Below are 62,227 nucleotides of genomic sequence, written 5' to 3'. Positions count from 1 at the left end.
AGGGTTTAATCTAGACGAGTGGACGAGTAATTACTAATAAGTATATAAATAGTATCAGTTCGGTCCAGCTTTTTTTCCATAGGAACCGGAAACCAAACCGAGAAAAACTTTGGGAAAACGTCATAACTAGGATTGAATTGGGGAAACTCGGGGGAGAGGAAACCGCCGGTTCGGTCCGGTTTTTCGGTTAACAATTACACCTTTAGTAACTGTAGTGGTAGAATGAGTATCGAATGATACGTAGAAAAATCGTTCATAATTGGAGATACTCCACTCTTCTGAACCAGGTTTGTCAAACTAAATTAAACGAAAATTTTCAAGGGACTTATGTCTGATATTTTGACTTACAGAAAGTCTGTTTGCACAGACAATGCAACACAGATCATGCACACACTTTTTTGCAAAGGTGATTCAAGCTGTTCATTTTTTCTTATAACATTTTTTTATGGTTCTTGCAAAAAATCAGCTCAATCGGATATAGCTAGGGATGGGCTTTTTCAGAATTCGCAGGCTGAATCAAGTTTCACTCTACGAATTTTGAAAAAGCTCTTACCGATTTCAGATTGAGCTTTTTTATTTATTTATAGGAACTTAATAATAAATATTTTAAGAAAAACGAACGGTTCGAATCATCTTTGAGAGACACGAAATGGAACCCACAAAAAACCCGTGTAGAATCCATGTTGCATTATCTGTGCTGATAGCACGGCTCACTTTTTTTCTTTTTTGTTATCAAACAAAACTTTTTATTGATTTCGAAAAGTTACATCGATTACAACCTTGACCTTAAAACACAGCTATTACGGAGAGCTACACTCTGGCACTATATCCAACCAAGATTTAATAAGAACACCTCACTTAGGGCCTGTTTGGAAGCAGCAATGTAAAGGAGGATTATGATATCCTCCCTTCTAATACATGGGTCCGTGCATATGGCGTGGTTTGGAAGTCCAAAACTAGGGTGGATATCTTTACACGGCCTCCTCCATAATCTCCCCTAATACCCCCTAAAGGGGGCTGACACATGGCTAGGGTAGGAGGTGGCTATGTGGAATCCCCCCTTATAATACCTCATCTCTTTTTCATTCAACTACAAAACAACCTTATCCCCCATTTTATACCTCATCTAAATTAAGTATTATTTAATCCTCCCATCACATCAATGTGGACCTACCATTCTTACATAATACCCTCTACTATCCAATTCTCCCTTTTTATATAATACCTCTAAACCTAATAACTCATCCAAACGAGCCCTTACTTACGTTCTCACTTCACAACTTCACTTTTCGTATTTCATCCAAATACCCTTTGAAATTCTCCACTGTGTAGATCTTGATATCAAACTTTGTCTTCATCCACATGTATACTCTGATTTTGATTAAACCACCACTTCCGAAACACATGTTGTTGCACCGTTGAAGGTATAACTATTCCTCATTAACCAAATAAACAAATAGACCAGATCGTTCCAAAAAAAACATACCTCCCAGATACGGCTCACTTTATTTAAAACCGCTGAATCAGTCAAAGACAACAAAATCCTTATTTCATCTACTCTATTTGAGTCTCTGCAACCATTTACTTAGCACAGTACATCCTATCTCCAAAGAAAATCAATTACTCCTACTTTTGTACGGTAATAGTGTCGTAATTATAGCAATAACACATCTGAAATTCCATAAAAAGCTGCACGTTCCATAATTTAGAATAAACTGACAACCCTCGGAGTGCTGATCAGTTCTGATCAAAACATGTTTGTAAATTGATTTTAGTAGGATTAATTAATTGTCATGAGAAACATATTCGTTCGGTTAAATAAGTCAACTGACTTATTTTTTTGTTATTATTCAAATTTTTTACTCTCTTCGTCCCTTTTTAAGTGTCCTGCTTCGTAACTCCAACTTATTAAAAAGACATCATCATTACACTTTTCACATCAATTTTTTCCTCCACTTTCCCTACTTACCCATCATCATTACACTTTTAATCACTAACTTTTCAAAATAAAATATACTTTTAGGGACAAAATAGACAATACACTAACTTTTACCCCCCTAACTTTACAAAATGAACATTTATTAAGGGACAGCCCATAATGAAATACTGGACACAAAAAAAGGGACGGAGGGAGTAGTATTCGTTAGTTTTTCATCAATTTTTTGGGAATTATTACATCGTCATGATAATAGAAATCTAAAAAGTAAAAAATTATGATCAAAACCTAATTTTTTTGAATAAAAACAAAAATAAGCCAATTTTTTCTTCTTTATTAAAAAAATATTGGATTTTGATAATAATTTTTTATTTTTTAGATTCCTCTCGTCATGACGATGCAATAATCCTCAAAAAATTGAAGAAAAACTAACAAATAAGAAAAAAAATTGAATAAGAACAAAAAGATAAGCCAGTTGACTTATTTAGCCGAACGAGTTACAGAACGGACCCTAAATTGCCCTTAGGTGTTGTAGGGTTTTGCCCTTTGTTTATCCAACCTTGGTTGGGTTTTCCCTCTCCCTATCTTTAATAAAGTGTTATTTTTGTTGATAAAAAAGAAAAAGAAAAGAAAGGATCCTAAATTGTTCTCTGTGAAAACTTTAAATTCAACCAAAAATTAATGGACAATGAGTGAAGTGGTACCTCATGTTATTTACTGATCTCTCATTTCATATCCAGACAATGAGGGTAAATCTCTTACACCCTCTCTCATGTACGTGCAACATCATTTAGTTCTATCAGGTATGGACACTTTTGGGTCTATGTTCATGCATGAAGCTTTTTTGTTTTTTAAGTTTGTCATTGTGGAGTGTGGGCTATTTTAATTTTTAATTTGAGATTTTAATGAGCCCGTTCTGATACCATGTGAAAATTAATTTATATGCAAAATCAAAATTAATTGACAATGAATATAGAGGTCTTTCATGTTATGATCTCTCATTTGGCATCTTTCTAATACTAGCTTGTTTCTCCCCTTATCTTTTTCCCTTTCTGGAATTGAAATTTGAAACTTAAAACCTTGTTTTTGGAAACTCTTTTCCTCTTGATAGCCTAAACTCATATCACTAGCCTCTAATATTTTCTTATTTTTGTTATGTGTGTGAAGCATTCACAAATTACTTCCAAATAAACAGTTTTTTCACTACAAAGAACAAGATAATGATTAGCACAAAATGGGATAGTTTCAAACCTCTGCATAGCAAACAATACTAATTGCTAATAACAAAAAGAAAATTTGAACAGAAAGACAGTCTTTGGGGGGAGATAGAAGGGAGATACAATATATATATTAGTATATTTTAACAATTGAGGAAAATACAAAAATAGGTTCATTGCCAGCTGCAGTAGAATTGGTTTCCTGACATTAACTGAGACTGAAAATAAGCACTTGTGGCTGAAATAGGGTTAGGGTTTTGTTCTTGAAGTTCATTACCTGTCATGGGAAAAATATTTGTCAATTCACCATATTCAGAGATGATTAATCTTGCATTCTCCATCTCCCAATTTCCACCAACACCCATAAGCTTATTGTTGGAATCTTCCCCATCTGAGACTCCAGGATTGGTCTGAAAACCTAAAATCGCACGTGATGTCGATGAATTTGCACCTGCAGTGTCATGAAAATTTTCAGCAGGAAATTCATGATCCAAGCTATTATTAGGGTTTCCCTCAAGGTCATCCTCTTCCCAATCTCCAAGCCCTCTGATCATCATTTTCTCCCTTGTTCTAGCCCTAGCTCTTTCTCTCGCCTTACTCCTCGACTCCTTTGCTTGATGAGGATCATACGATGCCGCCTTTTTATGCGATTTTTCGTTTTCTTCGTTCAGAACACCAACTGAAACCTCAATCCCCTTCCCCTTGTCTTCCTTGTGAACATCACTCTCTTGATATTCTACCACCCCCTTTGAATCAACGCTACAACCGTGATTCACTCGGGGGAGATTCCTCGTGACTTCTTTGATCGCGCCTTTCGATTTGGAAAAGAGCCACTCAATGGTTTTACTGGCCTTATCAAACCCTAGCAGGTCTTGGAGGTCGAAGAACTTTCGAGCGATCTGAACCGACAACCTCATTCTCCGGTCTCTCAGTCCTTGGGCTGTGCAAATCTTGCTATGCCTGTCTTTCTTCCCAGTTCTCCTCCTCGAGTTAGATTTAGGGTTATGGTTAGGATTAGGATTGGGGTTAGCGTTAGGATTAGGATTGGGGTTAGGGTTTGTAGTTGCACCACCACTTCCGTTTCTTTTCCTCGGCCGGCGGTTTGAGGTGCTTGTTGCACCGGTGTTGATGGTTGTGATATCATGATCTTGTGGAGGGCCGCCAGTGTCGAGAAAAGGAGAAGGGAAGTGGAGGAGATCAGGAGAACCTGGAGGAGGGTATTCTTCTTGTGAGGAATTGTAGTTAGGATTTTCTTCAATCGTGGGTGGGCCTGTGAATAGGGTTTCGTTGGTGTATGAGAAGGGGTTGCCACCGCTACCTGAAGAAAACATCTGTAGTTTCTGTGTGTGTATGTGGGTGAGAGAGAGAGAGAGAGAGAAAAAACTTTCTTTCAGGCTAGAGGAGAGGGTAATGGTGAAGGTGGTGGTGCAGAAGGAAACATAGGAGTAGAAAGTACAAACTTAGAAAAGGGCTTTATCGTTTCGGAAAATGGTAATTGGACCGTGAGAGAGAGAGAGAGAGAGAGAGTGTGGAACAGTGGGAAAGTGAGTGTACCCGAAGTGCTGTATATCGTTATCTGGTGACACCATTCAAGAGGGAGCAGGTGACTTTGTTAGAGTGACAGTAATCTGCTAGAGAGAGAGAAGAAGAAGAAGAGAGAGGAGGCTCTCCTCCACGGGTCCAATCTCGCCCAATTTTGGACGTTTGTTACCTACATCGCAACCGTTCATCTCATAGTAAGACCCCGCCTGATGTTTTGTCCAGCTCTCGGGCATTTCGTTAGGTTTTTCTTCAATGTATCATTTGAGTTCTATTACAATCTAATAAAATCTTTGTTGCTGATAAAAAAAAAGAAAGTAAGATCCTGCCGTGACGATCATTCGTGCATTTGTTTTCAATGATCCAACAACCGTAGCAGCAGTAATAATTCATATTCAAGCAAGAAAAAAAAAATAGATTGTTGAACTTTTTGGTCCGTTTATTGTTTCTATAAATGATAACCATTTTGTACGTTTAACTATTGATATTCAGAGAGAGAGAGAGAGAGAGAGAGAGAGAGAGAGAGATATGCGGGCCGGTAGTGTGGGTTTTGGGTGCCTATAGGTAGCCAAGGTCTAAGAAATCTATTCCCTAAAAAAGGACAATAATTTGAATACGTTTAGGCAGGCACATGGGATAAATATTGACCCATTGGAAGGGCTTCGCCATAGTTTTCTTTGACCAGATGACCATTAATATTTGGGGTATCTCTTTCACCCTTTCAAAAAGTTTTCGCCATCCGGCTGGCTGCACCCAATAATGCATATTCTTGATACTTAAATCCTCTAGTATATTGTGTTTGTACATATATATTATCGTTTTTATGCGATATTGCACGTAAGGTAGGTTTTTGTATATTTCAAGTAATTCGTATAAATAAGGTGTGTTTGAACACCAATGAATGCTCTGGGTACAACCAAATACTCAAGGCCATGTGCCACCCTATTGTGGTGCTCGAAAAGATGGTTAAGAGGTTGCCCAAGGGTCAAGGAAATTGAAGGACATGTGAGGATTTTACCAAAGCTATTTATTTTCCGACCAGCTGAGGGTAGAATTGTAATCTCTTTTGATGTACAAATTATCTTGGATCCAAACCACTTGGGTTAGAAAGTAAATTTGACAAGCTTTCCAACGGTCTAAAGAAAACCCAAATCCGAATTCGGAAGTGTCCGAAACGAGACCGCAAAGTTGCCTAAAAATCTGTCAAGCAAAGCCGGTACCGGTACTGGTTATTTGCCAATCCAGAAAGTAGAAAATCTTGCCCGTTGAAGCCTGGTACCAGTACTGAGAAATTTTCAGTACTAGTACTGCATGGGAAAATTCTGCAGATTTTTGTTAACTTTTTCAACCTTTCATTTATAGAAAGTTTTCACTTTTGACAAGTTTTTGAGATATTTTTGGAGGTCTTTCGGTCCTTTGTAACCCGTCTTTTAGGCCCTATATATATGGGTGTATGCCATTTATAAAAATGATGGCCATATAGCATAACTTTAGGCCTAAACTTTCTTTTTGCTTTCTAGGATTCTCCGTTGTTGTCTTAAGATTTTCAAGCTTTGTTTCTTCCATAACTACTTTAGTTACTTGCTTTCCATTAATTTCCTCTTTGTTAGTGTCGTAGCTACGCATTGAATCTTCCTTAATATTAAGTTTTTTTTTTTATCGGTTAAATCTAAGTCTCAATTTCCTAATATGCTTCATCTTTCTAGTATGGTTGAGTAGTCGCTTAGGCTTAGTCATGGGATGATATCTTCCCCATGATTTAGTAGTTTTAATAGTTTTTCTATGACTTGATTATTATTTCACTAAGGAAAGGGTTTAATCTCTAATTTTCAGCCAAACCAAATGGCTAATACCTTCTTTGACCGTGTGTTGCCCGGAGTTTTAACCTTCATTTTGCACACAGGGCTTGGGGCTTTTAACGCTCCCGGCGTTTGAGTTAAATGTCTTCTAAACGAGATTAAGTCAATTCCGAGCTAATACCATGATTATGCTCGAATTTTAACGTTGAGTGCTTCAGGTTAAGATTGTCTACATCTTAGCTTGGAGATGTTAAAAAGAAATGGTTAAAACGGCTAAGTCATCGGGCGATTTGAGCCCCTAGACCTTGCCACTTGTTTTAACTAAGTTCAAACCTCATTTCTAGTCTTTTTACCATAATTTTTCACTTTCTAAAGCAAAACTGATAGTTGGCCGTCTTAAACGCCGACAACCTCAATAAAGCCTACAATCCGAACAAACTATATTCGAGCTCCCTATTGATCGATCTCGGTCTTACCAAATTATTCTGCAAATGACTAGAACCCCTACGCTTTGGGTTATTACATCCGATAGTTCATCTTTCCGTCATAAGCACTGGCTCTTTCCCACAATCAAGCAATTTTGAAACGTAATGTGCATAATTTTGTACTCCATTTATTTAACCGTAAAATATACCCATTTTTGGGTGCTGGGTTGTACGAAACCCGAGTAAATGTTTTACTTAGGAAAACGTTTTCCAGCAAATGATGTAAAATAACTTTTCGAGAAAACCTCGGGGTAAGTAATTTTCCAAATCAATCCTCCGTTCCCCCAATACTCTTGAAATATAACAAATCAGACAATCCCTCACATGGTCACATTTATCGCTCGTCTCTCTCTCCTCCACTAAATTCCCCCTCTCTCTCTCTCTCTCTCTCTCTCACACACACACACGTGTATATATATACATACATATACAAAATTTCAAGTAAGGGCATCCTTACCGTGTTAAGTTAAGGAAGTCTCTTTCCCGACCAATTTGCGATGATCCAAGCCGATCAATATGTTCAAAACGTGATTTTAAGAGTACTCGCAAGAAATCAGAAAAAAAAAAAAGACCGAGAAGGGCTTGATCGGAGAAGTTTTTGTTTGTATTTTATCGAACGGTTCAAATAAAAACTACTCAAATCAAGCCCTTCCCGGTCATTTTTTTTGCTTCTCACGGGTATCCTGAAAATCACGTTCTGAACACATTGAACGACTTGAATCATCGAAATTTGATCGGGAAAGGGGAGAAAATGAGACGTCCGCATTTTTTTTTAAATGAGGGCGCCCTTATAAGAAGGGGACTCTACATACACATATTTATGCGTTGAAAAAATATTTTTTAATTATCAACCAAACACCGACAAACAAAAATGAAAAGTTCATATTTGGCAAAATTATGTTCCACGAAGAATATTCTCCGATATAAAATATTTTACGTTGAAACAAACGGATCATTTATTTTGCATAGTGTTACTATGTAGGGAATTAAGAAGCAGTTCCTTGGAAATGCCCAAAAAAGTAAGAAAGGGTTACTCTTCTCTCTCTCTCTCTCTCTTCCTTCTTAATTGTGGTCCCTGTGATCACCTCCTCTTATGGTGTATGCACCTTAATGAATGAATCATGTGGTACATACATAGGCTAATTGGAGTAGCATTATTCCCGACCGAGAAAGTTGGTCGGTCGGTCCAGGGCGGCCGGTTGGTTAAAACATCATGTTCACCACAATAACAAGTAACCCAACGTACCCTTCTCAAAACGACAAGGACGTCTCCTTCATCGATCATATCCCAATCAATCACGCATGGATTTAAATAGCAGCGCGCGGCCGCTGCATAGCGATTCGAAGTATTGTTACATCCCGATGTACGAGTGCCATTAGAATTTCACATCCGTATGGGTCGATTGTCCATATGTATCGTTTTGCATCCGATTTCCGTGGCCAACACATCCTTTACGGCCGCTTGAAGTGCTCTGGGGCATAAAGAATGATTTTAAAAATTTATGACCGCTACCTCGATCTTCTGCAGATCATTTCAGCTACCGTTGTACTACCATGATTAGCGTTGCACGGTTCGCTGCCGCTATTTAAAACCTTGCAATCATTTTTCTTCTGGTGTATTTGTACATGTTAATTTCTTGTAGTTGTTAAATTGAAAAATCTATCACTGTATTTTTGTTCTATTTTGAAAGAATCGCATTAACTTCGGTGCCGGAGTCAAGGTTTTCCTTCGGAAGGAGACGAATGGACTGAGATTAAATTGTCATCGACAAAATATGCTTTCATTTTGTGCCAAAAATACAAATTCTCAAGCATCACGCTAAAATTATTCCAACTAAGTACCAAACTTAGTTATATTTCCAATTTTAACCATAAATTTTCTATCAAATCATAAGTATTACTCCAATATTACTTTAATAACTAGGAAATATACAGAAGTTAGGGTGGTCCTGGGCTACCTCGGCCTCTGACTATCTTAAACTGACCTCAATCCAATCCTAATAAGAATATCAAAATTGAATCATTATCTCGCAGCACCTATGTGTATACTATTATTCTGCCAACTCCCTCCGATTTCTCAACGTCACAGAATTCTTTGTGTCGAAAATTCATGTATGATAAGTATAAATTAACCTCTCAAGGTCAGCCCAAGCCAAGAACCCAACACAGCCCTAAGGGCTCAAGCTAGAGTCCCAAGAACATAGAATCTAGCCTATAAGAGCTAGCCTCTATTAAACCAGTCCAAGGACGGAGGCCAGCTCACGAGCACAGCTCATAAAAGAATACCGAGCTCAAGCTCACCAGGTGAGCTCGACAAATATGACAAACCTGTAGCCAGAGATTTATAAAACACTCCACAATAGAAATTCGTACAGTCTATGTGACTCATAGAACAACCAAGACCTTATCTTGTCAGAAGAGATTAGGTCGTGAGTTTTAGAGGATAATCACAGAGATTCATCCACCATGAAGACTCATAACCTTGATGACAATCACAGAGTTCAAAGGAGAGGAGAACTCCTAAACCTGGTAAGGACCAAAGAAGTCCTAGGTAAGGAGGACACATCATCACCAACCTATTCCCGTCATGTACGGATGAGCCCAAGAGGTCCCAATCCCAATTGAGATCTTTGCACCGTAAGGACTCTTAATCTTGATAATAATCGTAGAATCTAAAGGTGAAGGGACTCCTTAAACCTAATAAGAACAATGAGAGTCCTAAGGTGAGAAGGATACTCCAATACCTATCTATACCCACCACGAGCGGATGAGACTTAAGAGTCCCGGTCCCAAATGATTCCTTCCAAGATGTCTATATAAATATCACACCTCCATATTACAAAGGTAGGCAAATAATACGAAACTCATACTCAGTCCATTTTCTTCATATGTCAACTGACTTAGGCGGCATCAGAGAGGCGATGGCGACAATCACGCCGGTGCCCATAGTTTACCGTTTCTATTTTGCAGGTCATTGGTCGAGCACGCCGGAAGCCGCTTCATCCGCGGGAGGATCAGATGGACCGTTCGGAACCCCTCCTCCGGAGATCGGACTTACAATTTCTCATCATTCAAACATTAGCAAGTCGTGTCGACATATAACCTTTCATGGTACCGACCCCACAAAAAGGACCAACTTAAGCGAATGAGTATGAGATGCTCTCATGGCACTTGTAATTACAAAAGAAATCAAAACTTCTAGTCTAGAATCTAGATATAGGAGTATATAGGAAGCTGGCCCCATGGCGCAGTTTCACCTGTCAACTTGCTAGATGATGGTCTTGATTTCTGAAGGAAGCCATCCGCCACGTGAACTCCATTCTTTTTAAGAGAGCTTGTATGAGGATGCATATAGGGGCCACAATGGGAATTAAATTTAGAGAGCGGAGAAGCTATAATCTAAAGAAATTTGTTAAAATGGAGAATGTCGATATCGCAGAGAGGATCAGTGCTTTTGACGATTTGGAGGAAGACATGGGATTGGAGAGTGATGAGGACTTTGAGGAAAATGCATCTCTCTTTGGAATTTTAACTTCGGGGATTAATGGTGGGTCTTTTGGGCTTGGTGTGTTTATTTTTGGGGATTGGTTGTTTTAATTTGAGATAGCTTGTTGGGTTATTGTCTTTGCGGATTTTGCTTTTGTAGTGATGTCGTGGTTGGCTTCTTGTCCTCCTTTAGGTGTGTGTGGTTTTCGGATGGCTTATGTCAATGTGTTCGAGATTTTTTAAATCTTTGTATGATTTTTAAAATTAATAATTTTTTGTTGCCGAGAAAAAAAAAAAAAAAAACTTGTTATCTAGATGATGGTCACAAACAAGTCCTCAATATATATGGTGCGGCTGGGCCAAGTTCTAATTTTCTTTTAACACACATGAAAGTGAGGCCGGACTCACGGGAAACAACGTAGACAATCGTTGCTGGGTGATGGTCCCATGACCGTTACAGCACAAGCGCAAACCCAAACTTCTGTAAGCAATTAAGGCCATTATAATGTCAAGTCTAGTCCGCTCAAATTCGGGTGTGGCCAGCTCAAATGGCTTGGCAGTTAAGCCGGTTTGGCTGCTGTCTGAAGTCGGCTGGGCCCTGGCTCTTGTTACAAAGAGAATGAATCACAGTTTATGTACTCCTGAGCCCTAAGCTACTTGCTTAACAGAAAAAAAAGGAATTACTTACAACTTAGTAATTACAGCTGGAACAAATAGTCGAGTTCAGACTTGAGCCAAACCGGCTTAACTACATGCCAAGCCACACACCCGAATTTGAGCTAACTACACTGGACATGAATGGCCTTTGCTTACAACTTCCCCGTGTGGGAAGCTAAACTTTCTTGACACACACACGGGGAGGTTCCGGAGACAACTAATTAGACACCTAAAAAAACACTTTATAGTTCTCGATCAAATTTTGATGATCTGAGTCGCTCAATATGATCAGAACGTGATTTATAGGGAATCCGCGAGAAATCAGCAAAAAAATGACCGGGAATAGCTTGATCTGAGCAGTTTTTAATTCAGATTTGATGAACGGTTCAATTAAAAATTATACAAAACATGCACTTCTCGGTCATAATTTTTGCTAATTTCTTTTGAGTACCCTCAAAATCACATTTTACACACATTGAACGGTTCGAATCATAAAAATTAAATCGGAAACTATGAAATTAAATTTGGGATATTTTTTAGGTGTTTTTAGCGGTATGAGAGATTTCATCGACCCTGAACAATTTCTAAGCTCCGAGTCCTCACCTTGTCAAGAATGGATCATACCAAAGAAGAGCCCAACTATAAGTACACCATTTGGTGATCGGACCATCCAACGTAAATTTGGTGTACAAATACCCACAGCGATGTGTGAGACTCATCTTGGCGTCCTACAAAAAAGATCGGAGCGCCATTCATTTTGTTTAAAATATCTTTTCAAGCATCCATGTAATTAAAAAATCAGCTCAATTTTGATATCGATTACATGTTGATCATTACTTTGCTTGATTTTCTAACAGGAAGTTGTGCCAAGAATTGATTAAGTCCTTACCGATATCCGATTAAGTTGATTTTTTACAAGGTTTCTGTAAAAAGATATTTTAAACAAATTGAGGGGCTTTGATCATTTGTTTGGAATCCCGAAATAAATCCTACACTATGCTACATCCATTTGGTGTACCCGTAGTCGGACTCCCAGGACACTCAAATAAACTTTCTGACTCTTGCTCAACTATGACTTCCATACTAGCTAGATGGGCTAATGAACACATGCAATTCGCCAATTAAAATTTCTGCCTGTTTTTTGGTAGTGGGCTCAAACAGCTACGTACTTAGCAGCTAGTCCGGAAGTCTAAGACAACAACCTAGCTAGGTTTAGCAGCCATTTGTAAAATTGGTGTCATGGAGCAAAGCTTGTGGTCAAAGTTGGAATGTCGACAGAGAGATCATGTGTTTGGAAATTCCTCCAATGATCACTACAGCTGTCTCTGCAAACCCCGTAATTTAGAAGCCCCTGTCCAAAGTTTGACGCTACTTTTTTTTTTTTTTCATTTTTGTTTTCTATGAGATGTTATCCAATTTATTAGGTGGATTTTCTAGATTTTGACAATCATTTATATTATCCAACGGTTGCGATCACTTGGACTGCAGACAAGTCAAATTTGAGCAAAGTCACTAAGGAGATGGCCAAGCAGTTAAGGTACGATACTCAAGAGCTTGCTCCTTCTTGTTAGAGTTTTGGGTTCAACTCCCCTGCCAATGGTTCTTGAGATCGCCTCATCTTCACACATTAGTGTGAAAAACAGCATTGAAAGGGACTACAGAGGTCAGTCAAAGTCCGCGCAAGTTGGCTCGAAATACCTCACATTATCATCAAAAATATCCAAAAATTAAACTTAATATTCAAAAATCAAATTAAAATAAAACTTTTGTATTGCCCATAAGAGTAGCTCCTTTCCTTTTCGCCTGTAGTTAAAAACTCCTAAAAAATAAAATAGTCTCGGTAACTAAAAAATGATTGAGCTGTTGATTGTTAGTATGTGGAATTCGAATACTCTAACAGCCCCAAGCAAAGGACTAGTAAGGGGAATTCAGCGATCCGACCCTCTTCCATTTTGTTCGAAAGATTAGATTCCCGAAATGTGAAGAACTGTTATATTATGTGAATTATGTACACAACGACATTTAGGGAGCGTGACCAAATTTCTTTTCTCGCAGTATGAACTTTTGTTGTTGGATTTACTGCAAAAAAATGGGCTTCAATTGCTTTTCATTTTTCATGGGCCTTTATATGGCCTAGGTATACATACTGGGCTTCATATGAGATCTTCTTAGGCCCAATCGTGATGATTGTGCCCTAATTGTACCTGCAGGATCTCCATACAGGGTTTTCACATTTTTCCTATTTTCATTTTTGTTATATTTTGGATCGCAAAATCAACAATGTTAGGAACACAAAAAATAAAGTTGATTTGTTTTGTCATGTAATGGAAAGATAGATCAACCTATAATACTCTCAAGGGCATCAAGTGATTCATATGCACTGTCGTCTTTGTTGGGATGTACAAATGGAATGTATACGGAGGCTCAGCTCTATGATTTAATTCAGCAACAAAACAATATATACGGTGTTTTAATGATGAAACAAAAAAACTCAATACAAAAATGTAATCTCTAGCAAAGAGTGCATTGGGATGGGAGTAAGGTAACATGCTTTGGAGTAACTCTTTGTTAGGCCTCCATGCACTTTCGGCTACCAAAGAGAAATAAATATGTAGATAATTAAAGTATCTCAAGTAAGGTAACATGCCCTTGTTTATGTGGGTTTGGTGGGTTGAGGTCCGACTGCTGGTTTTCCGGTGGAGGGGTTTGCTACGGTGAACGACTTTGTTTACGGTGAACGACTTTTGCTCCGGTGAACGGTTCTTGCCGTCCAGATTTCATATGCGCTTCTCGGGTTTGAGTTGGGGTCCGGTCCGTTTGGGATTCTCTACTATCTAGACCTAGATTGGTTCTCATCTAGCGATTTCGCCAGTCTTGTTTCTACAGGGGGTGCCTGTGTCGAAGTCTGGATAGTTTTGGCTCATTCTTGTATCTTTTGATGAAATCTGTATTGCCTTCGGGCTTTATTATTGAAATGAATTGACTGTGTTCAAAAAAAAGAAGTAAACAAATGATTGCAGCCATAGCTGCGCACGGTGTATCCACATTGATTAATTGGAAAATTTGCTATGGTCTATTGTTGACTTAATTAACCAAAGAAATATGTAAAAATTGTGCATATGCATTTCCAAAATGAATGGATAGAAAATGACTACTTTTGTGCACTCACATCTGAAGTATGAAAAAGAAAGTATCTACGATCACTAATATAACACTGCCACTTTATATACAGGCCACCAAGTCTCCTTGGGGAGGATTTGGTGGATCAATTTGACCATAAAAAATAGTGGGAATGTCATCCCTAACAGTACTAGCTACATGCATGATCAATAGTACTCTTTAAAGAAATGGAAAAAAGAAAAAGAAAAAGGGAATGGATCCTTTTCCGGTAATGTCCGGGACAATTGTTGGAAGTGTCTCTCACAAGTGTTGATCGTACAAGAATACTCTTACCGGTGATAATATGTTGTGTGTATTGTGAAAAAATTGTGGACTGTCCGATCTGGCCGGGACAGAAATTAAGCGGAGAGGATCCCATCCCAATAAAAGAAGAGAAAGAAAAGTGCATGCATCACAAAGTGGTGATACTAAAAAAACATCACGTAGGTTAAGAAATGAACATTTTTTTGACATCAGTGTTGAAATAATTTACTTGTCGATGCATTTTTGAGCGGTTCGATGGCCACGTGGTCAATGCTTGCAGCAAATTCAGCGACACGCTAGAATAATTTACTTGATTAGTTGTACTTTTTTTTTCCCAGTTTTGTTTTTTCTTGAGAAACACAAATATTAGCAAACATGTTTCTTTTTTTTGTTTTTATGAAAACATAAACCTGTTTCTACATTTAGTTTCTTAAAAACAAAAAATTAAAAAGATTACTAAACGCACCCTAAAGTATAACTATATAACCGTTGAGATTCACCAAGAAAACTATACAAATGTTGAGCAGTTCACTCCAAAATCATATATATATATATGTCAGTTCTGTGTGTGAACTGACTGAGGCCTTTTCAAGGCCTCTCTTCTCTTGGTTTAAAGACAGACAATTAACCTCATCGGATGATTAGTACCGTCCAATGTGTGTTGACTTCGAAACCGTACGTGGATATTCCTATATATTCCACTTTCAGACGGACATGATCACGAATTGCTTTATTTGAGAGAGTTTGAGACTCAAAACAGTCACCCAACTTTTTTATTTTTCGAGTAAGCAATAGTCACTCAACTAATTACTCTTCCTTTCTAAGATTTCTAGTGCGCTTTATAAGATTTTCGTATCAATTTATATGCGCATCGATCAAGTACTACTTCGAATTTAGTGCTTGACAGAATCCTAGTCCTAAAATAATGGGTTGCCTCAAGCGTAGAGTTGAGACAGACGTAACACAATATCCGATAAGACCAGAGTCGAATCCACAGAGGCAATGATGTGTGTTGATCAAAAAACTCGAGTTGTTACTGTTTAAATCAGCTCTTAGGTAGCCACCCCTTGTCGATTGGTTGAGATTAACTAAAACCTAGGGAATTGTTTGGTTTTTTCAAATAATTAAAAAGGAGGTATGATCATAGGGTTCATAGCACTCGCAACCAGTCCCAGACTTATCTGCTCCATTCGTTGTTCTTGAAAATGTTCGACTTTAGAGAGAAAAATATACCCCGAAAGATGCGAATTTTATGGTCGCCGTTTACCCATGCGTAGCAGAGAATGAGTTTTGGTCCCTCGTTCCCCCGTTCACATGGGCTCCGGCAATGCCCGGGTACGTCTAACAGAAGAGCTTTTTTTTTGCTCGACTAAAAGAAATTTCATAGAACTCGAAAGGATACATCAATGGGGGAAGGTTGAGGAGCGCACTTGCTCAACTAGGGGTGTGCACAGGTCGAACGGGTCAGGGTCGGCTCTGAACCAGAACCAAACGAGTGGAAATAACCGTCCGCATGCCCGATTGAGGAGCACACATGCTCAACTCAACTGGGGAAAGGGAAGACGATAATCATCCAGCTGGAAGTTGAATGATAATCGTCAAAACAAATTACAAATTAAGCAATTGAATGCCATCTAAAAATCTTTTGAAATCCTCCACAGTGTACATCCTAACATTGAATTTGACTTTAATCCATATCGCCACCCTAAACTTAATAATATCCACCACCTCCTTTGAGCTTGCAGTCGCATTCTTAAAAATATAGCCATTCTGCATCACCCAAATGAACCAAATTGTTGCATAAAAGCACACTTCTCAAATGTGTTTTTCCAAGTTACGGAAGCTGTTGTCGAACCACCCACGCATGAGGTCCGCTATTGAAGACGGACACATCCAATTAGTATGCCACCAATCCAAAACTTGAGACCAAACACACCAAGAAAAGTGACAATGAAGTAGCAAATGGTTAGGTGTTTCCAGAAACAAGGAGCAAAAGGGGCACAATACATCATTTACCACAATATTTCTGCTCATTAGAACTGACCTTGTGGCCAACCTCTCCTGCAAAGCCTTCCACGCCAGAAGTTCCACCTTAGGTGGGCTGCTTGACGATTTCCTAGTCCTAAATTAATGGGTTGCCCCAAGCGTAGGGCGGAGACCGACGCATCATAATATCCGGTAAGACCGGAGTCGAATCTACAAAGACGGTGATGTGTGCTGAACAAAAACTCGGGTTGTTATAATTTAAAATTAGCTCTTAGGTAGCCACCCTTTGTTGATTGATTGAAATTAATTAAAATCTAGAAATTAATTGTACTTTTCAAATAATTAAAAGAAATGTACGGTCGTAGGATTCATAGCATTCGCAACCAGTCCGGATTAACCTGCTTCATTCAGTGTGCTTAAAAACGTTTGATTTTAGAGAGAAAAAGATACCCCGAGAGATGCGAACCTTTATGGTCGCCGTTTACCCATGCGCAGCGGAGAATAAGTTTTGGTCTCCCATTCTTCCGTTCACATGGGCTCCGACAATGCCTGGGTTCGTCTAACGAATGTTCTTTACTAACCTAAAATTGCCTTTTCTTTACTATTTGAAAATAGAAGCAGTGCCCGAACTGGTCACAGCGTGCTAATCATCCCGCAACCCTACCTATACGACTACTCACTAATCATTGCACATAAAATTAAAGAAACCCTAGTTTGGAACATGCTTCTATTATGCGAGATAAAAAATAAACAAAAGATCTAAGTTAAACAAGAACCAACGAACAACTTTTATAAAAAACATAAATTAAAACGAGATACCGAAGTGCGAATAATTAAGCAAAACATAAAATAACTTAAAGAAAAAAAAATACTCTGAATGAACGAACTTAATCTGAAACTGTAAAGTAATTATTCCCACAAACTGTCGTCCCCCGTTCCTCTTGATCTCGGCAACAGCAGCCTTCGGTCCTTTCTTTTCTTCTTCCGTCCGAATTCCTTTCTTTTTTCCAGAAGCTGCCTCCTTTCCACAGTAGGGTAAAAAAGTTGTTTTTATAGGAATTGAAGGGAAGAATCACATAGAGGCCCTTGGGTTTCATCTACTTCGCGCTTTGACCCAAAACTTTTGCTACCTTCCGTCTTTACCCAAAATCTTGAAAATCGAGCTCGAGCAACCTTTATACATAACAACAAATAATAACAATCAGTTAACAAAAATAAAAGACTAATAAATATAGATTGGAGGGCCAAAATATACATATTTTAGCACTTATCATGGGCATAGGTTTTTCCACAAGGAGCCCAGGATTGGATTTCTATCCTGTGTCTGCCTTTCCCACTGCTCGTATATGGATCTAACCGTAAAGTTCTTGTTGGTCGTCCATCTCCATTGTAGCGAGTCAGCTTTGGACGGATCTAAGTGGCAGGACTGCAACCTTAATTTCAGGTTTGTTAGCATCAAATTCTCCCTTTCACGCAACTCCCTCCTAAACTCCAGTCCCCAATTGCCGTTTCCTAACCCATCCCAAATGTTACCAACCACCTCCTCCTGTTGAGTGGATATCAAAAACAGCCTAGGAAAAGCTTCTTTGAGAGTTTGAGGACCTAGCCATCGATGGTGCCAAAAATACGTATTCTGACTCAAAGAGACATGGATTTCAAAGCCCTCTGTCACAATTCCTCCAACACAATACCCATTATCACCAATCGAACAGATGCCTTTCCAAAGAGTAGACATTGAACCTCTCACGGGACAAGCCGGCAGCCAACTCCTCTGATCCAGCTTATATTTATCTTGTACCACTCTCACCCATAAGGTGTTGTTGTCTTTGTTGAATCTCCACCACCACTTAGCAAGCAATGCTAGGTTTTGTTGCAAAAATCTTTTCACCCCTAAGCCACCTGCTTCTTTCTTCTTTGCTATGCTCTCCCATTTAACCAAATGTAGCTTCTTCTTGTCAATGGCATCACCCCAAAAAAATTGACGCTGCAATTTTTCCAATTTTTTCGCCACTGCCACCTGCATTTTAAAGATAGACATAAAGTACACAGGTAGGTTGGTCATATTGGAGTTAATCTGATTAAGTCTACCACCAGCGGACAGAGCTCTACTTCTCCATAAACTCAGGTTCTTTTGGGTTCTCTCAATCACCGGTTCTCATGTTTTCACGTTCCCTGAATTTCCTCCCAACGGTAGTCCAAGATATTTAATTGGCAAAGTTTCTACTTTGCAACCCAACACATGAGAGAGATTGAGCACATCTTGGTCGCTAACATTAATCCCACATAGCTAGAGAACTCTTTGAGTAATTTACCTTCAGCCCAGACATCAATTGGAAATTCCTTAGAATCCTTTTTATAGTACAAATCTCTTCCTTATCAACATTGCCGAATAGGATCGTATCGTTCGCAAACTGAAGATGAGACAACACCTGTCCATTTCGACCCAACTCCACCCCCTTAATAATTCCTTTCTCCTTAGCTCTTTCCAACATGATGTTAAGAGCCTCAACTACTACATTGAATAAAAAGGGAGAGAAATGATCTCCTTGTCTAATGCCCTTCTGAGTATTAAACTCCTTCGTTGGCGACCCATCGATTAAAATGGACATCGAGACTGAAGAGCAGCATTCTTTGATCCAACCACACCATTTTGCCCCAAAGCCCACCTTCTTAAGCATGTCTAGCATAAAACCCCAATTTACACAGTCGTAAGCCTTCTCGAAATCCAACTTCAGGAGGAGTCCCCCTCTAGCCTTTTTCTTCCAGGTATGGATAATCTCAATAGCGATAAGGACCCCATCTAGAATCTGTTTACCCCCAATAAAAGCAGCTTGTGCCTCTCCTATTATTGATGAAAAATGATCCCTCATTCTTATTGCTAAAACTTTAGAGAGGATTTTATAAATCCAACCAACCATACTTATGGGCCAAAATTCTCGGAAAGAAGTGGGACAATCAACTTTAGGGATAAGGGCTACAAAAGTATAATTAATACCTCTGGCTAACTTCGCATTTGCATGAAATTCTGAGAAGAATCGCAGGATGACAGGTTTCATGAATTTCCTTTCAGAGCTACCATGATTTCACCCTCCTCAAACTCCTTCTCCAACTGGTTGGCCGCATCTTGGGATAAGGTTCTTGGGAAATCTCCCCCCAGAACGGCTCGGCATCCTCTTTCCTCCCTGAAATTATTACTAAAAAATTCGATAGCTGCTTCCTTGATTTCCAGAGGATCTTCCAACGTTCTTCCATTCACCAAAATAGATTCCACCATATTCCTCTTAAATCTAAATTCTAACCGAAGAGCTTTACTAACCTAAAATTGCATTTTCATTATTATTTTGAAATAGGAGTATGACATGTCCGACCTGACCACGATGTGATAATCGCCCCGCGACCCTACCTATACGACTACTCACTCATAATTAAACAGGAAACAAAAGAAACCCTAATCTGAAACATGCTTCTAAATACGAAAATAGAAAGAAATATGAATAAAACAAGTACCAAAGAATAACTTTATTAAAGAACGAAAGTTAATACGTGTTACCGAAATTAATATGAAAACTTGAACAAAATGCAAGAAGCCCTCGACAGCCTAACGGCGTAGAGAAAGCTTAACTTCTCGAATGCTAGGAAACGTCAACTAGCTCTCAAGTGAATTGAACAAAAGTTCTGAACAAATTGAAAAGTAAAGAGGTAAGGGGTTTATATAGGGTGAATTCACGGAGGAAAAACGTTGAGTTTTTGATATGAGACTGCGGAAAAATACATGAAACATGAAAATCGAGGCAGCGGGGCAAAACAGTGCCTTAGCCGACACACAAAGGCCAGCCTGGCCTTATTGGGAAGCCGGCCCGGTTCTGGCCCAATTAATTTGAGCTCCGGGCAAGCCTCTCTTGGTGCTGGCCTAGTTCAGGTCCATTTCGATGTGTTCCGGGTTGATTTTGGGCTAAAAACAACAACGATTCTTCCCACAGCGACATCCAACTCAGCTCAAGGCCTCACAATCCAACCTTGGCATAAAATCTGTCTTATTTCCTGCGAAACTAACAAAGACACAAAAACAAAATAAAGCACGGTATCAAGTGGAAAATGAGATAAAACGCGTCTTTAATGCGCTAACTTGCCCTACTTAAGTGCTCATATCTACAATATTGCGCGCCTATCATTTAGTATCCGCGTCCATGAGAGTGGCCGACCGGGACCCAATTAATCACTGTGGATGTATTGTAGTAAGAGATTAAAAACCTGTTGAGCTCACTCAATCAGCCAATTGTCCACAGTTTTAATTGGGAGAGGGTCATGGGCTACTATGTGCCCGTGGCAGGTATTGGCATCATCTGTCATGAGCTACAATTAGAGGTGTCAAACGTGTGTGTCGTGTCGTGCCGTGCCATTTAACTTCCGTGCCAACCGTGCTTTGTGTCGTGCCGTGCCGTGCCGTGCCCGTTTACTTAAATCGTGTCGTGCCGTGCCGTGCCCATTTACTTAAATCGTGTCGTGTCATGCCGTGCTGTTTTTCAATCGTGTCATGCCGGGCCCATTTACTTAAATCGTGTCGTGCTGTGCCGACCCGTTTTTTAATCGTGTCTTGTCGTGCCGTTTTTCAATCATGTCGTGCCGGGCTGGGCCCATTTACTTAAATCGTGTCGTGCCGTGCTGGTCCATTTTTTAATCTTGTAGTGTCATTTTCAATCGTGCCGGCTGGGCCCATTTACTTAAATCGTGTCGTGCCATGTTGGCCCATTTTTTAATCGTGACGTGCCCGTTTTACTTGATTGCCGTTTTTAATCGTGTCGTGCCCATTTAGAGGTGTTAAACGGGCCGTGCTTCAAACCTAAGTTCCATAGGACTTGGGTTTGAATCACATGGAGGATTTTTTTCTTTAAAATTAGTTTTTTCCTTATTTATTTTTAGTTGTTCCAATTTAAAAGCTTATTTTTTATAAATTATGAAACTAAAATGCCTTGTTTTGTAATTAAAATTATTGTCATTTAATCACATTATATTCATGAGTCACAAGTCAAATTAATAACTTTTTTTCCGTGCCTTGGGTTGTGCCCAGCTAGAACCGTGTCGTGTCGTGCCGTGCCCATTCAACTACCGTGTCGGGCCCGTGCCCGACTAGAACCGTGTCGTGCCGTGCCGTGCCCATTCAACTACCGTGTCGTGCCGTGCCGTGCCAAGCCAACTTTTGTGCCGTGCCCGTGCCCACTTCCGTGCCCCATGCCAGTCCGCGTGCCCACTAAAACCGTGCTGTGTCGTGCCGTGCCAGGGCACGATCGTGCCCGTGCCCGTGCCACATTTAACCGTGTCGTGCCCGTGTCGTGCCGTGTCGGCCCGACCCGTTTGACACCCCTAGCTACAATGGTGACTCTATCTTGACGTATACTTCATCTACAGTTGTTGACATTGTGATCATAGTACTCTCTTAATTTTTGTGAACATTTGTTCTTAGACTTTTGTGAACATTTGTTCTTAGACTTTTGTTACATGTCGTTGATAAATGTAATTTGATAAAAGTAATCCCCGTGATCGACGGTGACATAAATGTAATTTGAACAATAACTCAAACATCTTTTGAACCCATAAAATTTGCTTGAACCCCCTCAAACCTAGTTTGGCTCTTCTTTATTAAGAAAATTCATGAGATCTCCCAACTAAATATACCAATAGTCACCATATCAATATAAAGAAAACAACTAATGGGAAGAGATTATAGCATATAGAAGTCGAAACCTAATGGATATAAATTTTATGCGTTGGTAGCCTGGTAGGTATTTATATACTCCCTCCGTCTCTTATTTAGAGTCTCGTATTTCATTTTGGGTTGTCTCTTAATAAGTATCAATTTTGTAAAGTTAGTAAGTAAAAGTTTGTGCATTGTCTATTTTGTCCTTAAAAGTAAATTCCATTTTGAAAAGTTAGTGAGTAAAAGTGTAATGATGATGGGTTAGTAGAAAAAGTGGAGGAAAAAGTTGATGTGAAAGGTATAACGATGATGTCTTTTTAATAAGTTGGAGTTACGAAGCAAGATACTTAAAAATGGACGGAGGGAGTACAAGTTTGTTTGACAAAACATTTTCACTCAACGAGAGAGAGAGAGAGAGAGAGAGTCATGCAGAGAGTAAAATAATTTTCTAAAAAATGGTAAGTGATGAACAAAGGCAAAGAAATTCCATTTGTATAGTGGAGGAGTTCTCATGGTATGCACCGAAAGTGACCTTTTGAAAACAAATCTAAAGGGTTTTAAACTGAATATACCAAGTTCAGTAATAATGTATATATAATAAATGTAAAGAAGCCCATCCTTTTTCGCTTTAAGAAAAAAGTTCAACCATTTCTTTAAATAGTAGTAATACAGACAAAGCTAGCCCTGAGAGCCACTATAGCCCACTAAACAAAATTTGTCATTGGTTTAACTTCATGGATGGAAATGGACCACACTTTAAAATTAAGATCTGAATATCTTGATTGTAGTCCCATGGACCAGCCTCAGATCTAAAATTATTGTGATTCTTCTTAGTACTCATAAAAGGGCTATAACCGGCCGGTCTGTCATCTATAAGAACTATTCGCCAACAAATGATTATACCAAACAGTGACTGACGGACCTAGGTATTTTTCCAGAAAGACTTCAAACTAATTTGATCAATAAATTACTTTTTGCAAATTATTTTGTACCATTCGATCGTACTCATTTTCTATTCTTATATATACAAGAATTTACAATATTATCTCATGATGTGTGAAAAAATGAAACACTGCAAGGATTATTAGTTTTGTGAATTTATATTAGTAAAGACACAAAAAGCGCAAATATAGAAAAAGTGAATGTGAAAATCATATTATCCTTTTTGTGGAGTATTTTGAAGATGCAAAGGTACAGTTACTACTAATAGTATATATCTTGCAGGGCTAATTTGATTGATCGATATGAACTTTTACGGGTCAAATATTTACTATTTTATCATACACTACAAAAAGTTAAGTGAAACCAATGATAACTGTCCCATGGTAGCTAGCCTAAATATTTGTTCAACTATCTTTGTTGTCGGATCACTCCCTATGTTAGATGAAGCAAAACATTTTCATGTTCTATCAAGTAGATGAGTAGGGAAAAGAAAAAAGAAAAAAACAAACTCATCAAGGTGGGCTCAGTAATATTCGTGTTGATCCTATATTATATCGAAAACCATGCAATCCAATTCAGAATAGGAGACCCGGTATGGCAGGGGTGCACTACAGGACTGTAAGGCATAACCTCAACCGTCCAAAAATATTTTTCAATGGTCCAGATCGATTAAAGAAATTAAATCTTTTTCTTTTGAATACGATTCCTTCTGAGAGACCTAAATATGCTCTCGGGTGAAGGACGGGTTAAGCTGACCTTCCTACTTCTATCCATCAAAACTTTTAAAATTTTCATAAGACAAATAAGAAAAAAAAAATACAGACCATAATTGAGAAAACTTTAGAAAAAAACAAAACAACTCCATAATGCTCAAAATAAATTGACGCAAAACAAAACAAAAAAACAAAAGTAAAGAAAATTTATTAAAAAACAAAAAAAAAAATTGCTTCAAAAGAACTATATATGAAGCCAAAACACCTCTTATATAAACCCTTTGAATCATCTAAAACAAAATAGGAAAATTTTTATAAATGGTCCCTCTAGTTTGCATGAATTTTCATTTTTGTCCCTTTAGTATCAATTGTGTTACTTTTAGTCCTATAATTTGCATTCTGTCTCAATTTCGTCCCTCTTGCTTACGGCGTTAATAAAACAAACGGAATTGGAGGACAAAATTGTAATTTCTCCTCATAGAGGGACTAAATTGAGATTTCATGCAAACTATAGGGACTATTTCTATAATTTTATTTTTTACTTTTGTTTTGTAAATAAATTTAAAATACATCATATATAATATATTTCTCATCTCATTTTATATTGAATAATAAAAAATATGTTGAAATTTTTTAAAGTTTTTATTATATACATCACAAAAAATATGAGAAAATTCGAAAAACAACCCTTATGTTAATTGTCTTGGTCTTGTATTTTTTTTTTCAATTGAATTTTCACTATCGCTATTTTTTTGTCACATGATTAAAAAGAAAAAGTTGTTCAGTAGTATTTAGAAATCTTGTAATTGTGTTTAATTAAGCAATGAAACACTATTAAATATTAAGAGATTAAATACATTAAAATATGGGTATAAGTGTATTTATTTTGGGACTTACTCATAAGATCACTCATATAACAAATAAACATGGATTTTAAACATTTTTTTATTGGGTGAAAAAATAAGAAGATTATAAGAACATGATACAAAGACATTAGCTAAGAGGTTGATTTGTGCATTTTCTAATATTTTTGTAATGTGTAATGAAATATAAATTTTTCAATATAGTTTGATTACCCAATAATTCTGTTGTCAAATACATTACTTATGGTCTTTTTTATTTTATTTGCAAAAAACGAAAGTAAAATGTAAAATTTTAAAAATAATCCCTCTGGTTTGCATAAAATTTCAATTTGGTCCCTCTGTGAGAGAAAATGACAATTTTGCCCTTCAATTCCGTTTGTTTCATGGACGGCGTCAGGGAGAAGGACGAAATTGAGATGGAATGAAAACTATAGGGTTAAAATTGATACAATTAATAATAGAGGGACGAAAATGAGAACTCGTGCAAACTAGAGGGACCATTTTTAAAAATTTCCCAACAAAATAAGGACGCCTTTCCACCATATTTTTCCTCTACAGCTTCTTGTCAAAAGGCAAGTTGTTTGCACTCTATTCAACAATTTTCCTCCACAACTTGTCAAAAGGTAAGTTGTTCCCGTTAAACAAAAACTTATTCCTCTAATTTAACCGAAACAATTTAACTACAAAAAATAATTTTTAATTTTTAACTTAGGAAAATGATATTGGCACTCTAAAAATTGATGCAGGCACTCCAAAAAATAAAAAAAAATAACTTTAAAATTACACTAATTTTAAAGTACTTACCTCAATTGAAGTGTCAATATCATTTCCCTTAACTTAAGGAAGACGACCCAAATCACGTACTAGGACCGGGTACAGGGTAGTGTGAACAAAAGTGAGTTTTGGTGTGGTAGGGTTGGGGGAAGTGGGGAGATGAGTGTATCCCGAGGTGGAGTGCGTTCAAACTTCCAAGACACAATGATTACACACATGGGTCTGGGGGAAGCATAAAGTGGTGGCGTGGAAATAGCAGAGAGCGAGAGAGAGAGAGAATGGAAGAAGAACATGGTGATGGTGGCTTGACCGATTGTAGCAAAGGAAAGCTAAAAAGCCCTTTCTACCATGATTAAATCCACTCTCTGGTTCCCTTTAATATTGTTGTTGGTCTTTGGTCGGTCGACAATCCGTGTGTTGAGTGTCCACTCTGTTTTGTCTTGTGCTTCACCCCGTCCCTCCAATCCGCCAATCGTCTTCCCTTTTTTCTCTTCTCCTGCTTGCATGCTTAGTCGTAGTAGTGAAACCAAGCGAATTGAACTTCGCCTGACAACGAGACCTCAAACGAGCTTTGATTGAGTCGAACGCGAGCCGACTTCGAGTAATTTGAATTTGTGTACATCATAGGCCAAAGGAACTAAGTAATGGCTTGATTGAGGTAATTAATTTGAAAACTTAACGAGCTTTTGTTCATGTTTTATTTGTCGGTATAATTAATAAACAGATCGAACTTGAAGGAGCCCCACAAGCAAGCACTCACGAACGAACGCATGCAGCGTGACAGCATCAGTGTACTCTAATTATTTACTTGGCGCCAATCAGTACACAAAAAAAGGCAACAATATACTACTTACTTCTACTCTACTGTTTTGTTCATTTTTACAGGAAAAAGTTCCCTCCAGGCTTCAGTGACTCTGATGGCTGCAGAAACGGATATCATATCTGTGTGTGGAGAGAGAGAGAGAGAGAGAGAGAGAGAGAGAGAGAGAGAGAGAGAGAGAGAGAGAATGAATGTGTATAGGAGTACTAGTACTAACACAACTCTACATAACTAGGAGAGATTATATTAAGTGCCCGTGCAGCAAGGACACGTGGTGTCACAAAACCTCTTTTCACCACACATTTGTGTAGATTTCACATTCTTTGTGATAGGGTTTGCACGAATATGTGGTAAATAAAAGTTTAAATTCTGTTTAAGGTTCCAAATCTTCCTATGATGGGTGATTTTATAGGAAAAAACAAGGGGCGCGTGTGTTATTTTCTGTTAAAAAATACCCAATTAATCATTTTGAAAACAAAAGTATCCAAAAAATATATCCTGAATAAACTTCTACAAGTATTTATGACTGTTAATAGACTTTTATTAGCGGTAAGAAGTACTTGTTCAGGGTGATTTTGGGGTACCTAGCATATTGCTCTTTTCAAAATATCTCCATCATTTTTAAGTATTGTTATCTTTTTAATTTACATAGTTTTTTTTTTTATCCTTGCACGGTTAACTCAACTCTAGAAAGAAAAGACTAGTGTTTTACATGGTCGTAAAAAAATCCTAAAAGAGAAAAAATTGAAAAATCAAAAGTTATTTGAAGTTCCTGAAAAAACTTAATTCTAGGAAAGAAACAATAACTTATGCCCATGGAGTACTGTCTTTTAATTACAATAATTTCGTTTAAATATTTCAAGTCCTCCCGTAAATACTCCTATAAAAGCAAATTAAAAAATATACTCCCTTTGTCCGGATTTAATAGTCTTTTTTTAGAGTTCGGGTCATTTTTCAATCTATTATATCTTCAAATTTATAATGTTTTGCGTGATTTTGAAAATATTGTATTATATAAATAATCAAGAGCTTTCAAATAAGATCCATATTAGATATGAAATTTATTAAGAATTCAAAGATATAACTTATTTTTTAACCGATTAAAATAGAATTAAAAACAATTAAATTCGGACGGACAGAATAAATAAAAGTACAGATTTTTTTGTGTCTAAAATGCCAAAATGGGTCTGAAGGTTGGCGCAGAAAGTACCAAGTTAGAGAGAGAGAGAGAGAGAGAGAGAGAGAGAGGGGACCACGACTTCATCACAAATAAAAGTGAATGTCTTTTACTACTTCCTTCATACCCATCTCTTTTGCCTCACACCAATCCATGTACTTCAACCCTTTCTTCATATTCTCCCTTTTCATCGTCCTCTCCTCTGAAACTAAAGGTAGATAAATAGGGTACGACCCGAAAGCTCTTAAATTCCAACCTTACACACACACTAACACAATCAGCAAGCGAGAGCAGGAGCAGGAGCGGGAGCGGGAGCGGGAGCGGGAGCGCGAGTGCGAGCGCGAGCGAGAGAGATGATTTGTGGGAAGAAGGAACTAGAAGAAGCGGAAAGCTTCCAAGAACAACTACTGCTCGAACAATTCCCATGGTCTCTCCCTCCGATCCACTACTCCTTCAATCCGGCCCACTTCGACCCGAACCCGGTCCACGACCACAACCCATTTCTTCTCCCCCCATCAGTACCGTCACCGTACGGGGGATTATTATTCAGCAGAGGATCGTCGGAGCACGACCACCTCAGGCTGGTATCGGAAGCAGTCGGTCACGCGGCGGCCCAGTACTCCAGCAGCTCGGCTCCGTTCGGGCTCCAAGCCGAGCTGGATAAGATGACTGCTCAGGAGATGATGGACGCCAAGGCTCTAGCTGCTTCCAAGAGCCACAGCGAAGCCGAGAGGAGGCGTAGAGAGAGGATCAATAACCACCTCGCTAGGCTCCGCAGCTTACTACCCAACACCACCAAAGTGAGTAAACTACTTCCAAACTAGTACTATATGTTAAATGAAATGAAAATATCTTATTGTTTTGATCTCTACCCTTTTTTATTTGGAATACATTGAACTTTCTGAGCTCAATTTGTACTGACATTGAATTTCTGGGTTCAAAGATCTCATGAATTTTCTTGAGAATCAACAACCAGCATAGATAGGTGGTTAATTTTGGAGTTTTATCGACAATATGCTTATGCAGGGATTATATCAAATCACTTGACATCCATCCCATGCATCTGCTATGGTTATTTTTTACCCCATGCGATTGATAGTACCATTTACGAGAACTCTATAAATGAATCTTGGAATTTTAACTTTTTAAAATGCAGTTATTGTCATTTGAATTTTCATGTTAACAATTTATTTTAAAATTCCCAAAATCTAAAAAGGGTCCAACTCTTGAAAAGTCCAGCTTTTGGTGCTTGTGGCCGGAATCAGCTTTGATAATTTGGAGAACAGATTTTGAGATTTTTACAGCGAGAACTACTACTACTCTCTCTCTCTCTCTCTCTCTCTCTCTCTCTCTCTCTCTCTCTCTCTCTCTCTCTCTCCCCTTTTTTTCAGTAAGCAACGCTACTAGTTTTTGTTGCAAATTAATAATGAATCCACAATAATAGTAAATATAAATAGACTCATCTGCTTGTACACAAATCTACAATTGAAGTTTATGAACTAAAATTTGTCTTATGAGCTATCACAAACACCTACATATATAGTACTCCCTCCGTTCCTAAATAAGTGTCCGGCGAGCAAAATTAGATTTTACAAAACATGCATATTTTTTTATTAAAAAATTTAATTTTTTTTCGCAATCTAATAGAACTCATTGCTATCTATTGATTTGTAAAAAAAAATTGATTTTTTTAATGAAACAAATATAGAAGGCCTAATTTTGCATCAGACACTTATTTAGGGATGAATGGAGTACTACCCACAATGCTAGAGAGATTTGAAAGCAAGAACATTGCCATTAAAAGCGACAAACCAAGTGGTGGAGTAACATTTTCAATAATATAAGGATACATGAAATTTAATCCATGAAACCGTCCGAAAAAAGAAAAAATGAATATTCAATTTCATGGATTAAATTTCATGTATTGTACTACCCCCACCCCTGTTAACATTTTTGGATTATGCCAAGATTCCTTTTCGTTTGGTTTGAGTGCTTTGCATCTTTTGGCTTTGATTTGATTTGATGTATATTCTCCGCCATTTGGAAGTTCCGAGGAAAGAATAATGGGAAAGGAGAAATTTTTCAATGTCGAGCGGGTACCACGTGGTGCCCGTTCAATACATTCGGACCGTCTATTTCGATTTTGGACAGCTCATATTTGAAGAGAGAAAGAGGAGTGAGAGAAGAAAGAAAATTTCAATTTAAACCGTTAAAAAATACATCGAATGGCTCAAGTGTGCCAAGCGGGTACCACTCGAGATATAACCGCTCGACACTAAAAAAAATTCTCTTGGGAAAGGGTACAGGCGTTAATTTCGCTAGGTTGATACTCAAGTCCTATCATCATAAAGAGAAACCATGGTGCAGTTGAAAAAGCTTCCATGGAAAATTCTTGCCTGATTTATTAAATTGCAGTCAAACTCAGTAAAGAATCAAGAAGGTGTAATGGTACGCAAACCCAAGCATTCTAAGGTCACCACATTCCCATTATGCGTTTAGGGGTGCTAATGCGAAAATTATTTTTGTTAATGTCAAAACAGTCGTGCATAAAAAGGTACTATGTGCAAAATACAAGTCCTGTGCACAATAATTTTGACATTAATAAAAATAATTTTTGCATTATTATTTCACTTTGCATCATCCATCCAATAAAAATATCATAATTATATCAAATTGAAATGGGTGTAGAGTCACATTACCATGTAAGATCCTGCATATTGGTGCCGAGCGAAAAAAAAAGATCCTGCATATTGGTAAATTGCGTGATTGTTTTTCCCGTCATAATCTCATTCCGCTAAGATTTTTATTTTTTGTAATTATTTATTTTTCGTTTTACGAGACAGATCATTCTCTCACAATATATTATCATTAATTCAAAAAATAAGTAATAAGTACCTATTTTTCATAGCGAAACGGTCCTGTAATATTTCAAGAAAATGTTTGGTTCGATTACAAGTATTCTGTAACCAATTATTTGAACCCAAAATTTTTTTTTTTTAAATGATGTTCAAGTCGTTTTCATGTAATTAATACTATCTCCAGTTGTATTTTATTTTCATAAAGTGATATATTAGTTACAATCAATCTCCATTAATATCCCCTCACTGTTAGTAGTATGTTTGGGTTTTGCTTGTGAATCAATTAGACGGACAAAGCTTCCTTGCTAGCCGAAGTGATACAACACGTAAAGGAACTCAAGCGCCAAACTTCCCAAATCGCGGAAACAAGCCCCGTCCCGGCCGAGGTCGACGAGTTAACCGTCGACGCGTCGGACGAGAACGGCAGTCTCGTCATCAAAGCATCACTGTGCTGCGAAGACAGGTCTGATCTACTGCCTGACCTCATCAGGACACTGAAAGCTCTTAGACTCAGAACCCTTAAAGCCGAGATCACAACGCTCGGCGGACGTATGAGAAACGTCTTGTTCGTCACGGCAGAAGAAGAATCAAATGGCGACGAATTCGGGGACCAACACAGACAGGATTACTCTGTGAGCTCAATTCAAGAAGCGTTTAGAGCGGTCATGGGGCGGAGGAATGGGGATGAGTGTAGTACTAGTTCTGGGGGTGTAACTAAGAGACACAGAACAAATGTGAATATGGTTGAAAACAGGTCTCTTTAAATTTGGTAGAGACCTCATGAGTCTTCTTGTATTTTGGGTTTGGCTTCTCTTCTTTTGTGTGGGTGTATTTTATGCCACGTAGCACTGGGATTAAGATTGTCTCTCGTGTAATTTTTCATGTGACGTAGAATGAGAATCATTGAACTTATTTATGATACGAATCATATATTTCTCATGACTTGATAAGTTCTGTACGTTATTCAAATAAGAACTTAGTTGATCAAACATCCGTATGCATTTGAATAACTTACATTTATTTAAAGGCAATAGACAACGGCAAGAATCCAGCAATGATTCAACCAAGTATTTGTGCAAATTTCTCCTATCAAGCTGATTTTTTTGCATGAATGATTCCTGTGTGTTGAAGTTGAAGTCTACCCAATGAATACTGGTGTTTAAAAGTACAAAATACATGATTTCTTGGTTTTATTTAGGTTCAACTTTTACCAGATTTACTGCTGCAACAAACGGTCACTTTGTGCATTTTTTTTCTCTTTCCTCCAGACAACTAGGACAAGGTGGTGTTATTGTGCATGCATCTTCATCAATCATGAAAGAGGAAGTCGTGTGGGGGCAAAACTAGAGAGAGAGATAGAGAGAGATGGAGCATTACCCTTACGTTTGTGTTTGGCAGGTAATTCCCAGATCCTTCCAATTTTTGATTTGGTTTGTGGAGAGAGAGAGAGAGAGAGAGAGAGAGACTCTTGTTTAGAAATGGGACAAAAAACAGGGAAGGATAAATTTCGTGAGGAGGGAAACCTAAGATCAAGTCATCGAGTACTGTATGTATGTATGTATGTAGCACAGAAATGTGGACTGTGTCTAGTGCCTGTCACTGCTCCGGTTAAGACGCTAACATGCTGATTCTGGGTTTCCCTTGTTTTATACTCTCTCTCTCTCTCTCTCACACACACATAGTTGTCGTCATCTATACGCCAACATTACGTTATCCCCACCGACACCACCGATCTCTCCTCTTCGACTCCTCCGTACAATGTTTTGGATTCTAGCTTATGGTGTCCAGTGTACACATAGCAAAACACAAACAAGAGCTGTTGCTGGTCCCACTGTGGGAATTCAAAGTCTACATGCTATAGATATGTGGGGTTAAAAGTTCATTGCTTATGTTTTACTCATACTCTTACCTTTTCAGTCCCAAATTGGTTGTCTTTTTTAAAAAAATTGTGTTATCTGCACGCAAAAATGAATGTGCAAGCATGAATTTTTTTTCCAAATTTTCTACAACAATTTAAAGATCTCAATGAGAAGAAAAAATTGGTGTAATTTTTATTTCAAAAAAACATATCATAAGCAGGTTAATTTTTGCATGCAAAATACACTGTTCTCCAAAAGAGGAAAACAATTTGGGACAAAAAGAGTAGTGTCATTGCGTGGGATTTTTTTTTTTTGGTCAAGAGCTCACGCATCTTTGCACCAGCTTAATCGTTGTTTTGATAAATTAATAGTTGGGAGACCAACGTCACTGTCCACCAGTGCGGGACATTGATAAGTGTCAAAATATACATATTTTGGCCCTCTAATCTACATTTATTAGTCTTTTATATTTGTTAACTGATTTTTATTATGTGTTTTTATATTTATAGGTTGCTCGAGCCCGTTGTCCCAGATTTTGGATAAAAAGAAGATTTTAAAGAAGTTTAGGATTAAAATGCAAAATGATTCAAAATTGAAAAGTTGATTTATTATTTCATAAAATCTAAAGGGCTTTTGTGTGATTAAGGTGTTCAAGCCCTATATAACCCATTTAACCTACTGACTTTTGGTGGTCTGGCTGCTGCCGTGGAAACTTTTGACGGAAAAGAAAAGGAAAAACAGGACTGCTCAATGCGCATAAGCGGCAGCGGCATTGGTTCGGAATATTGTTTATTTTTCTTACGAGTTTTGTTTTTTTCAAGTTTTGTTCAATTATTCGCATCTCGGTAATTATTTTTAATTTTAGTTCTTTATAAAAGTTGTTCGTTGGTTTTTGTTTAATTTAGATATTTTATTTATTTTTTATCTCACGTATTAAAAAGCATGATTAATTTTAGGTTTCTTCTATTTTTTTATGCAATGATTAGTGAGTAGTCTTCGGGGCAGGGTCGCGGGGTGAATAGCACACTGTGACCGGATTGGATGCGTTTTGCTCCTATTTTAAAATAAAGAATGTTAAAAACATAATTTTAGATTGGTAAAATACTTTCCGTAGACGAACCGGAGCATTGTCGGAGCCCATGTGAACGGGGGAATGGGGGTCCAAAACTCATTCTCCGCTGTGCATGGGTAAACGACGACCATAAGGGTTCTCATCTTACGGAGTATCTTTTTCAGTCTAAAATCAGACATTTTAAAGAATACCAATTGGAGTAAATGAGTCCAGGCCGGTTATGAGTGCTATGAACTCTACAACCGTATCTTTCTTTTAATTATTTGAAAACAACAATTAATTTCTAGATTTTAGTTAATCTCAATCGAAAAGACAAGGGGTGGCTACCTAAGAGCTAATTTTAATGCTACAACCCGAGTTTCCACAACACACACTTCACCGTCCTTAGTGGATTCGACTCCGGTCTTACCGGGTATTGTGCTACATCGGTCTCAGCCCTATACTTGAGACAACCCATTATTTTAGGTCTAAGAATCGGTCAAGCAGACATATTACATATTAGTGTAAAACCCTACATGGAATAATCTCATAAAAATATATACTTTGTCCGCACAAATATTTCTGCTATGTGGATCTTCTAAGAAAGTTTAATAAGATTTTCCATTACCCTTATTCTCCATCTTTAAAATTACTTTTGATTATTTATGAGGGTTACTTTGTGGAATTTTACACACTTTTTTTCTTTTGACTTTTCAATTACAACAAACGATTTGGGACATCCCAAAAAGAATACCAAGCAAACAAATTCGCGTACATATGTGCATGTATCAAATCTATCATATTGCAAACAAATTAAAATATAAACCAGGCGAGCTCTAAGCCCTAAGATAAAATAAGAAAACAAATTAAAATGATGGACTAAGCTCTTAGCACACGACCGGTTTGGAGGGGTCCTGTCTCCCAATCCCACACCAATTTGTCATTGCGCGCACCAGCTTAAGCTCTAAACCGTAGCTCTTTCACAGAAAGCATTAAATGCTTGAATGGTTTTGCAACAGTTTTCGCGTGGTTTGAACTGTTGAATAGTTTGTTAAGTCTACTTTCTAACCCAGGTGGTTAGGATCAAAAATAGTTATCGAACACTCAGCGTAGAGGTAAACAGATAGCAAAAGGCACGATGAATGGAGAAATCCACAAAACCCGCAAAAAAAATAATCGCAAATGATAATAAACAAAATTTAGCAAACTTCAAGTACATCAAACCGCAGAAAACTCATACTGAGCAAGGATCCACAAGGAGAACTCAACTTCTTTGGGGGGGGGGGGGGGGGGGGGGGAAGGTGTTCCACTGAGAGTATCTCCCCCCTTACTCAAATTTTCACTCAAATTTGAGTAAAATATGAGCAAATGCTTCATTTGGTATTGTGTGCTCCAATGGGCAAACTCAAACCAAGCACAAATATGAGTAAAAATTTCATTACTGGCAAAGTCGTAAATTTAAAGGTGTGAAATTTGCATTTAAAAATTTGAGTAAAGGTTTGAATCTAACCAAATTTGAGTTTAAATTTGGTATAGGTTTGGGTATTCAGTTGAGAAGGGTTTCGAGTGTTTTTTACTCAAATTTGAGTTTGAGTCAAGATTTGAGTAAGGAGTAGAGATGCTCTAACTAAAATAAATATTCCCTCCATCCGGATTTAATTGTCTCTAATTATATTCTAACCGGCTAAAAAATGGGTTATATTTTTGAATCCGTAATGAATTTCATGTCGAATATGGATCTTGTTTGATAAATCTCGATTAGTTCTATAATACAATATTTTCGAAATCACGTAAAACATTATAAATTGAAAAATATAATCGATTGAAAAATGACACAAACTCTAAAAAGGAATATTAAATCCGGACAGAGAGAGTACTTATTTTTTGAACTAATGTGATTTATTGCAAGAGAACGATCTGTCTCGTAAAACGAAAAATAAATAGTTAAAAAATACAAAAACCTTAGTAGAACGGGGCATAAAAATTGACATTTCAAATCATCAGAATATCAATCATACTCTACTAATCCATATTGTCATAGGTCGAAATTTGATCAGTTTTCCACAATTCATCAGATCCTCTAAATCACAGTCCAGCATGCATGCCTATTGCAGAAACCAAGTACTATACTCCAAGAGTAAATTAACATAGGCACAAATAAACGTGATAGGCCTCGTCCATTCCGGGCTCAAAAAAGTATTCTTAGCCTAGCCCAATAACTACAAATAGCTTTAAAACATAAGCCCGGTCCAAGTAAAGAGGGCCAAAATAATAGGGATACTAGTAAATAACATTAAGAAACTGGGCCTACGCTGGTGCGGGCCTTGGATCTACACTACTCCAGTCATCCTCAGAAATACTAGAAGAAATGGATTTGTTTGTTATATTAGGCCCCCGTTCTTTAAGGTTCAAATTTTTGAAGTACGAGTACTTGTTTTTCGTCATACGAGACAGGTCATTCTCTCACAATACATCATCTTTAATTCAAATAATCCTTAGCGGAACAGGGCCTTAATGATGTTAAGACACACGCATCATCATTTGTGACATCAAATCAAATTAATTATCAATGTTTTACACAGCATATACTGTATACAAAATCTAAAAAATATGGAAAATGTCGTTGGAGACTTTCTTAACCCAACATGTGAAAAAATCGTACGTTGTGCCCTTGACACATTTGTTTCTCTCTATGTCCTCACTTAGAGCAAGCAACCACTCCTACCGCGGTAGACAAAAGACTTGCCGTATCACCTCAAGTGACTATTGGTTCAAAAGCTGGAAAATATGGAGTCTTCTATAAGAAGACATTCGTTCCCGCTAGATCGACAAAAGTGGTGCGCATCGAGTCACCAGTCGATTCTCCTCCAAAATACAATGAAGCAAAAAATCTAATTAATCTATTGTCTGGCCGCGTATGCACAACTGAAATCAAACCCGAATTACCCTCAGTTTTTGCTTGTACATCAAGAAGAAATACATAATAATGTGGAATGTGGACAATTCTACGAAGGGAGAAATCCTAATGGGTGGTAATTGTTTATTAACCTTAACAACCTTTTTCAAGTGTCGCCCACCTAACCTTTACATAGGCATAGGCATAGATATATTGCATGTGAGCAATCATCAAAGGTCACAGCTTGTGACTTAAACCTAATGGTCAGATCCCTTGGTTTGTAGTCAAACCCTAAGTGTCACACCTGTTGGAGTGATTTTTCAGAGTCGAGCGGGTATATCCTACGTGGTACCCGCTCGGCACATCCGAGTCATCCGATACACTTTTCTGAGTCGTCCGATACACTTTTGGACGGCTCGGATTTTAACCCTCTCTCTCCTTTCATCCCAACACTTTCTCTCTCATTTTTCTCTCTCCAAATATGAGCTATTCAAACACGTGATGGACTGCTCGGATGCACGAGCGGGCACCACGTGGCACCCGCTCGGCACTAAAAAAATTTCCCACCTCTTGGCTAGTACCCGAAAGCGATACCACTTGGTATAAAATGATATTACTTGGAATAAAGTAATAACCACCATTAGCAATACTTGTTTGTGTGAACAAATGGCCCTTGGTAGAGCTCAATGAAGAAAAAAGATTCATGTAGCCGACTCTAAGTGATTTAGTCATAAGACTCGATTTGGTTTGGTTAGCAATACTGATATTTGATTAAATAGTTTGGAAATGTTCCCACGCGCCATGATTTTGATTTGGGGGCGGCTTAGTAGACGTATATTTTTTTATCGGAACGTATAGTTATTATATCATAAAGCTTTTGTTTTCTAATACATTACATTTGTATGTTAAAATAATTCTAGCCTAATGCAGTTAAAGTATACTAATTATTTTATTTTTTTCTTTAGGCTACTTTAACTGTTACGTGCTTATTTTTTTATTTATGAAGAAAATTGAGAAATGAGAATGTAAAATAATTAGTTTTCTATCAAATCAAACCAAAATCATTAAGATAATAAGTAGCTATACACAAATAATTATCAATAATATTAAAAATCAAGTATATACAAAAAAAAAAAATTTAAAACTCAGGATCTCAGGGTGGCGGGCCCCGGGCCCAACATAGCTCCACCATTGGCGCCTCCAAAATTATTTACTAGGCTATATTCATTTTACTATTTTGACCCCCACAATAATAGAATATAGCAAGCCCAAATCCCCGAACTCTTCAAGTTATTTGTTTAAGAGCGTGACTGTAAAAACTCTCTTTCGAAAACTCCTCAAAATAATACAATTCAAGAGACAGAGAATTGAGTTTGCAAGCGAAAAGCGAAGAATGAGAGTAGAAGCGAATGATCAGTTTTAGACTGGAGAATTATGTGACCCAACACTTGAGACAGTCGACACTTGCCTTTTATTTTTTTGGTAAACGACACTTGCCTTGTTTGTGGGTACCCAAGTCCCACAACGGTAAAGAAATGAAAATTGAAGTAATATATAATGTATTGCAAGCAGCTATTGTATAACTTAAAATTAACCTTTTGAGTCACGTGATTAAACTAAGGGTTAGCAGGTCAGCTAGCATGAAACACTGCATCGTTGCTTGCCTTCTGTTGCTAATGGATGTATGACTTCCCCTTCTCCAACAAAAAAAAAATTCAAACAAACTGGACCTCTTGGACTTGCAGCAATATAATCCATCTGAGAGCATCTCCAAACATGCCTTCATTTCTCCATTTTGAATAATGAAGTAGATATAGAAATGAACAGTTGGGTTGGAGTTAGTATGAATAGTTACATTCTTTATATTTACTTTTTGAATAAAAATTACTATTTTGAGTCTTCAGTTTGAAGATTTGAGTAGGAGATGCTCTAAAAAAAATATTGTCCAATGCCTCTGAGGCAACACCACATAGCCCCCTCAGACCTCTCCGTGACCACGTATTGTAATGTGGAGAGGCTTGTGGTAATATCTCCCACCGAAGGAACCAAACAGTCAAAATCACTTCTCGGTATTTGTTTAGTTTTTTTCCTTTAGAAAACATTAAATATAGGCATTAATGTTTTGGTGAGAGTATTATATTTAGCGTACAATGTGATGCCGTCACTGTATTGATAGAATGTGTCTCATTCATCATATAGTTAAGCACATTCTATAAGTGTAATAGTGATATCTCACATGATATTTAAATTGTGATGCTCAGACATGGTCACCATAGCATTACTCTAATGAAGAAGATAAAGATGACACACATGCATTTGGTGCAAAACTAAGGAGTGATTATTTCATATCCCTGAGCACTACGTGACGATATGATGCTCCAAACTCATATTTATTACACATTTTTATGGGTTCCAAACTTTTTAGTAAAGACCACCCAAATGCATGGTGAAGAATGGGTTTGTGTATCACGTGCCGGTACTCAAGGTGTCAATGATTTTCCTAAAACTAAGGCACAACGATGTCGTTATCAAAACCCCTCCTCTTTATTTTATATTATCGTTTGATTGCCGTTGTTGGTCTTTATTCCTTGAGAACAGGACCGGCCCTAGGCGCAGGCCCATTAGGTGACCGCCTAGGGCTTCCCTTTTGGCCAAATGATTGGACCCCCAAATAGCGTTATATATTAAATATTTTCTAAGTGAATCAAATTACAATAATAATATTGTGTCATGGTGGTAAGCCACTTGTTCAAGGAGCATGGGATCATGAGTTTGATTCTCATCCCCTTTAGTTTTTTAACGCAAATTCGGATTCCCTGAGGGTTTTAAAGAGAGTATAAACGCTTTGCCACCAAACTACAAGACTAATTTGCTTCATTCATCGAACAAATAATAATTATACTTCTCATTTTTTAAATCCCGCCTAGAACCTCGTAAATCTCAAGGCTGGACCTGCTTGGGAATCTTTCATTTCCGACCTACTTTTTTACCCCACGCTTGAGTTGAATAAAGTTCTACCCAGTTTCTTTGGTCATGGAATAAAATAAGACAAACAATTCTCAGTTTTCTATCACTTGTAGGATTACCCCTTTGTTTTTTGAATACAAAATAGAAATATTAGTACCATTCGTTTACTTGTTAGCACAAATCTCTAACCATTGAATTAGGTAGAATAGAACACTCGTCCTACGTACCCCTAAGGATATATAGATAGAACTGGTGGGGGAGGAGTCTCACGTTTACGTACACCTACCCTGTTTCCATTTTTAAACTTCTTTTTTTCCCCTTTTCTCATTTTTTATTGAAGTCGCACACTTTGTCAAGCTATTGGAAGTCCATCTGTACTGGATTTTGAACTTTGCAACAAACTATCCAACTTACTAATTCAAGATTCAGATATTACCCATTTTACTTTTTGTTTGGGGGTCCGTCCTGATGGAAATTATGTGCTTCCGGGATTATTGGACTGGTCCGGGATACTTTGAACTTAGACGTGCACAGTTGGCCTAACTATCTGTTAAGGAAATAAAGTCTCGCATTGCTTGGGTGTGAAATAGGTGATCACTTAATAACATTTGAAACATTTTCACTCATTGTAAATTGGTTTTGAGATGGATCGTGTAACAACACAAGAATCTTCTGAAATTCTGGGTTCGAAACCCTTCTGACATTTGTCAGGGCACTTGACGGGCCGAAAGGGGTAATAATTGGAGCAATCAAGAGCCCAACGACCAAAATTTAAAGGCTTCTGTTTGGAAAGGAAATTTCAAAATGCATGCCGGACCCACTTATCATCAACTTATTATTTTGGGCATTCGCCAGTAAATTGATGTCAAAACACCTCTCTGAGGATAGGTTGGAATTGATTTTTCCTCCAAAATGGAAGAATGGAGTACAGGTTGGAGATGCCAATTTTAAATCTCCTCCATATCTTTTTGAGATATTCTAGCCTATAAGGCTGTATTACTGCCCTAGAATACCTGTCTCATTCTGCTTGTTTATCCCACGATGCCACGTGCAATCCGTCGACTTCCGGATAAATCCGTGGTTTCCTTATATACGTCTTTACGTCAGTGTTCGTAGCATTTTTGCTTTTGGTTTCTATCATCTTCAATGTAAATATACATAATTACGCTTTTACTGTGCACATTTTTGACCCATAAAATCTTATCACGGTGGATTCATACAAAAAAAAATACAAGAGCGGAAAGATCAATCTCCTCACCGAAAACAAAGTACTGTTCGAGAGACGATTCACATTTTTACACAGGAGAACTTAATTTCTCCATTCAGCTAAAAGTGCATTTTCATGATCCGAAGGCCAAATCTCCAATAGAGTACGATTAATACATGCATTCAAGGCAAATTCACAATAAAATCTTAAGGCAACAACTGGACACAAATTTTATTTCTGATAACATCTTGCCATAAAAAAAATAATCCGGATTAGAATTCTCAAATAGGAGGGTGCTCGTCGTTCATTGATCTGTCCACAAGCTCATCAACTTAAGCACACATTGCTGTGATTGAAAGAACTTCAACCCCATGGTTTTTGGTAGTAATCCCCTCGTTGGCGCTCTTTCGCCTGTCAATTTCCATCTTCACGACGAAATCATCGAAACAAGCGTCCACAGTTCTGAAAGATTCATCTGAATAGAGATCGCTCACTTCTACTTCATTAGGACCTTCGATCGAAAAGTTTACCTGACAACCCTTGATGAAAATGTCATGCGTGAAAGATGCGACGATACTTTGTGGAATTACATTCTCTGCATTGGTATATACATAGGAAAAGCAAGTAAAATTAGCAACTTACGCGACATCAATGATAAATCTATGACTACGAAGAAACGATATAAATTACGAACATCATGATCAATAGAACATGTTTATAAACAGTGGGTAGTAAGGATAGACCTCTCGCTGCAGCTAGTAGGTCATCTTCTGTGACTGTGACTCGAGGGAGGACTCGGCCGATTTTCTTCTCCCACAAAGAAGCCAGCTCGTTTATGTTGAGACAATTACAGGACGGCCGAAAATGAACGGATTTATCAAGGGTACGGAAGTCGTCAGCAGCTTTCATTGTGAATTTTCCAATATCTGATCCAGCAACAAAGTAAGCTGCGTATAGCAACCGCGAAAAATGGTATCAGAGCAGGCACGTATCCACAAGTAAAATGGGTCGAATTATGTATGGTATGGCTTTCTAGTTTCCCGTGGTTTTATCCATGTCTAGAGAACATTCTGATTGGTGGAGAACATTCGTGGACTGTTTTGCCCCCGAAGTAACCTACTAAATCATAATGATTCAACCACGGGCTGTCTTGCACATCTGAGTAGTCCATTATGGAGATGAAATCTGGACCATAAATTGCCGAATGGACGGTTCGAATCATGCACTACACCCCTGTACAGGATCTCCGGTTACCTAAATTGCTTATCCCGTAATCAACATTACTCTAGCAATGCCTCAAAAGAATCTCACCTCTCACATAAAGTCGTACGAGCAATACATGCATGACTATGGGTCTAACTAACATTAACGTTCCAGAACATGCATGACTATGGGTTAAAAATCAAATAGTATATTCTCGCAAAAAATGAGCTTGATCGGACATCAATAGGCATATTAAAAATTGAATTTCGGCTTAGGAAATGGACAGTCATGGGCAGGTTAACTTCAAAATCTATAACTGTCCATTTTGTAAACCAAAATACAAGTTTTGATATACCTATCGATATCAAATCAAATTGATTTTTTTCATGGATATACTACTCTAGATATCTTACAAGATGAACGATTCAGATTATAACAAAACAAAAAAAAAAGAGTCTTGCGGAACTCAAAAGGCAGTGCTGGAAAAAATGGGGTTCCACCTCTTACGGATAGAATTTACTCCCACACATGTTACATGTGGGGTGGGGGCAGAGTCAAGTGCGTGCTGTGGTCCATCCTTTTAAAATCCAAAATGGTGTACTATGACAATATAACATGAGAACAGAAAGGATTTTGATTCAGAAGATAGTGACAGGGACCACACTCTGCATTCTCATAAATTTTTTTCTTTGATACTTTTTTCACAATTTTTTTTAATTTTTTGCAACTTATTGTTGAAAGTTTCGTCATAATTTTGGGATTTATCATTCGTCTTAACGAGATAAATCAAAAAAGTATTTGAACTTTTCGTAGTAATTTTGGGGATTTATCATTTGTCTCGATAAGATGAATCATTAAAAAAGTATTACAACCTGACCAATATTGAAAAAAGTTCATATAAGACGACACTTTGGACAAAAAGAACAGTTGTTTGGTATTTTTTCCTCTTTAGTAATTTCTTTTTTTACTTTTGGCCATAATTGTTTACTTATGCTTGTGAGGTACCATACTACCATACATGTCCAATAAGGAGTGTGTAATGAAACATTGTTCACAAAACATTAACCATGTGATCTTGACAAATTTCCTAACTTTCTTTTCCTTCTTTTTTTTGTTCATTAATGCAAGGTGTTTTATACCAGCGCACCTCAGACTAATCTCCCCAATTCCTCCCATAGCCATTTCACACGCTTACGCGTAGGGTTGAGGTGACTTCAAAAGTTATTGGTAAGAAGAATCAAACTCGAGAGATCTTTGACAGTGCAATGTAAATGTAAATGTATATCTTATCTATGTTACCTTTGACAGTGCCATCACCATAAATTTGGAACTGATCCAAAGGAGGAAGAACCTCCGAAGGGTGTGTGTTGTCATAGTAGGGCCAAGAAGCAATGGAGTTGCACAAGATGTAAGTGTAAGGGACCCCACACTCCTCAATCAACCGTCTGATCTCGCGCTTCTCTTTGTACATGGTGAGCCCTGGTTCAACTGGATCAGCCCTGTCCACATCATGCCCAAACTCTGAAGGCAGGAACCTCTGCAATTAATTAACCATCCAACCACAATCATAATAAATAGAGTGATCAGATTTTTAAACGTAATGAATTCAGAATGGACTCATGTTTATCAGTTTATGGACTCATGTTTATGTATATTTTTTGAGAAGTATTAGACTTTTTGCAACCACCTCACCGATTGAAAAAATAATACTATAGATTAAAAATAGTGGTCCCTCAATTTTTTTTAAGTTCTCACTTGGTCCCTTAATTTCGAATATTCTTCTTTGCATTTTAACTTCCCTGCCCACTGGGTTTGCTTTTAGATAAATGGGTTGGGTTGCGTTGGGTATGGGTAATTAAACTCATAATTAATGGGTCTAAATGTGTCAATTACCTATTAAAGACCCAACCCATTTGCAACTTGCCCATTTTGACCCAATCCGCTCATTTGCCACCCCAACCTGCCCTCACTACAACTGTAGGATAAAACTGTTGGGGCCAAAGTTAAATCTTTGCATAACCACACTCCCTGTTTTTTATTGTTAATAAAGGAGCATTAAAAGACGTTAAAGCAGCTATAGGTTGTTTAACCCCCATAGAATTTGCAGCAAATTAACAATACAATACGGAATAAAATGATACTAAATTCTAATGAATGTCCCCGACAGGAGCCCTTTTGATTTGGTTTTATTAGTATTATATGAGTATGACTTATTCACGGAATCACTGTAAAGAGGTAATTTACAGAGTCAATTGATCTTAGCCGTCCGTATCGGTATTGGACGGTCCGGATTTTAATGAACTCTTCCCCGGAAAAATTTCATTATAATCTAGAGTCCAATACACTTTGGATGTGCGCGATTCACCTTCGTAAACCACTGTATATTCACGGAAAGTTCCGTAAAATAGTTTTTCTCATGGTATATATACCTTGATGGTTCCGACAGCTTTGATGGCTCGGACAAGGGTGAGCTGGTCCAAAATATTGGCTCCACCTACAGCTGATATTACTATCTCTATCTCGTGCTCCTTTAGTAACCTCTCCATCAATTCTTGATCCCTGATAGCTCCCTGCTATTGAAACACAACCAAATTATTATTCCAAAAACAGAAACACAACCAAATTATTATTCCAAAAACAGAAACAAAAAATACTAGTACTTTTTCCGTCCCTTATTTAGAGTCCAGTATTTCATTTTGGGCTGTCCCTTAATAAGTGTCCATTTTGTAAAGTTAGGGAGTAAAAATTGGTGCATTGTCTATTTTGTCCCTAAAAGTATATTTCATTTTGAAAAGTTAATGAGTAAAAGTGTAATGATGATGGATAAGTAAGGAAAATGGAGGAAAAAATTGATACGAAAGATGTAATGATGATGTTTTTTTAATAAGTTGGAATTACGAAACAAAACATTTAACAAGGGATGGAGAATGGAGTACAACAAAAACAACTGAAACAGAGCATTGCCTCAAACGACATAATTGAGAGTTTTACCAAACATGTTTTAAACTTTTAAAGTACTTGATTTACAAGTAATTTATTACCAATCAATAATTAAAAGGTAAATTAAATACGCTTACCAAACATGATTTCTTACCAATCAATAATGAAAAGGTACCGAATTAAATACGCTTAACAAACATGTTGTCGTAAGCGAAAAGTTCCGGACACGTTCCTAATATTTTTTCATCGGCAAAAGTAACATTTTTTTCCAAAAACTTGATAAAGAGTACATCAAGTCGGGGATAGGAGAGAGAAATCTAACCAAAGGTTGAATGCAAAAAACACTCAAAATGAATTGGCTTTGGGTTGGATATCAAGTTCTCACATCGTATCAAAGCGAGACCCATTCCATTTACAATCTACACCCCGCAATGACAAACCAGCAAAAATGCTACACGATGATAGACCCCAAAAGAGCATACACGTGACAGATCTCAAAATGCGGCTGCACGTTAGGGGGCATGTTATGAAAATGTAGTCTTACATTGCTTGGGAGTGAAATGGGTGATCATTTAATAACATAATACGAGGGACCTCTCCTCTCATTTCCAATTGACTTTGGGTGAGATATAAAGTTTTCGCAAATGAAACCCAACGAAAATATGTCCTTTACGGCCCAAATTTAAGTTTGTGAATAGGTATGGTTAACACTCAACACCGTCTTTCGACCAAATAAACACAAAGGGCAGGAGCGCCACGTTTGTAATATTGCTTACAATTTTTTTCAAAAGGAAAACAGAAAATTTAATAGAAATCAAAATGCTAACAGAAAGGCGCTCAACAAGCCCAACAAACACCCATATGAATTTCTCATAGATATAAACAGAGCAAGAATGTTGGTATGTGGTGAGCAACATCAGTTTAGGACAAAATAATAGCTCTATTGTTGGGTCAGAATAGCAAATATTATTATGTGTATGCAAAAAATAATACTCCGTTTTCGTATTAATAAATCAAAGAGAGCGAGGCCAATCTTAGCCGCTCCGCTCGAGTAATCATCACCACCGCCACTTTATGTTTCAACACCATTTACAACCAAATATTCATGTGAGATACATACATTTAAGTTCTGGGTTCCACAAAAAATGCAAAAGAAAGTACGCGGGCACCACGTGACGGTGTCTCAAGATTATTGAATAAATTTTTCATTCCGCCGTTGGTCATTGGGAGAGATCTAGAGAGGGGGGGGGGGGGAGAGAGAGAGAGCATACATGTAGTACGGTTGCTCCTTTGTCTTGGAGACTCTTGATGGTTTTGGCCTTAGAAGGGCTAGCATAAAACGACCGGGCGAGAACATACGTGGCCCGACCGGAATCAAGGCTGGCTTCAGCTACGAACTGGCCTATGAACCCAGTGGCTCCGATGATCAGGACTCGGCCCTTGGATGCAGCTACAGAAGCCGTGATCACCGTCATCTTCGAAACAAAAAACAAAAAATAATTCCTTTTGAGAAACTGATTTCGAGAATTGAGCGTGCCGGGATCGAAGTATGTGCGTCTATTATATAGAAGCGGACGCCAGGTGTGGGGACTGAGAAGAGTAATAAATAGTCTCCATATCTAACCTTCAACCCAAGTGATTTCCAACTTTCTCTGGAAAGGAATTTTTGTATTTGGTGAAGGAGTGCATAGCTAATGAGTTTATATGGAAAATAATCAGGTTAATGTGGGTACCCAAGCCTTTCATTTTTCTTACTTTTTCGGGCCTTGACTGGTAGGTGAGAAAGTTGTGCACAAAAAGAACCCAATGGATCCACCAAATGATAGTAGTGTACCAAATGATAGTAGTGTACATGAAGGAAGAACGAACAATTCAGATTCATTCTGCTATGAATTTGAATCGTTCATTCTTTTTTCATGGACGGATTTTATGTACCTTGCTGTGAATCTAAACCGTTCATTCTTCCTTTATATACGCTTTCATGTACCCTACCAAACATCTTCCCTGACACGCCTTAATATTTTTGATGATGGCAGATATCCCTTCACGTATGAGAAATGACTATAAATCACATGTGGTTTCATTGTTTTTTCACCGACACCTAGCGAATAACTGTTTGACCAAGCACGTAATGGTTAACCTAAAGTGGTTTATATTGATAGATTCACCATTTTTTTAAATAATGGAAATAATGAAAAAAAAAACTCATAATTCTCTATTTGCTTGGACCAAAAAGCATCCTGACCTAAATCGTTTTTTATATAAGTAAAAAAATGAAAAGGCTATTAGTAAATTTTACCCTTTCTAAATCAAAACAGCTCTTCCAACGGGAAAAAAACAAAACAAAACTCATTTTGATTCAAAATATGTGAGAGTCGGTTGTTTTTATTCACTTTTACTATCAGAAAACTTAATTTTTTATGTAAAGTCACTGTCTCCACTCATTCCATCATGTTTCTGGACATCACACTTCTCACTTTGGGATATCGGTGAGACACACATAGAAACTACAAAAAATTAATTATTGTTGTTTCGCATAACCGAAGGGGTCTTTTTTCATTACAACAAACCTCAGGGTTGTCAATGAAATTTGCTAACCACTGGTCTAAAATTGATGGTGACTAAGAATAGCCCGTTAGGCATGGCGCGATATGTTCTTAACACATCTAAATTGAATCGCCCTTCCTTACTATTGATTGATAAACCTGACTTCAGACACGGCACAACGTAATAGATATAGTTTCTACAACCTGATAGTAATAGAGAGCTCTGGCCCTTGGCAATTTTATACTATTTTTCTAGTACTACGCAACGTGCTCGAAAAAGCTGAACTCGATAATGGTTCGAGCTGAATTGTTTTTTTCCTAATCCAGTACTGACTCCTGAGTCAGAAGCGCACAGCCAGAATCCTTCTAAAAGATTTAGATAAAGATTCCCTGATCTATACCGGAATAATTTTCTTTGTCCTCCTTTATTAAGGTATATGGGTTATTGCAATACAACGCTAGCTCCAGAGTCGAGACACACCCGTGAATTAAACTCCGACGGAAAAGCAATAACAGTCCAAAATTTTTTACTCCTCCTAGCAGATAATGTGAGCCCATGTTGCACAGTTGAGGTTTTCTGACAGGAGTATGTGTCCGTTTTTTTAAGTTTGGAAAAGGTATCCTACTTGGACACAATTCAGTGGATCAGCATGCGTATTACGTGAGAAGGGTTTTGGGACACCACGTGTCACGTGGCGTTGTACCAAGAGTATTGAATAATTTACTCCTGTGACAGTCTTTCGTTGGCACTGCGCCCGGTTTTTCGATTTTAATTCAAAGCCGTTGAGTTGTTTTTGTTAGTGGGGTGTTTTAGTAGGAAAATTATGAATGGCTCCCGGAGCTAGCGGGCTTTCTTCATCACACATTAGCTAGTGTGGATTTCACCGAATGTGTGCCTCTAGACCAATGTGCGGAGAAGGAAGTTCCTCTAGGAACATTGCATAATCATACGTTTTAGCATGAACGATTGGAATTCTACATCACCAAAATCCTTAATTGCAATGGCTTTTTTTTTTTTTTTTTTTTTTTTTTATGTTTTTGTTAATTGTTATACCTAATCTACTCTATCCAAGTGAACTTGGGGAGGGAGATGAGTGCTTATAGGAATCAAATTCTGCCCATGTGCATGGAGGTATAAGGGGAGGTACCAACTACACTCTACTCCACTTGCCAACAATCCGACTGCTGAGCCGAATGACATTAACAAACTTTTTCCGTAAGCTACCCTTTTTTTTGTGTGCCAAAAAACTACAAACAGACACACACGCTCATAAAATTCAACACAGAGAATTAGTCAAATGGCTTCTCGGGGTGATTGTCCCTAATAAGTTAAATGAATTCTTCTTTTTTTGTCCTTATTCAATTTTTTTTTCGCATTTGTGAGTATTTTTTGTAGACTATTGCTTCGTCATAACGAGAAGAATTTAAAAAATTACGATCGAAACTCAATTTTTGTCTTTATTAAAAAAATCGATTTCGATCGTAATTTTTTACTTTTCAGATATCTCTCATCATGACGAAACAATAATTCACAAAAAATCAACGAAAAACTAAAAAATACGAAAAAAAATTAATAAAGACAAAAAAAAAAGGCCAAAAGACCAAAATAGGCCTTTCAAATAATTGGGAAAAAAAATAAACACTCGATCTGCCACCCAAATACCAACCCGGTGCCAAAGAAATAATGGGACAGGGGGTGTGTGCTGTGCAGCTTCGTGCTGCACAGCGTGCTGCACGGCTTCCGGCGAGGCTTTTCCGGCATCGGTCCGACGATCGGAGACGTTCACCACGTAGAGCTCGTCGAGTTCTACGTATGCACCAAAAATCAGCTCGATCAAATATCGTTAAGGGCCTCATCCGAACATATATAACTTGAAAAAAAATGAATCCTAATGGATACGAAATACTGGATCAAAAACACTAAATCCATTTTTTTCAAGTTATATATGTTCGGATGAGGCCCTTAACGATATTTGATCGAGCTGATTTTTGGTGCACATGTAGAACTCGACGAGCTCTACGTGATGAACGTCTCCGATCATCGGACCGATGCCGGAAAAGCCTTGCCGGAGGCCGTGCAGCACGCTGTGCAGCACGAAGCTGCACAGCACACACCCTCTGTCCGAAATAATGAGGGCATTGAATGAATGATGCGAATTTTTTTCCTATAAAAGCAAATCGTGGGACGATCTGCAGGGAGGAGTCAGAAGTAATGAGCTAGCTCAGCTCCTACCGACCTCCAGATCCATAAGCATGTTGTTCGATCCCAGAGGCCGGGAGAAGGTTAGGAAATCACGCATGGTATTCGATTCGGGGGACTATAAAATATATGTATATCTAATCTCCTCCTTGGTTTCCATACGTCCACGTATCCAAATCTAATCAAACTTATACTGTACTATTGACCTTCCAATTATACTGCTCCATCTGCCAATTTATTAGTTTTTGACAAAATCTATTAAAAAAAAGAAGAAGAAGAAGAAGAAGGAGAAGGTTATTTGACCGTGGAGTATTTTTTTCTTCTTCTTCTTCAGAAGTGTCTCAGACTTCATCCCTCGGATCCCTCGTGAAAACAGAAAAATTGCTCTCCCCCGTTCACGCTAGTGATTAACTTATGCACTATAATTTTTTGATTTTGTCATAATTCAACTCTTTTTTTTTTTTGCGTTTGTTAGTTTTACATCAAACTTTTATGTGATATAGGTGAGTAAGGACGAGAAGAATCGAAAAAGTAAAAAAAATTGACTTTTATACAAATATTTTGAGAAATATCCAAAGAAAAGTTCAAAAAGTCAATTTTTTGACTTTTTCTTGAATATTTCTCAAAATACTTGTGTAAAAGTTAAATTTTTTTACTTTTTCGATTCCTCTCGTCTTTACTCACTCATATCACATAAAAGTCTGGCGTAAAACTAGCAACGCAAAAAAAAATTAAATAAAGACAAAACTAAAAAATTGTTCTGTATAAGTTAATTACTAACGTAAATAACTAAACTACAAGGACAAAAGGGGAATATAGTAGTAATAATTAACCATTGATCAGCTGTTGTAGTTCGATTGATCCCTTGCGTCTACACAAGGAACCTACTTATTTCGAAATCCCATGTCCAATTATAAGCAAAATGGAATCTTAATTACTATCCCTCCGTCTCTGTTTTAGGGTCCAGTATTCCATTTGGAATTGTCCCTTAATAAATTTTCATTTTGTAAAATTAGTGGGTAAAAGTTTGTACATTTTTTCATTCTGCCTCTAAAAGTAGATTTCATTTTTGAAAAGTTAGTGAATAAAAGTGTAATGAAAATGTCCTCATAGAGAATTAATGGGAAAAGTTGAGCTAAAAGCTGATATAAAATGTGTAATGATGTCTCCACATAAAATAAGTATTTTTTTGTTTTTTTCTTGGGACGATAAGGTGGGCAAAGTGGGCATCGTTTTCAGCAATGTGGTGGATATCCTTTCATTTGGTGGCCCATACCCACTCAATTTGTTATTGGTGGGTAATGATCTACACAAGGAACCTATGACTGTAATTCGTGGACAAAAAGGATGGAAAATGATCGACTCTCGAGCTCTAATCACTCTATCTATATTTTTGGGCGGTTCCGAGAATTCTTAAAAAAACCTTTAAAAAAATTCCTCCAAGTTTCCAATCGAATTTTCATGATCCGAGTCGTTCAATGTAATCAGAACATGATTTTAAAAATACTCGCAAGAAATCAGCAAAAAAAAAAGACCAGAAATAGCTTCATCCGAACAGTTTTTTATTGAACTTTATTGAACGGTTCAATAAAAAAACTGCTCAAATCAAGTTCTTCTCAGTTATTTTTTTTTCCAATTTCTCGCGGACACCCTTAAAATCACGTTTTGAACACATTGAGTGGCTCGGATCATCAAAATTTGATCGAGAACTTTGAGATTAAGATTAAGTTGGGTTTTTTTAGAGGTTTTTATAAGGGTCCTCGGAACCGCTCCGCTTTTTGTATGTTCAGTTATCAAAAAAGTTGTGGGACTTACAACTTCAAATTTTTTACCAGAAAACACTTTCCTGCTAATAGATTCTGCCTAAAAGGAGTTTTCATTTTCCTGCAAGATTCTTGGTCAAGAGAACAAACAAACAGAAGCCTAGAAGGAGTTTTACTTCACCCTCATGATCACTTCACTTTTTCTTAAGAATTTATTTTCCACGCAACATTATCGACAACTGAACAGAGCCTATTTTACCTACCTCAACTACGATAATGCTGTGAAAATAGAAACTAAAGGTCAAATAAAAACCAAAGCCATTAGTAATTCGATAACTTCTAGAGATGGAGAACACTCTCCAACAACAACAAATGCATGCACCTCCCATCGTGAGCCCAACCAAATCGAATGTCGACCTAAAACTACCTTGATCGAATGTCGACCTAAAACTACCTTGATGTAAAGTATGATCGAATATGAAAGAAAGTGGGCTTAATTACAGAAAATGTTTCGTGTTTAAACATTCTTCTTTATGAAGAATATAAAGTGGGATAGTGCTATGGTGTCTCCGGTCATTTTGGAGACACCGTAAATTTTGGCATAACAAAATCATTTACAGTATAACCAAAATCATTAATAAATGGCATAACATGTTATGTCATTGTGATTGTGTGAATCAGGGGCATAACTTTTTTTATTATTATTATAGTAGGTCGTAACACTTTTTCAAAAATAGCATAACAAATCATTCGAAGGCATAACACTTTTTTTAAAATGTCATAACAGCTATTATTACAAAAATTACATAACATAACCACTCGAAAGCATAACAAAAAAATTTTAGGAGACATAATCGGTGTGCTATATATGGTGTTTCCTTTTGACCTGTAGACACCGTAGCATTTGCCTATAAAGTGCTTACTTTTAAAAGTGCGGTTTTCGTCAATGGTGGCTAAGGGACCACCAGCTCTTTCTCTATTTTTACGCTTGATGGAAACAGTTACCAACTTCCAAGTCCTCAATACCTTGGCCCCCACTCATTTTAGCCAGAGCCCTATCCCAGATTCCCCACTCACCAATTAATCAAACAAGAAATATACAAAAGCAGGGTCGTCCGCGAACAACTAGGGGTGTACACGGTTTGGATTGATCCGATTCTCTAAAAAATAAATAATCGGACCATTTTAAATGGTTCTAAAAAATTGAGAACCAGAATCTAACCAATATATGCATGGAATCTAACCAGAACCAAACTGCAAGGCCGGTCCGATTTTGGTTCGGTTCCGGTTCTATCCAATAAGTATCCAAACACTTATTCACAAAATATGAATTCATAAAATTAAAGAAATAGGAAGATAATCTGCTGAAACAGGAAATGAAGGAAGAAAATAAAAGTTTTCCTAATAAATGAAATTTCATCTCTAAATAAATTAAATTTAGTAAAGAAAAGATTAACCTACCAAATTTAAATACATATTTAATTACACACATATGTATATCTATATTTATCTCAATTTTAAACGGTCCGGTTCGGTTCTAACCACGGTTCACTAAAATTAAAGGTTCTTAATTTTTTGGAACCATAACCTAACCATAAAACCGCATAACCGGACCAAATAGAACCGATTTTACGGTTCGAACGGTTTTCTTAAACACCCCTAGTGAACATCAAGATTGAGAGGTGCCCTTTCGTTGTTTTACTATCAAACACAATGAATAGTAAATCAATCTCGAAATGAAAAAATGAAAAAAAGAGAGAGCATATAACAATTAAGTTGGATTAAATTTCTGAAGTTATGATAATTACAAGAACGTAGAAGTCTATCACTTATATATATCACTCTATTTTTACATGAGTTTATTCATAATGGACTTATTTTTATACCTAGTATAACACCCTATATATAAACTATGGGGGCTCCTATTTTTCAAGAAAATTTGGAGGTCCCAAGGGACGAGATTTTCTCGACTTTCTTAAAAGGACGGACCTGAATCGAAATAGGCGTAATGCCCGTCACCGACAATATTTGAGGGAAAATTCAGAATGAAGTTGAGGGAGAATTCTAAAAGAAGTTCATTTACACGTCAATAAGATTGAAAAAGTGATGTGTTTTTTTCTCGTGAAAAGTCGATATAGACTTGTCATATAAAGTGCAATAAAAAAGTGTGAATTATGCATAAAAAATTGGATAGTTTGACATTTCTATACCTTAATTGGCAGTCCAAGACTGCAATCGGTGGTCAATATAAAACAAAACTGATAACGGAGTAACAAAGTTGTACACTTATGACTTGGACAGCTTGTGACACTGTGTGGGGTCATGATAATAGGTGATGCACCTATGAAATGTGGCATATTAATTACGATCACCCTAGTGATATATAGAATCAAAAAGCACTTCATAAATTGTAGTCCTTCCGTACCATTTTTATTCTTCATTATTCATTTTGCTTCTTTTTTTTTTTTTGTGTCTATTGTCTATGTCTTTCAATTGATAATGTTTTTCATGATTTCGACAACTTTATATTTAGGACAAATTGAAGTCTATCAAATAAGATCCACATTGCATATTTTTTGAGATTTACGTTGGAAGATATAAACGATTGAAAATTGACATGTATATCAATAAATGACAACCAAAATGGAACAGAGGGAGTATATAGGAGTCTGAAGTAAATTTTTTTCTCCCGGAAACAAGGATCAGTTTTATTGCATAATAATGTGGTCCGAAGACCTAACATCAACTTTGGCAAGATTGGCTGGTATAGGACCCCCCACACACACACACACACACCCCCCCCCCCCCCCCCGAAATTCCAATCACAAGGATCAGTTTTATTGCATAATAATGTGGTCCGAAGACCTAACATCAACTTTGGCAAGATTGGCTGGTATAGGACCACACACACACAACCAACCAACCACCCCCCCCCCCCCCCCCCCCCCCCGAAATTCCAATCACAAGGATCAATTTTATTGCATAATAATGTGGTCCGAAGACCTAACATCAACTTTGGCAAGATTGGCTGGTATAGGACCACACACACACAACCAACCAACCCCCGCCCCCCCGAAATTCCAATCTTCCATTGGCAGTGAATGAGCTATCATATTACAAGAACATTTAACGTGAAAAAAATCACGAGAAAAACAGAGGTAGGAGCTCTAAACAATCAGAAAAAATGGAGCTACAATCAGAGAGAGAATTTCCGCCTTGCATAAGAGCATGCACAACCTGGACATAGTCACCTTCTACAATAATTCATGATAAACCTTTATTTGTAGCAATAACCAAAGTTTCTCGAAAGCCCATGGCTTCAGAGTCTGAACTGTAATTTTGTGAAGTTATTAAAATAAGAGTCAAAGTCAAAGACAAGACAATGCTAAAAAAAATTTCTTAAGGAACGCGGTAGTACTTGAGTTTTAGGTTGTTCTTGGGGGCGTTTGGTTACCCTATTTTTTTGACTTCTTACATTTAGGTTATTGACTTTTTTTGCTTTTTGAAGTTTGGTCCGAATGTATTTTGAATAGGGTAGAGTGTTTAAAAGATATATGTAGAATGAATTTTACAATATGATTAATATTTTGGATATATATATATATATATATATATATAGAATACATTCTGTAAGGCTTTTTGTTATAAAATAAAAAAATGTGAAGTCCAAAAGCTCCTCTTCCCCTACTTTTGCTTTTGGCCTCTATAATCAAATTTTGTTAATGCATTTTTTGAGAATGCATTTTGTAGGGAGCCAAACACAAAAAAATGAAAAATGCAAAAAGGTGGGATCCAAACACCCTTGAAAGTTCTTGAGAGCATCCATATCATCCTCTTTACTTCCTCTTCAAACTAAATTAAAGAGCCAAAAATAAAAATAAAAAAAACCCAACCCCCCCCCCCCCGGTCAGGCTCTCTCCCTCCCTATCTACTTTGAAAGATTTTTAACTTTGCTACAGTAATTCTTTATGTAGACGCCCCAATTCGGACCTCGGAGGGTCTTTTAACGTTCCGATGATGAAATAAATGAAACAATACCTTCGAGAGCTTCGATAAAGGACCCCCTTCAATTCAAAATAAAGTTACTCTGCCATTTTCTAGACTCTCATTCTCTCTCTCTAAAAATATCATCATTCTTCTTCTCCTCTTAAGTTCAGTAAACTACTGATTTAGGAGGACCTCCACCTCAAAACATCCAAACAATCTCACATCCTTCAATCCCCATTCAAGCATTTCAAGTCCAAATCAACTTCCATTCCTCCATCTTCAAACACATCCAAGTTTCGATCAAAAGGTATAAACAAATTCCTTGAGCTAAACCACGTTTAGCTTTGAGGGGAGCCGATCGAGGCCCTTCTCAGTCTTTCTATACTGAGTTTGTGTCTCAAATGAGCTTTATATTCAAAAAGCACAAAAAATAGTTTCTACACTGTAATATGTTACATCGTGCGGCGTTTTATAACACCGCACGACGTAGTGTGTTACACCGCGTATTATTTTATTTCTTGTACATATTCCTTCTTATGTTATTCTGTTTGTCTGTTTATTACTTTTCTGTGCGGGTACATTCCAGAATCAAGTTTCATGTTAAAAGTCTTTTTATTTTTACTTTATTGAATTTTTTAACATTTCAAAAAGCTTTTAACAATACTTTACATGATAAGATGAACAAAAATGTCTCGTAAATCACTTTTCAGAGATTTAAAAAAGTATAAAAAACTATTTTGCGGAGCTATGTTTGTTTTGTTATGTAAAAGTGAACTGATTCTGGAAAGTGTTGACAGGTACACTGCACAGTGGTTTAGTCACACCGTGCGATGTATCCAATCCGTTGCGCGGTATTCCATGGAGTATAATATTGGCAGACTACTGTAATGTTGTTATTTTATTTTCTGTACATTGCTCATCCATTTCATACTGTACAATTCGCACCACAAGCACGTCAATGTGTTATATTAAACCCCATGTCCCTTTCCTGTACGTGTTTTAATCAAAGTTAAGTTTTTCAAATAATATTAAATCCCCCATTTAAAATGCCAAGTAGAGACCGATTTTTACCGGGTGAGCGAGGTGCTTTTTCAACAAAACCTTCCCTGCTTGTAACGTAGCTCCCGGACCCAAAGTCTCGACGTTTTTGCTAGATCAAAAGCCTCTCTTTTCAAATCAAGCTCTCGATTTCTCGGATCATCCATCTTAAAAATCCGGGTGGTGACTCTCAAAGGCGCGCCGGTCGGAGGAGCCCACACTTTAATTTCAAAGAGTCCCTATTCACTTGTTACTTGTTATTTTAATATTTTTATTCCACTATTCACTGTTACAGTGACTCGGCTTAATATTTTTTTATACTTTATTTTGTTCATAACTTTCTTAGGGGTCTTATATAAAGGTCCTAGAGACAAATATAAATTATGATCCTTTAGGATAAAATAATTAGAAAAATAAAATTTTCGCATCGATTCAAACTGATTGAAAATTGGAGTACTTAATTTTTTTTAGACTATTTATATACTCCCTCTGTCCCTTTTTTAAAATTCAGTATTTCATTTTGGGCTGTTCCTTAATAAGTTTTCATTTTATAAAATTAGTGAGTAAAAGTTGGTACACTTTCTATTTTGCCCTTAAAAGTAGATTCCATTTTAAAAAGTTAGTGAGTAAAAGTTTAATGACGATGTCTCCATAGAGGGTAAATAGGAAAAGTAGAGGTAAAAGTTTATGTGAAAATAATAATGATGATATTTTCTTAATAAGTTAGAGTTATGAAGTGGGACATTTAAAAAGGGACGGATGAAGTATTAAAAAATAATAAATAACAAGTGAACAATTGCTCGGAATGGGATAGTTTGGTGCTTTATTTAGAATAGAAAAATAACATTTTTAATGGAATAATTTTAGTATAAAGAGTTTGATGGAGTAGAAATTTTAAAGGTGAATAACTAGAGTATCAAAGTAACTTTTTTAAGGTGTAAATTGATCCAAAATATAAAGAGCCTGATGCGGATGATCTGAAATGGGCGAAGAGTTGAGAAAATTTAACTCTCTTTTTGCATAAGAAGACTATGAAGACGTGTTTAATTAAGTACTCCTATAAGAAAATGAGATGAACAAATTAAATATCTCGCGGGATTGCATTTTAGTGCCTCTAGAGAGAATGCCTATCGATCTCAAAAAATATACTTAACACGTCAGTTTTTTTTTTTGGAAAAGATCATAATCACATTAAAAACAGAATCAGCTGAGTACATCATACATCAATAAAATATGCAAATCAGGCGGAATACAATCCGAGGAAAACATAATTTTTCTATTGAGACAATTTGACATTGGTATTTAACACGTCACTGTGACATTGGTATTTGCGTCATAATTAAGGACACCGGATTAGATCGCTTACAGCCGTGCTACTTGCACATACATATTTACACAAATCTTGCACATGCATTTTTATAGGGCCCACCTCGGGTCCCACCAATATGATTCGAACCGCTCATTATTTTTAAAAAATAATTTTTTAAGAGTATCTGTAAAAAAATCAACTTGATAAGATATCGGTAAGGGTTTTATCAGAAATAGCAGGGCAAATTAGGCTGTTTCATCCTACTATTTCTGAAAATATTTCTGAAAAAGCCTTTACCGATATCCTATCAAGTTGATTTTTTACAGAAACTCTTAAAAAATTATTTTAAAAATAATGAGCGATTCGAATCATATTGGTGGGACCCGAAGTGGACCCCTATAAAAGTGTGTGTGCAAGATTTGTGTAAAAATGTATGTGTCCTTAGATTTATAGGATCGCTTATACCATACGTGAAATTACTGAGGCTCCGTTCTGCAACTCGATTTAAGTACTTATTTTTTAAGAAGATAATTTCAAACTCAAAAATAATATATTTACGTAAATAATTTTCCTACCAATATGAATCTTGTTTGATAGATCCCATTAAGATCTTTTATACGGTAAAAAAAATTATTTTTATTTACATTATTTTTAAATTTAAAAATATAAAATAAACTGCTTATTTTTTAAAAAAAAATCTGGAACGGAGCCTCGTCATCCTAGATTTTGACTTCTTCAAGTCGTTCCGCCACTGGTCTTGGCTTTGGAAAACACCATCAAACGAACCCGATCGAGCATATAAATATAGCACATTTTTCTGTGGTTAGTAATTCACAAATACAACAGATTGGTCCCTACAGCATTATACCTCTGCATAGTAATAATTAATTCTACAGCTGCCAATGGGGATGCCCTCCTTAACAAAGGTCTAAAATCTAATAACGAGTAATGATTATCCATGATGATCCCAACGGTTTGTGCCGGTGGTTAGATACCTACTTTTACAGTAGTGCTCTTTGGGGATTTTGTCCTTTTTAAAAAAATTTGCGTTCGTTAATTTTGTGTCAAATTTTTATGAATTATTGATTCGACTCGACGGGAGAAATTAAAAAAGTAATATATATATATATATATATATTTATATTTACCCAAATATTTTAAAAAATAATCATTTTTCAGTAAAAAAGAAAATAACCACTTTTTAGCACACACACACACAAAAAAAAAGAACCCAACTTTTTAGCTTATATAGCTTGGCCCGGTTTTTTCAGGCTTTGCCCTTCAGGTGTTTGGGTATCGGTCCATTATCCAGTCCTTAGTTGGATCCTCCTCCCCTCTCCATCCACTTGATGTACCCCAATCAAGTTTCTTAATAAAATTTTTGTCGTTTCAAAAAAAAAAAATTTGTTATCTAAAGAAGAACAGTATGAACAACTCTTTTATGTCACTGGATATTAGAGATCAAGTTTACAGCAAAATCAGACCACATCATATAAAGGATTTACAATAAGGCTGTTTGACATAAATAATATGAACACAAATCGCGCACATATTTTTGTATGGGACCCAATACACAGATTGCGCACAGATTTTTGTGCGGGGCTCACTTTGGGTCCCACACAAACAATCCGAAAAGTTCATTAAATGTAAAATTAATTTTCAAGGGCTCTTACCAAAAATTAGCTCAATCCGATGCAAATTGATTCTTGATCTAATAATCTAACTTTTCATCATCCTAAATTCGAAAAAAAAATTAAATGATTGGATTGAGCACATATCAGTAACGGATTGAACTAATTTTTTGCGGGAACCCTTTAAAAAATATTTTGCATTTAATGAACGGTTCGAATTGTTTCTATGAGATCTGTAATAGACCCCCACACAAAAATTTGTTTGCAATATGTGTGCATATTATATGTGTGAATAGTACAGTTGAAAAGTTTAACAATGATGTGCGTGTAATTATTTTGCAACACTTTCAAAAAGAGAAAAGCTATGAGTACCGACCATGGGGGAGGGAAATCGTACCGCCGGCGGGCCGTCTCCGGCCACCGGACGGCCGATCCGAGCCGTCCAAAAATTCTAAAAAAAAAACCGATGGGGCATTGGTAGAAATCAACAGCATCCGAAGTGTGTAGGGTGCTTGATCCGAGCACCCTTTTTCGTGTATATATGTATATATGTGTATATACACGAAAAAGGGGTGCTCGGATCAAGCACTCTACACACCTCGGATGCCGTTGATTCTCGTGAAGGCCCCATTGGTTTTTTTTTTTAGAATTTTTGGACGGCTCGGATCGGCTATCCGGTGGCCGGAGACGGCCCGCCGGCGGCCGTCGGTACGATTTCCCTCCCCCATGGTCGGTACATATAGCACAACTCGTCAAAGAGGTCGGGCTGGTACGGGCACGATCTTAGCTAGGCATAGGCACGGAAGTGGGTCGAGCACGATATGATATGTCACGGTTCTAATCGGACACGACACAGGCATGAAAAGGCACGGGCACAGGCCGGGCACGGAAAAATAAATACTAATTTTATTAAATCACTGGCTTCGTTCCCTCAGAAAGAATGAAATCCAGATCCGCTTCCAACTCTTAAATTAACTCGCTATGTCAATAATTAAGATAAAAATAAGTTGACTCGCTAATATAGGTAAAAATAGTAAACAAGACATGTGTGGCTAATAAATTGCTTCGTAATTTACCTAAAATAAGCTTTTACTAAATTTTTTTATACGATTAGGAATGTGTGTTTTTTGGGAAGATTTTTTTTCCTGGATGGAAATTGGTTGGCGATATGCCGGTATGGGCACGACGCGATTAAGTAAATGAGCCGGCACTACACAACACGATTGAAAAACGACACGGCTCGGTACGATTAAAAAATGGAACAGCACGGCACGACATAGGCACGATTAAGTAAATGGGCCAGCATGGTTGGCACGAAACTACACAGGCCATGCCGATACAACACGGCCTGTTGGACACCTCTAGCTATGGACAATCTTTGGACCTCCTGTGAACTAACCTAAAATCTACGAACCCCATACTCCGCTGATGTATGTATAAACTGTGACCAAAAAAAATTCAACAATGCTGCACATACAACAATTCAAACACACATCAAACACAACCTACTGAGTGTGGGGCTCACATGTATGTGAAATGTTGTGTTTGAATTAATATTATTTGAGTAGCATTTTTGGAAAACAATATCCGGACATCGTCTATAAAATAGCGGGTGTCGGGGCGTGTTAGCTTGGGTTCAGTTCAAAAAGTCTGTAGACACAGCAAATCTGTGCACAGATTGCTATGTGGGGCTTATTATAGGTCTCACACAAGTGATCTAAACCGTTCATTATGTTTAAAACATTTTTTCAAGAGCCCTCGCATAAAATCAGCTCAATCCGATACCTATAAGTACTTGATCTAATCGTCTAACTTTTCATTCTCTAAAAACCTGAATGAAAAGTTAGATGATTAGATTAAGCACTTATAGGTATTGGATTGAGCTGATTTTTAGTAAAGGCCCTTGAAAAAATGTTTTAAACATAATTAACGGATCGGATTATTTGTATAAGACCCTTAGTAGACCCCACAATTCAATCTGTGCACAGACTTGCTGGGTCAGTAGCAAGACTCGGTTGAGTTGGGTCGGCCGGTTGTATAACACACGCCTAAAGAGTTTCTGAGCAGAATGTCGAAAATAAATTCGGCAAACTGGCTTGGTTAGAGAATCTTGTCTCAATTTCTTAACCCCTAGCCATTCAAATGGTGTGTTCTTGTAAACTTATCTTAATTTCTTCGTTTTGTGTGTTTTATTCGTTTTTTTTATAATTTTGTTAGATTTGCGTAATATTTTTTGAATTAACCATCCGTCTTGATGAGAGTAGTCTAAAAAATATAAAATTATGACCAAAGAAAAAAATATTTACTAAAGACGAAAAAAATATCAAATAACTATTTTATTTGTCTAAAGTGTCGTTTAGTTGAATTTTTTAAACACCCGTCTATATTTTTTACTTTTCCAATTCGTTTCGTCGGGACGAACAATCAATGCCAAAAATAACGACGAAAAGCTAAATAAAGAGTTACGAAAGTATAAATATACCGAAATAAATTTCAGACTTATAAGTGTACAAGAATGCAACCAAAGTAGTAAAAATCTCAAACCACATTCTTAATTTTCCTCCATATTCCAATTATCTAAACCCAAACTTTCAAACTGGACAATAATTTGGGTTATGACATTCATCTCTAGTGGATCTCCACCTTGCATGACAGAAACAACGCTCCAAAAACGACAATGGAGCCCAACTATGGGTGCCTTGCATTTTAGGGCAAACGCAGTACAAACATCATCACTACTTCACTAGTGTTTTGTTTTTTTTGTTGTTTGGTGAAGGAACCCAACTATGGGTATCATCTCACTAAGGACCTGTTTGGATGCAGAAAAAAAATTGACGGTATTAGTTAATAAGATAAGATAAGATAGTAAGGGGTATTAAATGGTGATTGGTTTGGATGAGGTATTAGAAAATGAGTATTAAATAATACACTTGGTTTAGATAAGGGATAAATTTGAGGTATAAGAAATGGTAGATAATGTAAAAAACTATCAAATGACCCTTTTGTCTTTGTGCAGTTTAAGTAAGATTATTCATTACAATAAATATAAAATTGTAAAAACTAATTACTTTTTCATAATTAAGCAATAATAATTTAATTCAATAATAAATTAATTAATTTAATAAGTAAAAACAATTAAAATTCATTTTTAAAAGTTTTTTTATAATAATTTTGTGTGTTTTTAAGTGTGGATGGATGGGGTTGTATGGAACACATGGGCAGAAGATTGTAGTGCCCCAAAACTGTGTCATTTTGGGGTT

General features: G+C 37.2%; 3 protein-coding genes across 4 annotated transcripts; 1 reads left to right on the top strand and 2 right to left on the bottom strand.

Annotated features, from left to right (window-relative positions):
- Nucleotides 1–3,250: 3,250 nt before the first annotated feature.
- On the bottom strand, nt 3,251–4,669 carry LOC131300853 (uncharacterized). The gene has a single exon (XM_058326861.1). The coding sequence runs from the start codon at nt 4,482–4,484 to the stop codon at nt 3,327–3,329; it is 1,158 nt and encodes a 385-aa protein (XP_058182844.1). The 5' UTR covers nt 4,485–4,669; the 3' UTR covers nt 3,251–3,326.
- A 22,851-nt stretch (nt 4,670–27,520) lies between these two features.
- Nucleotides 27,521–31,309, top strand: LOC131300852 (transcription factor bHLH30-like). Its single transcript, XM_058326860.1, has 2 exons — nt 27,521–28,312; nt 30,658–31,309. Exons 1-2 carry the CDS (start codon nt 27,866–27,868, stop codon nt 31,132–31,134), a joined length of 924 nt encoding a protein of 307 aa, XP_058182843.1. The 5' UTR covers nt 27,521–27,865; the 3' UTR covers nt 31,135–31,309.
- A 9,126-nt stretch (nt 31,310–40,435) lies between these two features.
- On the bottom strand, nt 40,436–46,296 carry LOC131300846 (leucoanthocyanidin reductase-like). Of its 2 annotated transcripts, none has more exons than XM_058326854.1 (5): nt 45,765–46,296; nt 43,983–44,126; nt 42,853–43,090; nt 41,094–41,297; nt 40,436–40,945 (listed from the first exon to the last, which is right to left on the bottom strand). In XM_058326854.1, the coding sequence occupies exons 1-5, from the start codon at nt 45,966–45,968 to the stop codon at nt 40,683–40,685; spliced, it is 1,053 nt and encodes a 350-aa protein (XP_058182837.1). In that variant the 5' UTR covers nt 45,969–46,296; the 3' UTR covers nt 40,436–40,682. The 2 variants fall into 2 exon arrangements, with proteins under 2 accessions (XP_058182837.1, XP_058182838.1); XM_058326855.1 differs by having other exon boundaries at nt 43,983–44,123; nt 45,765–46,282.
- Between the last annotated feature and the right edge of the window lie 15,931 nt (nt 46,297–62,227).

The sequence above is a fragment of the Rhododendron vialii genome, chromosome 9a (genome assembly GCF_030253575.1).
Source record: "Rhododendron vialii isolate Sample 1 chromosome 9a, ASM3025357v1".
Taxonomy (NCBI): Eukaryota; Viridiplantae; Streptophyta; class Magnoliopsida; order Ericales; family Ericaceae; genus Rhododendron; species Rhododendron vialii.
The sequence above is the reverse complement of the archived record's forward strand: the minus strand, read 5'-3'. Positions and strand labels throughout refer to the sequence as shown.

Bases quoted from the DNA above. Each gene is read 5' to 3' on its own strand.
- LOC131300852 (XM_058326860.1), top strand. From the start codon at position 27,866: ATGATTTGTGGGAAGAAGGAACTAGAAGAAGCGGAAAGCTTCCAAGAA. The intron at 28,313-30,657 runs GTGAGTAAACTA...TGAATCAATTAG, and splicing joins TACTACCCAACACCACCAAA to ACGGACAAAGCTTCCTTGCT.
- LOC131300846 (XM_058326854.1), bottom strand. From the start codon at position 45,968: ATGACGGTGATCACGGCTTCTGTAGCTGCATCCAAGGGCCGAGTCCTG. The intron at 44,127-45,764 runs GTATGCTCTCTC...GTGTTTCAATAG, and splicing joins AAGGAGCAACCGTACTACAT to CAGGGAGCTATCAGGGATCA. The intron at 41,298-42,852 runs GTAACATAGATA...TGCTATACGCAG, and splicing joins TGGTGATGGCACTGTCAAAG to CTTACTTTGTTGCTGGATCA.
- LOC131300853 (XM_058326861.1), bottom strand. From the start codon at position 4,484: ATGTTTTCTTCAGGTAGCGGTGGCAACCCCTTCTCATACACCAACGAA.